We start from the raw sequence: 66,692 nt of genomic DNA, 5'->3' as shown, positions 1-66,692 counted from the left end.
TGCCGGGAGGCCAGGATAACAGTGTTAATGAAAGTCATCAGCGTAGGCCTCGTTGAGAAGGTGACATTTGAGCAAATACTGAAGGTGAAGGGGTTCACCAAGCGGCTATGTACAAGCACAGAGTGCTAGAAAATGGAATATATTATTTCAAGTTACCAGTAGGTGGGGATGTTGAATAATATTTTTCTCGATTTTCACAAGCCTTGTTCCTAACAAGAAAAAAATGTGGGCCTGTAAGCAAACATCTGTCCCATTATATAATCTCTTTTTTAATAGAAATTTTTTTCAAATATCATAAATAACTTTTTTAATGTTTCAAAATAACTGAAAAAAATGATTGGATTCAGCCTAGAATGTGAAATCTAGAACTTTTGGAGAGAGGTCCTCTCACCACACAGGGTCAACACTTCAACATTTTGCTTCTGAGCTGCTTAGGGGGCTTTAAATCTCATCTAAACTTTGGACCCAATGCTTTCAGAGTGAACTACAGATTATAAATGGTGGGGAAGTGCCTGACCCACACACTTCAAGTGTGAGAGAGAGGCTGATTCTACTTATTCTCCTACTATTAATGAAGTTATTAACAACTGCTGATGGATGTCTGGTGCTAAAATAGGTGCTTTCCATTCTAGGCCTCATTTAATCTTCATAGCAGCTCTAAGAGGTCAGCATTATCAACTATGTTTTACAGATAAGGGAGCTGACACGTTATGTTACTTGACTATGTTCATTTGACTAGTAAGTTATAAAGAAAGAATTTGAGCCCGGCCTTGGCTAACTCAAGTTTTGATGCTTATCTGCCTAATATCAAAATTCATTTTCTAAGTTTTCAAGGAGGAACTAACTTAAAAATGTGTATTGCTGGTTTAGCACTTTATACTAAAGATAAACATACCTCAATTAAGATATCCAACTGATGGCCAGCGTGTGTTTCGTCCTAGGAGTCAATTCTAACTCAGGAGCCTAGGGATTAAGTGAAACTAGCAAATATCACCCTCGGTGCCGAAACTATAGAATTTGCTCACCCCTCTCCAAATGCAGCTTCAGTCTCATTGTGAAGTTTTGCTAGCATTTATGGAAGTTTCCAGTTTAGCAACAAAAGAACTATGTTTTCCTAACTTATCTGTGAAGTTTTGTTCTTGGGCAAGTCATTCTCACCTAAAGATACGCTATTTTTCCCTGATGTTTTAGGGAATAACAATGGAGAGGAATCTGAGAAAACAAGATACAGCGTGCTAGAAAATATTTTTAATACATGTCTCTAATGAAGAACTTGCATCCAAAATTACAAAAGTGTCCTTTAAGTTGGTAAGAAAAAGAGACAAACTCTGTTTTTAAGGTAAAAACACTTAGAAAAGGCACTTCATGAAAAATATTTCCAAATGGCTAATCAGCATTAGAAAGTTGTTCAACACTTTGTTCACCAGTAAAATGCACATTAAACTTATGAGACACCCACTAAAATGACTAAAATGAAAAAGATGATGATACCAAGTACTAAAAAGGAAAAGAAACAGTTGGGACTCTCATACATTACTAGAGAGACTGAACATTTATACAACTATGTTGAAAACCAATTAGCACTTTCTACTAAAGCTAAACATACATTTACCTTTCGACCCATCCATTAAATTTTATTCCTCAAAAATATGTTGTAAAAATACATGTATGCTTACCAAAATATATTACAAGAATATTCATAGGAGGATTATTTTTAGTATCCCAACCTAGGAACAATCCAAAAATCAGCCAATAGTATAATGGATACATTAATGTGATATATTTTTACAATGGAATTCCATATAGCACTGAAAAAAATTAATTACAGTTTATATGACAAAATGGATAAACCTCAAAGCATATTGCTAAGCAAAAGAAACCAAACACTGTATGAGTCTATTTATATGTAATTTAAATACAGATAAAACTCTATGTGGTAAAAGTCAGAAGAGTAGCTATCCTTACTGGAAGGTAATGACTGGCAGTAGGCATAGGGAGTCTTCTAGAGTGATGGCAATATTCTGTATCTTGATGTGAGTGTAGGTATACATATGCTTAATTTGTAAAAATTAATCAAGAGGTTGTGCTGTTACCTGTACATATATCACACCACAATAAAAATGGTTAAATATATCCCCAGTTCAGCATAACATAGTAAAAATGGAAAATAAGATGAATGGAAAATATGAAATGTAACCTGAGAGAAGCACAGTTTAGCTACAAAGAAACCAGAAAGACTAATGGTCAACTTCTCTTCAATATGCAATTGATAGCTTTCAAACCAACAGAGTAAAAGTGAAAAAATAAAGAAAACTTTATCATTTCAATATGAGGCAGTAAAGGAGGGTGGCAAGCAAAGGAAAAGAAGAGATGGAAGTAATTTCAAATGTAGTGGGAATCACACTACAGGTAAATGGGTTAATTTACCTGTTAAAATCAGAGAATTTTGAAATCAGGTAGATTTTTTAAAAAAAAACTCTAACTGTATGTGCTTATAAGACAATCCTAAAACAAAATAGAACACAAAAGTCAAAAATTATGGAGTAATATATACCAGGTAAGTGCCAGCCAGAAGAAAGCTGGCAGTATAATTTTAGTATCAGACAAAATAGGATTTAAGACAAAACATGTCACTAGGGATAAAATGAAAAACCCACAAAGAGAATACAACTATCATAAATATGTGTATGTACACCTAGTAACATAGCTTGAAATATGTACAGCAAAACTGGCCGAATTTCACAATGACATTAACAAATCCCCATTGGTGGATAGCTTTACTTTTAACATCATTTTTATACATATGATATACCTGCATAGATGTAAAGAAATTATAAGTGCACAGTTCAATTAATTTTCATTTATCAAATTCTGTACCTGGCATCCAGATTGAGAGACAGATCATCAGCATTCCAGAATACCTTTGTTCCCCTTCCAATTACTAGAACTCAAGGGTAAACATTATTCAAATTCTAACACTATAGGATGATTTTGATTGCTTTTTAACATTACATAAGTGGAATAATATACTAAGCATTCTTTTGTTTAGCTTCTTTCCTTCAGCATTATATTTGGGAGCTGTATCCAATTGTTACATGTAGATACAGTTTGTATGGGTGAATATACCAAAATTTGTGTTTACATTCTACTGTTGATGGACATTGCAGTTGTTTCTAGTTTTGCATCTCACAAACCAAGCTACTATAAAGATTATTTTAAGTGCCTTTTGGTGAAGTTACACGTATAGTTCTGTTGGGAGGCTTTCCTAGGAGTGAAATTCCTGGGTAATGTGTGTATGCATGTGTTTAACGTTAGTACATACTGGCAAACAACTTTGTAATGTTGTAGTAATTTATATTTTCCCCAGTAGTGAATGAGAAGTCTGGTTGCTTTGAATCCTTACCCACAGTTTTTCTTTCTTTTTTATTCTTTTCCTTTTCTTCTTTATTGTTTTTTCTTTTTCTTTCTTGTTTTTTGTTTTGTTTTGTTTGGTTTGGTTTTTGAGACAGAGTCTCCCTCTGTCACCCAGGCTGGAGTGCGCAATCTCGGTTCACTGAAACCTCCGTCTCCCAGGTTCAAGGGATTCTCCCACCTCAGCCTCCCAAGTAGCTGGGATTACAGGTGCCCGCCACCACACCGGGCTACTTTTTGTATTTTTAGTAAAGACGGGGTTTCACCATGTTGGCCAGGCTTGTCTTGAACACCTGACCTCAGGTGATCCACCCGCCTCGACCTCCCAAAGTGATAGCATTACAGGCGTGAGCCACCATGCCCGGCCCCAGTATGTTTTCTTTTTAACCATTCTGAAGCAAGCACTGGTATTTGTTTTAACTTTTATTTCAGTAAATGAAGTTGCACCTCTTTTCATATGTCTATTGGTTCCTTGAATATCCTCTTATGTGAAGTTTCTTTAAGGTCTTTTGTCCATTTTCCTCCTGGGTTGTCTGCTTTTTCCTTATGGATTTATAAGAGTTTTTAAAATTTTATTCTAGATATGAACACTCTGTAGGATATATCTAACTATGGGAGATTGATAGCTCAAGCAAAAGAGCAAAAACAGTAAGAATAAATAATATTTAGGAGTGTCATTATATGTATTTTTAAGCCTGACAAATAGAGAATTTGCATCCTTTTTAAGCATACATAGGCTGTTTATAAAAACTGACCATGTCACAAAGAAAGTCTTAATAATAGCTTAAAAAGCCAGTATTATACAGTACTGATTTATACTCATTACCAGCACATAACAAGATCAGATCATATTTTCTAGCTATTAAAATACAAATCAACAATAACACACCAGTTTTTTAAAAATGCTCCCTTAGTGCTGTGTAATAAATGACTGGACTTGAAGCTACTTTGGAAATTAGGGCTATTAAAGGTTTACCCATCATGATTATGGCTCTGTGAGAGGAAGCATGTGGGAAGACCAAAAGTAATTAGTGGAAAATCAGTGGCAGCACATCCATTTTCCAGGTTTGGGAAATGCTGCAGGCTATGTCTCTCTAGGCTGAATAAAGGTTGAGATGTGAGAGTGCAAGAGAAAATAAATAAATAAATAAATAATCCGATTACTGTTCTTAATTCAACCCAGTGTTTCACATTTTATTCATACATAAAAATTCTTTTATCAAACAACAACTATTAACATATTAAGCAACAGTTTGGAAAAACTAACCTAGAGATTTTAATTATTTATCTCTTCCTCTTGTAGCTCACATAAAATGCTTTATCTGATTTTCCTGGTACCCAAACCTGAAGTCATTAGAAGACTTTTGCTAGCATTCTATCATTCTTTGACTCTGTAACTCATTAATGTTTTGTTTTTCTTATATCTCCTGGAGGATTTTTAAAGTGAAGTTAGGGTTTTTTTGCTTACTTTATGATCACGAGAAAATGCTTTCATCATCTGTTGTTTACTAAAGCAAAGTATAATGGTTTTAAACTATGAAAGTTAAATGTAAAAATACACTAAAAGATAGTAACAAAGTTCAAAAGTTGGAAAATGTTAATTATTACTCTTTTCCTGTTTTTTCCTTTACTGTCTTTTAAGACAAATGGGGGAAGCCTTTGATCATCTGTGTTTTCCAAACTACATATTTTCTGTTACTATTAGATAAACACAAAAGCCGAACTATGAAGTTCAAATCAAATGTTTCAACAACACCTCATTAAAAACAATATTTACATACTTAGTAAGAGAAAAGAAAAACAATTTGCATTTTATCTTTTATCCTATTTTAGCTTAATATTCTAGGATAAATATATTAATAGTATAAAATATTGAGAAATAGTACACAGTTTTCTTGAAATTATGTCTACTTAAAGTTGCAGTATATATAGCCAACTAATTTGACTTCCTGAATCTGCTCCAGAATCCTTATTGTATCTGTAGATGGAAATTAAGAAAGGAAAAAATATCTATAAATGTTAGAACTGACAATTTTTCTAGTAATTTTGGCAGGACAGACATTTCATCTCAATAAAAGCAGAACTAAAGTTTCACTCCTTACCTTTGGTAAAGTGTAAATTTTATTCATCTCATAGAAAGGCTCATCCTAGTAGAAAAGTGATTTACAAATCATAAGTGCTTATTCCCAGGGAGTTAACAATTTGAAATTATTTGGACAAAATAAGTACTAAATATTGCTTTAATTATTAGAATATTATTTTTTCAAGATCAATTTGTTCTACAAGTCTTTGTGGCACATCTACTAATGGCCAGACAGGGTGTTTGGCACTAGAGTTGTACTTGAATAAAAACTTCAAGGTATTCAAATGTAGTGGAAAACACAGGTGGATGGCAAATTGATACAACAATATGCAACAGTTATTAACACAAGGGCCTTGACTTCCACTTCTGGGAAGAAAGTGGTATAATGTTTTTCAAGTGCTGAAAGAAAAGAACTGTCAAGCCAGAATCATCTACCAGTGAAAATATTTTTCAAGAATGAAAGGAAAATCAAGACATTCAAAATGGAAGGAAAACAGAATTTATCACAGCAGGCCTATCCTAACAAAATGACTGGAAGGAAATTCTCCAAATAGAAAGGAGTGGTTTTAAAAGTGTTTTAAAGGAACCCAGGATTTGTTTTAATCAGATATGGTAAGACACACAGATACAGAAATGACTGTCATGAAGGAAGAAGTTTTTTATACTAACAGATTCCTAGAAACAGGAGGCTTGGCATGCTATGCAGGGCCACAAGAGGAAGTAATGCGGTCCATCAGTAAGCAGGGGGAGGTCGACTAGGGGTAAGCAGAATATGAGCTAGGGGCCTTTGTTCTGGATTCCAAGAGAAGGAACGGGAGATGATGGGTAAGATGATGGGTGTAGAATTGTCTAGTTTGCAGAATTTCACTGGGCTCTAGAGAATTGGAGCTATTGCTAGCTGTCTGTTACCTGGCATTGGAATGATTAGGGAAACCGGATAATGGCCCAGAGTGTGAGAGGCTGACAAAGTATGTTGTTGTAGATATGGGCTCTGGTTTGTTTGGTTTGGATGTGAATGGTGAATTTTTTTGCTATCTTTAGGAATTACCTAGCCCTGGGAGGGGCAGTCTCTCCAGGGTCAACATGGCCCCAAGATATCAATGTACAAAAATCAAGATAAAAAATATATAATTAACACAAGAAGAAACCGTGAAACACTAGGAAAGAAGAAAGGACAATGGAGAGTAAACATGGGTAAATAAAACACATCATCATTTTTGTTTTGAGTTCCCCAAATTACAATTGACAGATGAAGCCAAAATTTTAACACAGGCTGCTGTGAAGTATACAAGCCCTGTGCATGTTTCGTTATACGAGCCCCAAGCCCTGTGCATGTTTTGTTACATTTACACTAAGTACAGTCATGTATCATTTAATGACAGGGATATATTCTGAGAAATGCATCATTAGGTGATTTTGTTGTGGTGTGAACATCATAGAGTGTATTCACACAAACCTAGATGGTATAGCCTACTACACACCTAGGCTATACGGTACAGCCTATTGCTCCTGAGCTACAATGCTGCAGGCAATTGTAACACAATTGGAAGTATTTGTGTATCTAAAGATATCTAAAGATAGAAAAGGTACAGTGAAAATAATTTATTACAATATTAGGAGACTGCCACTGTCATATATATAGTCCATTGTTGACAGAAGCATTATTCTGTGCATGACTATATTTCATTTCTTGAACATGCAAAATAAGTAGCTAAAGCAGGGGACAATGTGTAAAACAGCACAGCAAGTATGAAACACATTCAATTTGGCTTCAGAATAGGGAGGCAAGGGGAGATCGTCAGGGATAAGCTGGAGGAGGATTGGGGTCTAGGTTGTGAGGAGTCATGCGTGAGTCACCGAGGAACTGAAAGTTAGGAGTTTTGTGGCTGAAGATGTCCAAGCAATGGGTAATGAATCATGCAGAAGAAATACGTGCTGAAATTTATATTTTAGGTTTATTTTGATGAGATGATACTAATAGCTTTATATGTGGTAACAATATAAACATTATTACTATACATTATGTTTTTAGGATCTAAATTTAATAAATTTCAGAAATACTTCTGTTCATTGCTTCATTCCACAAATATTTATGGAGAGCCTTCTATATGAAAGTCTCTGATTTAGCCACTCAGGTGACAGTGTTAGGAGGAAAAACAAAAACGGACAAAAATTCCTGCCCTCAGGTAATTTAAATATTCGACAGTACATTCTTTTATGAATATTGGAAAAATTATAAAGGGTAGAAAATTCGAAACCTATAATTTTCTTTTCTTTCCTTTTTTTTCTTCCTTTCTTCTGCTGTTCTTCCTTCCTGATTTCCTTGCTTTCCGCCTTCTTTCTTTTTCTTTGTAGAATCTGTATCCCTCTATTCTAATGTACTAGATAGAGGTATTTAATCATAAAAATGATGACTAAAAATTTTTAAATACTTCCAAATGCTTGTAAAGTTCACTATCTCAAAACTTTTGAAGACTGTTAAGCTGCCAAAACTATGATAGTTATTATGAAAAGTTCTGTGAACATTTTAGTATCGTGTATTACTTAAGAGATAGAATACAATTGTAAATCAGTCCATTCTCCCACTTCTGAAAACAAAATTATATTACTTAATTGCCATTAATTTTTCTCAATGGGTATTAATAACCATGAGAGTCACATTGGCTAAATGAAATAGACAAGAAAGAATCTCACCAGAGGTTGTCTGGTGTTTTATCTTAATGCATTCCTAGGATGTATGATAAATTCACCCATGAGCTCCATTAACTCTATTCTCTAGAAGGCCATATGGAGTCATCTAGCACAGAAGTCAATGTGACATTTATGACTTCAGTGTCTCTTGGACATTAGGAGAGGGCTATGGGGTAGAAAAGATAAAAACACAGTCTCTGGATCCAGATCGATGTGGATCTGAATCCCAACTGCAACATTTAGGGCATGCCATTCTCAGCAAGCAACAAAATTCCTTCAGCCTAGGATTTCTCTTATTTAAAATGCATTTATTAATATAACCTACCTTTTGGATTTTTAGCATAGTGATTGAAACATAATATTGTTCATTCTACATTATTGGCAAACAATTAGATTTAGATGTCTGAATAACTGAACTAAAAGGTTAGCCTTTGGAATATTTCAAACATCACCATATTAACCTGATAAATCCACAGTGACCCAAGCATCAGTCTGAAGGTGGCCATTTAACTAACAAACATTTAGTTTATCCCCCACTACTTCACCAAAACTACTCTCGTCAAGGTCATCAATGTCCTTAACATTGCTAAACCCAGTGCTCAATTTTTAGTCCTCATCTTATTTCACCTAAGCAGCATTTGACAATATAGATCAATCCTCGAAAGTGTTCTTTACCTCCTGAGTCTTCTCCTACCTCACTGGTCGCTTCTGCTCATTCTTCTGCCTTTTCTATCCTCGACACTGGAGTGTCTCAGGAGTCAGACTTTGGACCTCATCTCTTTAACATCTTCACTAATATTTGATGAGAAGATCTCTTCTAGTTCCATGGCCTTAACACCATATATATGATAATGATTTTTCATATTATATTTCTCACCCAAACATCACTTCTGAATATTGCACTCATATATTCTATTGCCTTGACACCTTTATTTAAATATGAATTATAAATATTTCAAACTGAAAGATCCAATGTTGAAATTCTGGTATTTCTCACTCTAAATCTGCTACTCCTGCATTCTATTCTTCTGAAGTAATTGCAACTTGGTGCTTCCAGTTGCTCAGAATGAAAATTTGTAGTCATCCTTGACTCCTCATTTTTTTCTTATATCCCATGTGCATTATGTCAGCAAATCCTGTTGGCTCCATTTTTTAAAATATATCCCGATTTTGCCTACTTTTCACTTCCTTTACTACTACCAGCCTTATCAGAGCCAACATCATCTTGCCTGAATTATTGCAAGAGTTACCAAGTAGCCTGCAATCTATTCTCAACAGAGACAAAATGATCTTTAAAGATCTAAATCAGAATATATCACTCTGCTAGTCAAAACTTTCCAGCGACTTCCAATTTCAGAGTAAAAAACAAAGTTCTGAAAAAGCCCTTACGATATGGCTGTCAGCTCTCTAATATTTCTCACTCTATGTTCCCCTTGCTCCCTTTACTCCACATCACCCATCCCTGTGCTATTCTGCTGGGCTCCCTCTTCAGGTTGTTGCACTTACCTCTGCCTGGATCACTTTTACTTCCCACATCCACATGCTTCCCTCCCTGACCTGCTCTAAGTCTTTGCTTACATACCATCTTCTTGAAAAGGCCTTTACTGACCAACTTGCCTGACTAAAATGTCAACCCTACTCTAGAACTTCCTATGCCCTTCACTGCTTTATTATTTTTCAAAATCTTCTTAATACCTTCTAAGATGTTACAAAATATATATTTTTGTCATTGCCTGCCTTCCCTATTAGGATGTGAACTTTATGAGTTTTTTCCATCCTATTTCGTTCACTTCTGTTTCTCCAGCACTAAGAACAATACCTAAAACGCAGTAGACACTCAGTAAGTATATGATGAATAAATGAACATATCATAGGCATGGTTTAATATGCCTCTTCAACAAGAAAAGAAAGCATCTATAGGCAAATGAAAAGTAACTTTGATCAACTGCTAGGTAATTATCTGAGGCTAATTTAAATAAAGTAAGCAATTCTTACAACAGAATTGCTGATATAAATGATCCAAGTTCTCTCTATACATTCCTAAAGCGTTGAATTGCTACGTAATCAGTTTACCTGTGACTGTACCACAAGAAATTTGATAATAGCACAAGTATATCTATGATTCAACCTCATTTCTTGTTTCCAACTTGTATTTTCTACTTTACCAATTTAAAGGATTATACACATTTATTTCTACAGTATTTGAGGACAAATAGATGGATTCAGTTAAACAAAATTACTGTTGATTGAAGAATCTAATCAACCAGAATTCTATACAGCAGTCCTAGGTAAATTTGTTATCTTTTTAAATTGGTTATCTGTTACACTGTCTTTTCTAATCATAATAGAGAGGGTTTGCTACCTGTTTTTTTTCTTTTTTTTTTTTTTTTTTTTTTTTTTTTTAAGAGTTCTAGTATCTCGTCCTACAAGTAAGCTTTCAAAGGAAACTCCCGATGATTGCTGGTCAACTGAAGCAGCTAGATCATCAGTAATTCACCAAGCTGGTCTAACCATAGTTGTCTGCATTTGTTTAAGGGATTAAATCTGTTGGTTGTCTAAAATCTCAAGGAAGAAGACCTGATATTGTCTCTCACACAGTGTCCTATTGCCCACTCAAAATTGCCAACCTCATATTTTTCCTTACATTAAGTAGAAATCTATAATGGCATGTACTCCTATTTCTGAACAATCTCTTACAATCTTTTCACTGATAGCCTATTCCTTATGAAAGAATTTCTGAATCTGTTGTCTAATTACTTTTCATTTCAGTTGGCCTGTTTCTTGCTACTGAACAGAGCCTAAAGTGGCATGTGTAGCACATATAAAAGGTTATTTATCCTTAAAACATAAACACGCCACACTCACAACATGAACTGTGAACCTGATGGATGATGGGATATGTCTGTTGAAAACAAATAACAAGTAAGTAGTGGGAAGTCTTTTGGGCTTACAACCAGGCAGGTGCTGACTATATTGTGTCATTAAGAGAGGAGCGCAAAGAATGGATAAATAGGAAAGCAGGTGTTACCGATTCTCCCAAACAAATCCTCATTCTGACATCACAGACTGGAGAAAACCAATGTGAACTTGGAGTTTCTGCTTTTAGCTTCTGAGTGTTCCTCACCAACATTCAGCTTTCAGAGCTGTTCCAGGTATTGCATTTTTCCTAAAGCTACATCCACCCGGCTAAGAAAAGCAGTCTAAGCTGTAATCACTCATGCCTGTGCTATTTCAATGTACTCGTTTATTCATCTGACAACTAGTTATTGAATGTCTACCATTCATAAGTCCTGTTTAAGAAGCTGGATATATTTTAGTAAATATGTGCATATAATCTCTGTCCTTATAGAGCTTTAAAATAATGGAGGAGGTAGACAACACACAAAAAACTAACAATGATAGATATTGATAAATGCTGTGAAGAAAATGAGCACGTTTTCTGAGGAAAGTCACATTGAAGCCAAAATCAAACCCAAGAAGGGTGAAAATACTCTGGTATTAACATTTGCAAGATTTATGTGCCCTCAACTTTGAGTCCAACATGGTAATCTGGGTTTCTTGCCAATTTAAGCATTTGTTGTGTGTGGAATGTTCTATCACAGATTGTGGGGATCTAGGGGCACAGTTTGTGATGCCTGAAGAAAGTTTATTTTATATATCCTATATTATTTATTTACTACATAGAAAAGACAGCTAAGTTAGTTAGTTGTTGAATTGGACTATGTGTATATACATCAGAAAATTGAAAAGAGAAATTCAATCAGCTAACGTTTATATCAACGGCACTAAAGTAGTAATTTGGCAGGTTTATTTTTCATTGAATTTATACTTTAGCTTGATATCAAAATGGTTTTTAAGCTTATGCAACTTGCTATACAAAAAGACTGAAACCTTTTGGTATTTTTTAATGACTCTACTGAAAATACAGTTGCAATATGAGTGACTCAGTCAGTACCCAAAAAGAAGATGAGGCAATGATTAAACACTAAGCGGAGTAACCGGTAGATACTTTGGGATTTGGGGGGTGGAGGGTTGCTTGTTTTACAATTAGTGCTGAGTTGGATGAAAGAAGTAATTTTTATGACTAGTAGTGTAATATCGGGGCTAAGAAAGAGGATGATGGAATACTATGTTGCCATTCTATAGGAGACAATGAAAGATAGAGCTGGATAGTATCCTAAAAGATTAGAGCTCTTCCCTGAAGCGGTGGGAACATATACATGTATATACATGTATATTAAAATCATACAGTTGACCCTTGGACAATGCAGGGGTTAGAGGTGCTGCACCTTCCCTGTACAAACCATCCCAGAACTTAACTAGTAATAACCTGTTGTTGACCAGAAGCCTTACCAATAACCTAAGCAATCGATTAACACATATTTCTTATGTTATATGTATTATGTGCTATATTCTTACAATAAAATAAATAAAATGTTATTAAGAAAATCATAAGGAAGAAAAAATATATTTCTATTCATTAAGTGGAAATGAATCATCATAAAGGCCTTCATTCTTGTCACCTTCACTTTGAGTAGGCTGAGAAGGAGGAGGAAAAGGAGAGATTGGTCTTACTGTCTCAGGTATAGCAGAAGCAGAAGAAAATTCACGTATCCATGTAGTTCAAACCCATGTTGTCCAAGGGTGAATTGTGTGTGTCTATATATATATATGTATATATAGACACACACACACATATATATATTTATATATGTGTGTATATATATCTCTTCAATTTAAAACAAAGTATTTTAATAACAATTCATTTTTTGTATGATTGTTAGAAAATAATTTTTTGTTGCAGCACTATTTACAATAGCAAAGACATGGAATCAACCCAAATGCCCATCAATGATAGACTGCATAAAGAAAATGTGATACATATACACCATGGAATACTATGTAGCCATAAAAAGGAACAAGATAATGTTATTTGTAGAGGTATGGATAGAGCTGGAAGCGGTTATCCTCAGCAAACTAACACAGGAACAGGAAACCAAACACTTCATGTTCTCACTTATAAGTGGGAGCTAAACAATGAGAACACATGGGCACAGAGAGGGGAACTACACACACTGGGGCCTATAGGGTGGATCGGGGGAGGGGAGAGCATCAGGGTAAATAGTTAATGTATGCTGGGTTTAATACCTAGGTGATGTGTTGATAGGTGCAGCAAACCACCATGGCACATGTTTACCTATGTAACAAACCTGCATGTCCTGCACATGTATCCTGGAATTTAAAATAAAATTTTAAAAAATAGAAAATAGTTTTGAAAAGTGAACACTTGACTTCTTCTGTACTAATAAACCTTATAGATTATTACTACTGCTTAACTTCACCAGAAAATTGTCACCTTCCCTATTTCACAGTAAGGTAAGCAGATCTGGTCTTAGGGTAGTGATCTAGCTGAGTTCTACACTTGGATGAATGAGAAGGGATTTGTGGGCAATAATACATTGTTAACAATCTTTTCGCTGATGGTATTAAATGGTGATGTGTATCAGGCACATGAAGTTTTTGGTGGGAGATTAGTGAGGATCATTCGAGTTACAAACAGGTAACAACAAAGGCAGGATCATTATCTCAGAAAACATTCCTGTGTTTCCTGGAAAGCAGGCTTCAAATCTGTTCTAATAGATTTGACAGTGTTCTAATAAAACAGACAGTGGTTCTTCACATTTCTGGGGCTAAATGTCCCTTGGATAATCTGATGACAGCACTGAATGTTCTCCCCAGAAAAATCTACATATGCATATTCACTCAAAACTTTTATACAATTTCAAAAGATTCACAGACTCTCATGAAGTCCATCCATAGACCTCCTAGGGTACCCTAAGTAAGATAAAATGCTGTATGTTGCCCATTAAAGAAAATTAATTACCTAATGTTAAAACTACATATTAAATAAGAAATGCTAGGAGGGATTTCAATTACAGACCAGGTACAGCAGGAGAAGAAAATGGAGCAGGATGAAGTAGAGTGTTGCAGTGATCAGTGATAGTTCAATATTAAATAGTGCAGTGATGGAATAATAAGCCACTGGGCAAGTACAGGGAAACAGGGCACCTGGTGAGGGAAGATACAAGAGAACCAAAATCTGACTTGGTTATTTTATGACCTTGTTAAGGACCAATCTTTCTCTTTTTTACATATTTGAAATTCAGCTAAATGAAATAACTTTCTTAGCTATGCATCCAGTGGGGCCCAGTGGGGATTTAGGCTTTTGCTTGTAATTTTACCTCTAGAAGAGGTTTTATTGAACTCTTCATTTAAGGTGCAGTGATATCCCTCTAGCATTCAATACTTATTAAGCAATATGAATTGATATTTTTATTTTCTTGGGTAAATGATAATAGCAATAGACTGTAAAAGTTGCTGATCATATCTAGTGAGAGCTATAGCTTGGATTCATTTTCTGGGGCTCATCTATCTACTATGAGCTCATTGATGATCTGTTAAGATGAGCAAACTGATCAATATATTTGTAATGTAATTAAATGCATACATACACAAGTAAATAATAACATTATAATAAATAACATGTAATTGCAAGACATTTAAAGAGTCTTCAAACTCATATATGTTTGTTAAACTCTCTGGACAACCAAAGTTGTCCTAATAAAAAAGCCTGCCATTTGAACTATGAGATACACAAAGAAGTATAAAACTTTTATCTCAATCTTCAAAAAGCTTCAATCTAGTTGAAGAGGTAATAGTAAGCACGTGAACAATTAGAAAATAATGGGAGGATTAAATAAGCTTGTAAGCTAGTAGCACAAGAGATGCCAGCTGAACGTGCCTAATTGTGGGATTCATGGCTTAGTGCTTATGGTTGTGTTTTTAAGGGCAAAATCTCTCCTGTTGTGACTTCTTGATAAGGAATTATTGAGAAAGACAGGCACACCACAAGCAGAAAAAAATGCATTCAAATTTAATGTTGATGAAATAAAACAGAATTAGAAAATTGTGTTTTGAATACCTGCTTGTTTTGGCTAAATATATTTTTGTTCATGCTGCCCTGAAAAACAAGAGGAAACTGAAGCAGTTTGACAATATGGAATGATGAGTCAGAAGTCATTCTTAAGTTCTGTTTATTTTCCCCTTAGGCTGTAGATATTGGCATCTACCCTCATAATATTGGTGTCGGCTTCTTCCCTTCCAGAGGCCACACACTGACCTGTTCCATCAGGCTGACTCCATGTGCAGCGGCATAGTCAGCTGCCTGCCTAGTGTGGACTAAAGATCCCCCGTGAGCCCCTGCCACGCTCTACCTCCCTCGACCCCCTCTTGCAGACAACTGAAATGCCATTGTTATAAATGGATTCCTTTAATCTTGAAGACGTTTCTGTTTTAAAAATCTTATTGCAGATGCAAATAGCACTGAAAATAATTTTGTAGTGTCATTGTTAAGTTGAAACTCAATGAAGTATGAAAGACAGGTGTGCAATTGAGGAGGGTGAGTGGGAAGCTGGAATAACAGGAGGGAAAAATAAATGTTAAAATAAAATAAGACATGTGTCAAACCTCACCCTCTTGAGGTCTTTCTTGAGTGCGAATGTGGTATTCCCTGCCCCTGCTCCCAGAGTATCATTTCCAGCCTGATCCCATCTTCATGCAGCCTTTCATCACTGGGAAGCCACCCCATCTTCAGTGCTACGATCTCACCATTTTAGAATAAAGTATCTTTAATCATTGACGGTATTTTCCTACTAGGCTTGTTCAACCAGGATAATGGTATCTTTATAATAATTACTTGGGGAGTGATACTTTCTTACTTCCCTCTAAGTTATTTTAACCAGATAGCCCTCCAGGTAAGGCTAGTTACAAAGAAATATAGACTCTTGAGATCAAAAGGAGCAATAAGCTAGTCCTGTCAGTAATTCATATCTCAAAATTTTTTAAGAGGTTTTACCCTCCAGAAATAGTTACTTAAGATAAAAATCAAAATCTTTTGGAATAGAAGTAGATATTGTTGTCATTTATAATGATTTTTTAAATAGAAAAAAATATAGTAACTGTACATGCTAAATTATGGCTAAAAGTTCTATTCCCAATAATAGAAACTACAAGAGTGACGATAATGTTTCCAGTGGAATTCTAAAGTAATTAACATATTCTATATCTTCCTTCAAGTTTAACTTAACAATGGATTTGCATTCCAATGTGACAACAACCAGCTAGTAGTACTCTTACAAAAGTCATTTCTACCATGCATTTAATGCTTGAGAAAAATCTTTGAACAATGGTTTAGCCAGCTGTAGAAAGCACTACAAATTTGACTGGGTGCAGTGGCTAATGCCTGTAATCCCAGCACTCTGGGAGGCCGAGACGGGTGGATCACCTGAGGTCAGGAGTTCGAGACCAGCCCAGTCAACATGGTGAAACCCTGTCTCTACTAAAAATACAAAAAATTAGCCAGGCGTGGTGGAACACGCTTGTAATCCCAGCTACTCGGGAGGGTGAGGCAGGAAAATCGCTTGAACCCAGGAGGTGGAGTTGCAGTGAGCCGAGATCGTGCCATTACACTCCAGCCTGGGCAACAAGAGCGAAACTCCATCTCAAAAAAAAAAAGAAAGAAAGAAACCTCTACAAATTTAGGAAATGATAACTTTCAGTTTAGTTTTGGCAAGGGAAAGAAGGGAAATGAACTAATTATTCAGTGCGTGCTAGAATACAGGAGCCGTGCAAATCAAACCAGCTTGTCTCACAACATATTTGTTAGATAGAGTACCTCAACTGTTTTATAGATGAGAAAATTATTTTTCAGAGAAGTTACGTAACTCATTCAGTGTCACATAGCTAAGTAGTGGGCAGAGCAACCCAGGTCTATCTGATTCCAAAGTTTGGGCCCTTTCTGCCACGTGATACTTCATTTTACAGCGCAAAAGTCTTTTTAGATGTTTTGTTTTCCTACCTTTGGAGGCTCCTTTAAAGACATAGTTCTTCAAACTTAGATTATATTTATTAAAATTTAAAAAGTGCCTTATCTTTACGTTTCATCAGATTACAAAGACCCTAAATATTGTTGAAATTGCAACCTAAAAGACATTATTGGCATAACTTTTGTCATTGATTTTTCAAATAAATGTCATCTGAACAATGCATCTTCAGAATCACTCTGAGTTGCTTAATACTTACTATAATTTTGCTGGGAATTATCTGGATTTCTCATTTTTTAGTTTAGTTTTCCTGAAATCATTTTTGAACTTGTAATTACATAAGACCTTTGAGGTTATCCGAGCAAAATAACTAAATTCATGAAAATATAAATCCATCCGACACCAAACACACACATACACCGATAAGTAATAAGATTAAGATGAGTAAAATGTAATTACTAAACATTTCAAGAGGCTTCAGACTCATGTATGCTTGTTAAACTTTCTGGGCAACTGAAGTTAACTGGTTTTCATTCTAATAGAAAATCCTGCCATTAGTAAAAATGCTAAGACTTAAGAAAACATTTGAAGCTGCATGATGAGCTGTGACTTCTCCACTCCTCAGCTGGTATAACCCTACTGGACCATGGAATCTAAGCCTAATTTAGATAATGAAAAAATGCCACAGTGGCCAGTGCACTCTTTCATTTTTTTGAAATTTCTTTAAATGTATCTGCTACTCATCAAACAAACTGAATGTATTGGATTTGAAACTGCTTGCCCATGAGATATTCATTTTTAATAAAATATTTTTAAAAGACTGATTTTATTAAATAAATTTTAAAACTTCGAACTTTTTCTTAATGGTGACTACATCATTGAGGTTTCTCTATCCTCTGTTAAATTCCAAAAGACACCCATCAAATTATGTTAGTTCAGATTCCTAAATATTTAAGAATATATAGCCTGAAATTAGTCCCAAATTTATTAAAATATAGCATCCACAATAGTGGAAATGGCAATGATCTATGAACAGACCTTTCTTGTTCAAAGCAAAATACTGTATCAGACAAGTTTCATCCTGTTTTTAGTTTTACCCATCTTCACAAAAGCTATGTATTTCTAACACAGGGAAACTGGAAATGACAAATACCTAATGTGGGAGTGACAAATACCCAAATTTAACTGAATTTCATTTTTTAAATAGAGCTTTTCAGGAAAAAGAAAGGCAGGATTTTTTTTCTAAACACCTGATAAACTATATTGAATTATTTGTGCCTTGAATGTGATACCTTTTTGAAATGTAGAACTGTCTATTTCTAAAGTGGAAAAACTTTTCCAAACTGCTTCTTCTTGAAAGTTCTACATTCTGCTTCAAAAGAAATGCCAACGTTACTCAGGGCCCTTGACATATCACTAGAGTGAAAAAGTACCATTACAGTGAGACTTGTGTTTATAATTCTATCAGCTTTTACATCACATGACTGCTATCACATTATCTCTAACACTGGAGTGTTAAAAAGTCTATGTTCTTATTGGTGAAATAACTGTTTTGACTATCATCAAGTATCTGAATACTGAGTGTTTCTGGCCCTTGACACTGTCCTATACCTTATAAGGTGTTTACAGGTGAAATAGGAATCTTGTTGGCACTCCATGCACTTAAGAACTCACATGAACTGAGCAAATGAGATGGAAACATGGCATTATTAATTATACTAATTACCTGCTTTATGATTATTCTTGCTACTTCACAGCCTTGCCAGACCCCTGATGACTTTGTGGCTGCCACTTCTCCGGGACATATCATAATTGGAGGTTTGTTTGCTATTCATGAAAAAATGTTGTCCTCAGAAGACTATCCCAGACGACCACAAATCCAGAAGTGTGTTGGGTGAGTAAAGTCTCAAAAAACACATTTAGATTTCAAGATTCTGTCATGAGACTAGGACATATAAACTGTTGACTTGTATTAATATCTAAATCATTTAAAAAAATAAACTCATATATATTTTTTAAGTTGCATATGGTTAATCTTGCAATCCTTCTTTAAAAGAGTACTATAACAGCCCTATATGTATAATGAAACAACCTCCAAGTGCAGAGGATATGAATGCTTTTCATTAATATATTTATTTAGATTTTGCCTTATAAAACAATGCCTGAAGTCACTTGAGAAGACATTGTGGCCTATTTTTCACTACAAGCATACATAGCCCACATGTATTTCTATCACAGAAAACATGTATTTTATTTTAAACACAGATCTATTATTTAATGCTTTGTTTAAAATAGACTGTAGCTGAATTTTTTCTTACTAACATTTTTTTTTCAACACTGCATTCATTTCATTCCAGAAATAGTCTAACTCTTTTCTGATAAATTAAGACCCTCCTCAACTCAAAGTGCTCCTTCCTCCTGGATGAACACTTTGTGTCATGAGAGCTTACCTATGAGAAAGACATTTCACTGGCACAGTGTAATGTGGAAAGGTAAAGCTGGGTGGAAGGTGTTGCAAATGGATTTTTCCTTAAGGAGAAGAGGATATTCTAATTCTCATTTCAGTTTTGAGACAAGCTAATTTTGTAAACTTAGGTAGATCACTTAAACTCTGAGTTCCGGTTTCACTGTCATGTATATTTTCTCATCTGTCAAACAAAGGCCTGGATAATCTCTAAGGACACAGGCAGCATCAGCTGCTGTTGCTATGGAATGTGCTCTTCATGCCTCCTTCCAACCCTAAAATTATCATTCTACTTTTATGTTTCTGTGTCTACGTTTAATCTTGTTTTTTCTCTTACCTTTCTTTCTTTATCGACGAAGAATTTCCCAAGCCCTCTAAAAATACTTTTAGATAAAATGTGATCCCCTGTCATACTAAGATTTCTTGGCATTCTCCCTAAAAGTTAGGCACTTTTAGCTATTGTCATCATAATCATTGATTAGCAGGAATACCAGAGAATAGTAAAAAACATAATAACAATTAATGAAGATTTTCAGAGCACTACTTTGGCACACAAAGAATGGCTGCAGAGTTGAGGCCCGCAACTGCAGGCCAACAATTAAGGATGGAAAACACTGAATAGCTATTTGACCAAATAAGGAAACTTTCTATTTTAAAAAATCACTCAGTTGAAAATCTCTTACCTTTTTGTCACTCATCAAGAGAAATGGTACTCACTCAACATTGCACAACTACTTATTAATTGCCTACATTACCTGTACCCTATTATAGGCACTGGCACACTAATGTGAATACACCAAGGAGGTTCCAACTCTAATGGAGTTTACACGTGGTGGACTCTGAAAATATTATACAGTTTAATGTCAGACAACCTATTCGTTTACCCTTTTTCTCTTCTATGTTTCTCTTCTTTTAATTGATACATATTAGTTTACATATTTATGAGGTACATGTGGTATTCTGTTATATGACTAGAATGTGTAATGATCAAGTCAGGCTTTTTGAGGTGTCCATCACTTTGAGTACTGTCACTTCTATATGTTGGAAACAATTCAAGTCCTCTCTTCTGGCTACGTTGAAATATACAATACACTGTTGTTAACTAGAGTAACTGGGCTGTCAAACGACTGAACTTCTATCTTTTATCTAACTATATGTTTATACCCATTAACCTACCTCTCTTTATCCCCTCTCCTTCCCATCTTTATCCACCCACCTTCCCATCCTCTAGTACCTTTATAATGTCAGCTCTCTACCTTTATGATATCAATGTTTTTATCTCCCACATACGAGTGAGAACATATGATATTCGTCTTTCTGTGCCTGAGTTATTTTGCTTAACATAATGGCCTCCAGTTTCATCCATGTTGCTGCAAATGACATGATTTTATTCTTTTTGTGGCTGAGTAGTATTCTGTTGTGTATATATAGCACATTTTCTTTATCTATTCTTCTATTGATGGACACAAGTTGATTGTATATCTTTGCTATTGCAAATAGTGTTAGTTATGGTAAGCATGTGAGTGCAGGTATCCCTTTAGTATACTGATTTCCTTTTCTTTGGATACCCAATAGTAGGATTACTGGATTACATTTATCATTTTTAGATTTTTGAGAAATATCCATACTGTTTCCCATAGGAGTTGTACTAATTTACATTTTCTCCAACAGTGTAGATGAGTTCCGTCTTCCACATGTCCTTGTCAGCATCTGTTTTTGTTTTTGTTTTGTCTTTTTAGTAATAGCTATTCTAACTGGCATAAGAAAATATCTCATTGTGGTTTCAATTTGCATTTATTTGATGATTAGTGATGCTGAGTATTTTTTATATACCAGTTGGCCATTTATATGTCTTCTTTTGAGAATCATCTGTTCGTGTTCTTTGACCACTTCTTAATGAGATTTTGCTTTCTTATTGTTGAGTTGTTCAATTTCATGTATATTCTGGATATTAGTCTTTTGTTGGATGAATAATTTGCAAATATCTTCTCCCATTCAATGGCTGTCTCTTCATTCTTGATGGTTTCCTTTCCTGTACAGAGATTTTTATTTTAATATAGTAACATTTGTCCGTTTTTATTTTAGTTGTCTGTGCTTTTGAGATCTTACCCATAAAATCTTTGCCTAGACTGATGTCCGTAAGTGCTTTCCCTGTTTTCTTCTAATAGTTTTATACTTTGGGATCTTATGTTTAAGTTCTTAGTCCACCTCGAGTTGATTTTTATATACAGTGAGAGAAAAGAGTCCAGTTTTATTCTTCTGCATATGGATATCCAATTTTCCCTGTACAATTTATTGAAGTCCTTTCCCCTGAATATGTTCTTGGCTCCTTTGTCAAAAATCAGTTGGTAATAAATATGTGGATTTAATTTTTAGTTGTCTATTCTGTTTCCCATGGTCTATGTGTCTATTTTTATACCATGCTGTTTTGGTTACTATAAATTTGTGATATAATTTTGTCAGGTAGTTTGATGCCTCCAGCTTTGTTCATTTTGCTCAGGATTGCTGTGGCTATTCTGGCTTTTTTGTTGTTGTTGTTCCATATTAATTTTAGGATTTTTTAAATATTTGTGAAAAATGATATTGACATTTAATAGGGATTGCATTTACTGTGTATGTTGCTTTTGGCATTATGGTCATTTTAACACTATTGTTTTTTCTGATCCTTGAGCATGAGATATCTCTCCATTTATTTGTGTTCTTTTCAATTACTTTCATCAGCATTCTGCAGTTTTCCTTGTAGAGATCTTTCACCTCCTTGGTTAAATTTATTCCTATGTATTTTTTTGTAGCTGTTGTAAATGGGATTGCTTTCTTGATTTTTTTTTTCAGCTATTTCACTACTGGTGTACAAAAATGCTATTGATTTTTATATGTTGATATTGCATCCTGAAACTTTACTGAATTTGTTTATAAGCTCTAAGAGGTTTTTTTGTGGAGTCTTTTGGTATTTCTAAATATAAGATAATGTCAACTGCAAAGAGGGACAATTTGACTTCCTCTATTTCAATGTGTGTGCCATTTGTTTCTTCTCTTGCCTGATTGCTTTGGCCAGGACTTCCAATACTATGTTGAATAAGACTGGTGAAGGTCGGCATCCTTGTCTTGCTCTACTTCTTAGAGAAAAGGCTTTCCACTTTACCCAGTCGGTATGATGTTAACTATGGGTTTGTCACATATGGACTTCATTAATTTGAAGTATGTTCCATCTGTGCCTAGTTTGTTGAGAGGTTTTATTGTGAAAGGTGTTGTATTTTATCAAATACTTTTTCTACATCTATTGAGACGATCACATAGTTTCTGTCCTTCATCCTGTTGATGTATTACTTTTACTGATTTGTATATGTTAAACTATCCTTGCATGGTTGATATTACACTTAATCATGGTGTATTATCTTTGTGACGCACTGTTGAATTCTATTTGCTAGTATTTTTTGAGGATTTTTGTGTGTATGTTCATCAGAGATATTGGTCTATGGTTTTCTGTTTTTATTGTGTCCTTATCTGGTTTTGGCATTAGGGTAATGCTGGTCTCATAGAATGAGTCGGAGAGAATTCTGTCCTCTTGAATTTTTTGGAGTAGTTTGAGGAAGATTACTAATATTTCTTCTTCATATGTTTGGTAGAATTCAGCAGCAATCCATCTGGTTCTGGGCTATTATTTACTGGGGGCTTTTTATTACTGATGATTTAATCTTGCTATTTGTTATTGGTCTGCTCAGGTTTGCTATTTCTTCCTGATTTAATCTTGGTAGACTGATGTTTCCAGGAATTTTCACATTTCCTCTAGGTTTTTCCATTTGTTAGCATGTAATTGTTCCTAATAGTTTCCGATAATCTTTCGTATTTCTGTGGTATCAGTTGTAATGTCTCCTTTTTCATCTCTGATTTTGTTTATTTGGGTCTTCTCTCTTCTTTTTTCAGTTAGTCTAGTCTAGTGATTTATAAATTTTGAAGAATCAACTTTTCATTTTATTGATCCTTTGTGTTTTTTTTTTTAGTCTGCATTTCATTTAGTTCTGCTGGATCTTTATTATTGCTTTCCTTCTACTAATTTTGGGTTTCATGTGTTTTTGCTTTTCTAGTTCCTTAAGGTACATTCTTAGGTTATTTGAAATCTTTCCACTTTTTTGTTGATGTTCATTGCTATTTACTTCCTTCTTAGTATTGCTTTTGCTGTATCCCACTGGCTTTGGTATGTTGTTGATATGGTTTGGATCTGTGTCTTTGCCCAAATCTCATATCAAATTATAATCCCCAGTGTTGGAGGTGGGACCTGGTAGGAGGTAATTGGATCATGGGAGCAGTTTCTTATGAATGGCTTAGCGCCATCCCCCTAGCGCTGTTCTTATGATACAGTTCTCATAAGATCTGGTTGTTTAAAATTGTGTAGCATATCCCCTCTCTCTCTTTCTTCCTCCTAATCTAGCCATGTAAGGTGCCAGCTCCCCCTTTGCCTTCTGCCATGGTTATAAGTTTCCTGAGGCCTCTCAAGTCCCAAGTTGCTAAGCAGATGCCAGCGTCATGCTTCCTGTACAGTCAACAGAACCATGAGCCAATTAAACCTCTTTTCTTTATAAATTACTCATTCTCCGGTATATTTTATTCAATGCAAGAATGGGCTAATACAGAAAATTGATACCAGAGAGGTGGTGCATTGCTATAAAGATACCTGAAAATGTGGAAGCAGCTCTAGAACTGGGTAATGGCTAGTGGTTGGAATAGTTTGGAGGGCTCTAAAGAAGATAGGAAGATGAAGAAAAGTTTGGAGCTTCCTAGAGACTTGTTAAATTGTTGTGACCAAAATGATAATGGTGATATATATAGACAACGAAGTTCAGGCTGAAGAGGTCTCAAATGGACCTGAGGAACTTATTAGGAACTGGAGTAAAGGTTATCTTTGCTATGCGTTAGCACAGAACCTGGTGGCATTGTGCCCCTGCCCAGGTATCTGTGGAATTTTGAACTTGAGAGTGATGATTTAGGGTATCTGGCAGAAGAAATTTCTAAGCAGCAAAGCAGTCAAGAACTTGCCTGGCTGCTTTTAATAGCCTAGTTCATATGTGTGAGCAAGGAAATAATGTAAAACTAGAACTTATATTTAAAAGGGAAACAGAATGTAAAAGTTTGGAAAATTTGCAGCCCAGCCACTTGTTAGAAAACAAACAAACCAAACAAACAAATAAAAATTCCTGGAGGAGGAACTGAAGCTGGCTGCAGAAATTTGCATAAGCAAAGAGAAGTTGAATGTTAATAGCCAAGACAATGAGAAGACTTCAAAGGAATTTCAGAGACCTCCATAGCAGCCCCTCCCATCACAGACCCAGAGGCCTAGGAGGGCCGAATGATTTCTTGAGCTGAGACCAGGGCCCTGCTGCTTCTTATGTCCCAGCCACTCCAGCTCCAGCTTATACCAGTGTCCCCTGGGTATGAGACATGCAGTTAAAAGAGATTATTTTGGAGCTTTAAGATGTAATGATTGCCTTGCTGGGTTTTAGATTTGCATGGGACCTGTAGGCCTTTTCCTTTAGCCAATTTCTCTCTTTTCAAATAGGAGTATTTACCAAATGCCTGTACTCCCATTGTGTCTTAGAAGTAACTAACTTATTTTTTATTTTGCAGGCTCATAGGCAGAAGAGACTACTCAGATGAGACTTTGGACTTTCGACTTTTGAGATAATGCTAGAATTAGTTAAGACTTTGGGAGACTGGTGAGAAGGAATGATTGTATTTTGCAATGTGAGAAGGACATGAGATTTGGGAGGAACCAGGAATAGAATATAAAAGTGTGTTACATCTTCCCTCTCTCTTTCTTCCTTTTGCTCTGGCCATGTGAGGTGCCAAGGCCCCCCTTTGCCTTCCACCTTGATGGTATATGTCCTGAGACCTCCCAAGAAGCTGAGCAGATGTCAGCACTATACTTCTGGTATAGCCTGCAGGACAATGAGCCAATTAAACCTCTTTTCTTTATAAATTACCCAGTCTCAGCTATTGCCTTATAGCAATGTGAGAAGGAACTAATACATTCATGTTTCCATTTTCATTTGTTTTAATAAGATTTCTGATTTCCATCTTAATTTCTTCATTAACCCAATGGTTATTCAGAAGCACGTGGTTTCTGCTGATTTGTATAGTTTCTGAAGTGCCTCTTGTTATTATTTCTAATTCTAGTCCATTGCAGCCTGAGAATATATTTGATATAATTTTTATTTTTGTAAATTTGTTAAGACTTGTTTTATGGTCTAATATATGGCCTGATCTGGAGAATGTTCCATGCACTGATGAGAAGAATGTGTATTCTACAGCTATTGGACAAAAAGTTCTGTAAATGTCTTTTTTACATTTTACAAATTTTTTACATTTTACAAATGACTAGGTCCACCTGGTCTAAAGTTCAATTTAAGTCCTTTTCTTGAGATGAAGTCTCACTCTGTTGCCCAGGCTGGAGTGCAGTGGTGCAATCTTGGCTCACTGCAACCTCCGCTTACTGGGTTCAAGTGATCCTTCCACCTCAGCCTCCCAAGTAGCTGGCATTACAGGTGTGTACCACCATGACTAGCTAATTTTTGTATTTTTAGTAGAGATGGTGTTTCATCATGTTGGCCAGGCTGCTCTTGAACTCCTGACCTCAAGTGATTCACCCTCCTCAGCCTCCCAAAGTGCTGGGATTACAGGGGTGAAGGTGATCGTAAGTTTGTTATATTTTTGCCGATTTTCTGTCTAGATGATCTGCCTAATGCTGAATAGGGTGTTAAAGTTTCCCACAATTACTGTATTGCAGTTTATTTCTTTTAGATCTAGTAATTTTTGCTTTATGAATCTGGGTGCTTCAGTGTTGCTTGCTTCAGTAACTGAGCAGTGTTGCTCAGTTAAATTATTTCCTCTTCCTGGATTGATTCCTTATCATTATATAATGACCTTATTTTACTTTTTCTACTATGTTTGGCTTACAGTGTGTTTTATCTGATATAAATATAGTTACTTCTGCTCAATTTTGGTTTTTGTTTGCATGGGGTATCTTTTTCTATCCCTTCACTTTCACTCTATATGTGCTTTTCTATGTAAAGTGCATTTCTTGTAAGTTGCATATAATTGGATCTCGCTTTTTTTTAATTTATACAGCCAGTCTATATCTCTTTTTTCTTTTATTTATTTACTTATTTTTATTATACTTTAAGTTCTAGGGTACATGTGCATAGCATGCAGGTTTCATATATAGGTATACATGTGCCATGTTGGTTTACTGCACCAATCAACTCATCATTTACATTAGGTATTTCTCCTAATGCTATCCCTACCCAAGTCCCCCACCCCCCTACAGGACCCAGAGTATGATATTCCCCACCCAGTGTCCAAGTGATCTCATTGTTCAATTCCCACCTATGAATGAGAACATGCAGCATTTGGCTTTCTGTCCTTGTGACAGTTTGCTGAGAATGATGGTTTCCAGCTTCATCCATGTCCCTGAAAAGGACATGAACTCATCCTTTCATGGCCGCATAGTATTCCATGGTGTATATGTGCCACAATTTTTTATCCAGTCTATTATTGATGGACATTTGGGTTGGTTCCAAGTCTTTGCTATTGTGAATAATGCTGCAATAAACATACATGTGCATGTGTTTTTATAGTAGCATGATTTATAATCCTTTGGTTATATACCCATTAATGGGATTGATCAAATGGTAATTCTAGTTCTAGATCCTTGAGGAATTGCCACACTGTCTTCCACAATGGTTGAACCAATTTACACTCCCAACAGCAGTGTAAAAACGTTCCTATTTCTCCACACCCTCTCCCATATCAGTTGTTTCCTGACTTTTTAATGATCTCCATTCTAGCTGGTGTGAGATGGTATCTCATTGTGTTTTGATTTGCATTTCTCTGATGGTTAGTGATGATGAGCATTTTTTCATGTGTCTGTTGGCTACATAAATGTCTTCTTCTGAGAAGTGTCTGTTCATATCCTTTGCCCACTTTTTGATGGGGTTGTTTGTTTTTTTCTTGTAAATTTGTTTGAGTTCTTTGTGGATTCTAGATATTAGTCCTTTGTCAGATGGGTAGATTGCAATAATTTTCTCCCATTCTGTAAGTTGCCTGTTCACTCTGATGGTAGTTGCTTTTGCCATGCAGAAATTCTTTCGTTTAATTAGATCCCATTTGTCTATTTTGGCTCTTATTGTCATTGCTTTTGATGTTTTAGTCATGAAGTCCTTGCCCATGCCTATGTCCTGAATGATATTGCTTAGGTTTTCTTCTAGGGTTTTTATGGTTTTAGGTCTAAGATTTAAGTCTTTAACCCATCTTGAATTAATTTTTGTATAAGGTGTAAGGAAAGGATCCAGTTTCAGCTTTCTACATATGGCTAGCCAATTTTCCCAGCACCATTTATTAAATAGGGAATCCTTTCCCCATTTCTTGTTTCTCTCAGGTTTGTCAAAGATCAGATGGCTGTAGATGTGTGGTATTATTTCTGAGGGCTCTGTTCTGTTCCATTGGTCTATATATCTGTTTTGGTACCAGTACCATGCTGTTTTGGTTACTGTAGCCTTGTAGTATAGTTTGAAGTCAGGTAGCATAAGATGCCTCCAGCTTTGTTCTTTTTGCTTAGGATTATCTTGGCAATGTGAGCTCTTTTTTGGTTCCATATGAACTTTAAAGTAGTTTTTTCCAATTCTGTGAAGAAAGTCATTGGTAGCTTGATGGGGATGGCATTGAATCTATAAATTACCTTTTCACAATATTGATGCTTCCTATCCATGAGCACAGAATATTCTTCCATTTGTTTATGTCCTCTTTTATTTCGTTGGGCAGTGGTTTGTAGTTCTACTTGAAGAGGTCCTTCACATCCCTTGTAAGTTGGATTCCTAGGTATTTTATTCTCTTTGTAGCAATTGTGAATGGGAGTTCACTCATGATTTGGCTCTTTTTCTATTAATGGTGTATAGAAATGCTTGTGATTTCTTCATATTGATTTTGTATTCTGAAAATTTGCTGAAGTTGCTCATCAGCTTAAGGAGGTTTTTGGCTGAGATGATGGGGTTTTCTAAACATACAATCATGTCATCTGCAAACACGGACAATTTGACTTCCTCATTTCCTAATTGAATACCCTTTATTTCTTTCTCTTGCCTGATTGCCCTGGCCAGAATTTCCAACACTATGTTGCATAGGAGTGGTGAAAGAGGACATCCCTGTCTTGTGCCAGTTTTCAAAGGAAATGCTTCCAGTTTTTGCCCATTCAGTATGATATTGACAGCCAGTCTATATCTCTTAAGACCGAAATTTAATCCTTTTAAATTCAAGGTTAATATTGACATATGAGGCTTTGTTCCTGTCATATTGTTGCTTACTGTTTGTTGTATGTATTCTATATTCCTTTCTTTTTCTCATTTTTTGTTATTGTAGTTTTGTACATGAATATCTGTAGTAGTATCATTTGAGTCCTTCCTCTTTTTTACCATTGTTTTACACTTTGTTGTGTTTTCACCATGATAAGCATCAACATTTCACTTCCAGGTATAGAACTCCTTTGAGCATTTGTAGGGCCAGTCTAGTGGTGTTGAATTCCCTCAGTTTTTGCTTGTCTAGGAGCAACTTTATTTTTCCTCCATTTATGAAGGATTATTTTTCTGGATATAGTATTCTTGACTAGCAGGGTTTTTTCCTAAGCACTTTATATCATCTCCTTCTCTTCTGGTCTATAAGGTTTCTGCTGACATATCTTCCATCAGTATGATGGGATTTCCTTTAGAGGTGACTAAATTCTTTCTGTTTTTAGAATTCTCTTTGTCATTGACTTTAGACATTTTGACTATAATGTGCTGTGCAGAGTTTGTGCATTGTATCTGTTTAGGGATTGCTGGGCCTCCTGTATCTGGATGTCTAAACCTCTTACTGGCTGTGGAAAGTTTTTATCTATTATTTTTATCTATTATTTTGTTATATATGTTTAACTATTTCAATATCTCTTTACCTTCTGGGATATCAAAATTTCTATATTTGATCACTTTATGGTGTTCCACATATCATGAAGGCTTTGTTTAGCTTTTTCTTTTTTTTTTTTTTTTTAGACGAAATCTTGCTCTGTTGCCCAGTCTGGAATGCAGTGGTGTGATCTCAGTTCACTGCAAGCTCCACCTCTCAGGTTCACGCCATTCTTCTGCCTCAGCCTCTCGTGTAGCTGGGACTACAGGTGTCTGCCACTGCGCCTGGCTAATTTTTTGTATTTTCAGTAGAAACAGGGTTTCACCATGTTAGCCAGGATTGTCTCAATCTCCTGACATCGTGTTCCTCCCGCCTCGGCCTCCCAAAGTGCTAGGATTACAGGCATGAGCCTCTGCGCCAGGCCTGTTTAGCTTTTTTTAATTCTTTTTTTTTCCTTTATATTTTCATGGCTGGATTATTTCAAAAGTTGAACCTGAACTGTCTTCAGGTTCAGAGGTTCTTTCATCTGCTTGAGCTAATCTATTGTTGAAGCTTTCAAGTGTTTCATGTTGTTCATTCAATGAATTGTTCAGTTGCAGAATTTCTGTTTGATTCTTTTACAACATCTATGTCTTTGGTAAATTTCTCATTCATATTCTGAATTGTTTTTCAGATTTCTTTGTATTGTTTTTCAGAATTATCTTGTATCTCACTATCCTTCTTTAGAATCTGTAATTTGGATTCTTTTTCTGGAATTTCATTCATTGCTTTTTGATTGAGATATGTTTCTGGAGAATTATCGTGTTTCTTTTTTCAAAAAGTTATTTAAATTTTTTTTCTTAAAGAACATTATTATAGTATATTTTCCTTTAAAAGTGTCATCTTTTCTGGCTTTTTCATGTTTTCTGTGTTCTTATGTTAGTATATGTACATCTGATGTTTCAGTTGCTTCTTCCAATTTTTAAAACTTTGTTTTTGTAGGGGGAGAACATTTACTAAGGATGAATAGATAGTTTTGGTTGGGCAGGGTACTTTGACTTTTATTCTGGTTGCAGTAGTAGTATAATTTCTTTGACTTCTTTGACCGTGACTAGCATAAGTGCCATCTGACATTTCCTCAGTGGCCTATGGTACAGTTATTCTTGGGACTATGATGCAGTTTTGCTGGTGACTGGAATGCCAAGTAAGCCAGTCTTTGAGCCCCAGTAGTATTAGCAATGGTCTGAGTATGCCCATCCTTGTGTCCCAGGGCAGCATACCCTGGCACCAGTGTTAGGTCAAATCAGGCCAATTCTTGGGCCTCCAGGGCCTTACTCAAATACTGGTAGTGGAAGCCATGGAACCAGCAGGTGGGTGATTTCTTGGGCTCTTGGGACACTTGCGTGGCATGCATGATGGCAATGGCAGTGACAGGATGACTCTCTGAGTCCTGAGTGGTGCTCGCTAATGTTGGTTGTGCCAATGATAAGCTGGGCTTACTTCTCATTTTAAATTGAAATTGTAATGTTAAAATTAAAATTTTAATTAAGGAATTAAAATGTCTTAATTAAATTTACAATTTTAGTAAAGAGGGATATTTTTGTTTGTTTTGTTTCTTTTTTAATTTTTTTTATTATACTTTAAGTTCTAGGGTACATGTGCACAACGTGCAGGTTTGTTACATATGTACATATGTGCCACGTTTGTGTGCTGCACCCATTAACTCGTCATTTACATTAAGTATATTTCCTAATGCTATAATTCCCCACTCCTCCTACCCCACAACAGGTCTCAGTGTGTGACGTTCCCCTTCCTGTGTCCAAGTGTTCTCATTGTTCAATTCGCACCTATGAGTGAGAACATGTGGTGTTTGGTTTTCTGTTCTTGTGATAGTTTGCTGAGAATGATGGTTTCCAGCTGCATCCACGTCCCTTCAAAGGACATGAACTCATCCTTTTTTATGGCTGCATAGTATTCCATGGTGTATATGTGCCACATATTCTTAATCCAGTCTGTCATTGGACATTTGGGTTGATTCCAAGTCTTTGCTATTGTGAATAGTGCCGCAATAAACATACGTGTGCATGTGTCTTTATAGCAGCATGATTCATAATCCTTTGGGTGTATACCCAGTAATGGGATGGCTGGGTCAAATGGTATTTCTAGTTCTAGATTCTTGAGGAATCACCACACTGTCTTCCACAATGGTTGAACCAGTTTACAGTCCCACCAACAGTATAAAAGTGTTCCTATTTCTCCATATCCTCTCCAGCACCTGTTGTTTCCTGACTTTTTAATGATTGCCATTCTAATTGGTGTGAGATGGTATCTCATTGTGGTTTTGATTTGCATTTCTCTGATGGCTAGTGATGATGAGCATTTTTTCATGTGTCTGTTGGCTGCATAAATGTCTTCTGAGAAGTGTCTGTTCATATCCTTCACCCACTTTTTGATGGGATTGTTTGTTTTTTCTTGTAAATTTGTTTGAGTTCTTTGTAGGTTCTGGATATTAGCCCTTTGTCAGATGAGTAGATCGCAAAACTTTTCTCCCATTCTGTAAGTTTCTTGTTCACTCTGATGGTAGTTTCTTTTGCTGTGCAGAAGCTCTTTCGTTTAATTAGATCCCATTTGTCAATTTTGGCTTTTGTTGCCATTGCTTTTGGTGTTTTAGACATGAAGTCCTTGCCCATGCCTGTGTCCTGAATGGTATTGCCTAGGTTTTCTTCTAGGGTTTTTATGGTTTTAGGTCTAACATTTAAGTCTCTAATCCATCTTGAATTAATTTTTGTATAAGGTGTAAGGAAGGGATCCAGTTTCAGCTTTCTACTTATGGCTAGTCAGTTTTCCCAGCACCATTTATTAAACAGGAAATCCTTTCCCAATTTCTTATTTTTGTCAGGTTTGTCAAAGATCAGATGGTTGTATATGTGTGATACTATTTCTGAGGGCTCTGTTCTGTTCCATTGGTCTATATCTCTGTTTTGGTACCAGTACCATGCTGTTTTGGTTACTGTAGCCTTGTGTGTAGTTTGAAGTCAGGTAGCATGATGCCTCCAGCTTTGTTCTTTTAGCTTAGGACTGTCTTGGCAATGTGGGCTCTTTTTTGGTTCCATATGAACTTTAAAGTAGTTTTTCCAATTCTGTGAAGACAGTCATTGGTAACTTAATGGGGATGGTATTGAATCTATAAATTACCTTGGGGAGTATGGCCATTTTCACGATACTGATTCTTCCTATCCATGAGCATGGAATGTTCCATTTGTTTGTGTCCTCTTTTATTTCATTGAGCAGTGGTTTGTAGTTCTCCTTGAAGAGATCCTTCACATCAAGAGGGATATTATTATTCAGGGTTTTGATATTACAGTTTCTTTTTAGTTCATTACATTTTGCTAAATGAAGCTATTTGAGTATTACTATTTGTCATTGCAAGCCATGGTTCACAATGACAAATAGTAATCTTCAAATACTTTAACTTATTAATATATTTTTATTATTACTTACTTTATTATTTTAGGGAGGTGAGAAGAGTATCCGGCCAAGGAGCAACAAGTGCAAAGTTGGAATGTCTGCAGAATAGCAAAAAATTTAATCTGGCTAGATCAGTGAAGCAGAAGGAAACATAGCAAGTGATGCATTTGTAGAGATAGAACCATCTAAATATGGTTCACAATGACAAATAGTAATATTCCAATAGTTTAATTATCAAAGCTTAATTAACTAAAAAGAAACTAGAATATCAAACCCTGAACAATAATATCCCCCCTTTATTCATTTTTAAAAAGTGTTTTGAACCCTTATTATATATTAGGCACTATTTGTAGTATTTTGAATACAGTGGTAGATGAAATAAACTTAACAGTAAATCAGTAATCAGACAACTCAGTGCTCTGAAATAATCACAGATCAAGATGTATAAAAAGTATCCTCTGAATGTGGAAATAGCTATGCCTCAGAACTAAAATAAGGCACTTTATCTAGGAGCAGACTGTTAGGCTTTAACCAAAGCTGTCTAAATGTAATTCTTAAGAGTCTTATTTATCTGGGTTCCAACCCCACAGATTAGAATCAGAAACTAAAAGACAAGCTTATAAGTCTAAAAAGCAAGCATTTTGACAGCAATAAAATACTGATCTCTAACTACAAAAAGGACAAAAATCAAACATATCTTCATATTGCATTGTTTAAAGTGATCAAAAAATCATCAAGAAAAGTTAAATCCTGTAGCATAGACTCCTTTTAAGAAACTGTGGGTTCTTATATTACTCTTTATAAATATTTTCATGAAAAACTGTTTTTAAATAAAATTTAGATCCTTTAAGAGATAAGATTCACTCATCCAGAAATTTTTATGAGGAGATGTAGGCAAAATGAGATATGGGCATGTCCATAGAAGAGTTATGTTCTGATTTCAAAAAAACTTGTTTCCCAACAGCTTTGAAATATCAGTCTTTCTTCAAACTCTTGCCATGATACACAGCATTGAGATGATCAACAATTCAACACTATTATCTGGAGTCAAACTGGGGTATGAAATCTATGACACTTGTACAGAAGTCACAGTGGCAATGGCAGCCACTCTGAGGTTTCTTTCTAAATTCAACTGCTCCAAAGAAACTGTGGAGTTTAAGTGTGACTATTCCAGCTGCATGCCAAGAGTTAAGGCTGTCATAGGTTCTGGGTATTCAGAAATAACAATGGCTGTCTCCAGGATGTTGAATTTACAGCTCATGCCACAGGTAGGTTTTGTGCTACCTCCATACATTGATTTTGATCACATTTGTTATTATGAAAGGATCAGGGAAACCTGAGGAAACTAGTTAGGGAGTCACTTTTACTTTAACCTTTCTTTCTCTTTAGTTAAAGAAAGGATGCATGCCATTACAGAGGGTATAGTGGAAAAGTACTAAGGGAGTAATTACCCCTCAATCTATCAGGTCTAGTTTCTGACTGTTTTCAGCTTGATTTGTATAAGACACAAACATCTTTGGGCCTAAACTGCCTTGTTTCTAAAATAACATCAGTCACATGCTATGAAGAAACTAAAGAGATTCAGGAGTAAGGAGACAGAGAGGTCAAAAGAAGACTTCTTGAGGAAGTGACATTTAGTCTCAAGCTTGAGTGAGGAGTGTGAAGAGAGGATGAGGGAGGGGAGAAAGAGTATCTGAGAAAGTAGCAAGTGCAAAGTTGGAATGCCTGAAGAATAGCAAAAAGGCCAATCTAGCTAGATCAGTCAAAGCAAAAGGAAACATAGTAAGAGATGCTTTTGTAGAGATAGGCAAAGCCTGGGTCATGTGGCATCTTGTAAGCCCTGGGACAGTTTGCATGTTGTTCTGAATATGATGGGAAGGCATTGAGCAAAGACTGTAGAGCTATTTCTTTCCCTGGAATGCAAGCCGATAACCAGAAAGTAAGCAAAAAGTTCTCTGAAAAAAACAAATCAGATATCAGAGCACTGTGTACTAAGTTCTTGAACATTGCTCAGAGTCAATTAAGTCTCTTTAGCTTTCATTGTGAAATCACACTACTTTGTAACTCTCTACATCACTGATTTCTAATCTTAAGGGAGAAGCCAAAAGTTAGAAAAGAAAAAGGTTTATATTCAGATTATTAAGAAATGACCATCTGACAGAAGTGAGCAGACAGAAAATATATATATATATGTAACATAATGAAAATGTGTATAAGAATTCAAAATACATAACTTTTTGGAGGTAGAGTAAATAAATGCGTATACATACAAAGACTATTAGAGTTCCATTATATTATAGTGATGTGGGTAATTAAAAAATGTAATCCAAAATGATTAAACAAAAAGAACTATTTATCAAACACATCAAAGATAAGGCTTTGGCTTAAAATTTCTAGACTATGTATGAAACTAGTTAGGTGATAAGTAAGGAAAGCAGACTTAACAACAACTGGCTAATGCAAAAATGCAATTTCTGTAATAGACAGCAGAAAAGGTAAGGGGACGTTCCATGGGTAACACTAATTTTAAGAAAGTTCAGCTCTTAATGTGGCTAAGCATAGCAACATCAGGTACTTGGAAGGTAACTTAGGTTTACTGAAAGTGTGCTCTTATCTGTTTAAATTTTCTCCTTTAATCTTAGCAAGAATCTTATAACTTTACAGTAAAGAAACATTAAATAACATTCCCAAATTTATTGGAGTTGGGATTCTAACAGTTTATCTTGTTCCCAAGCCTATTGTCTTTCCACCACACCACATGGCAGCTGCAAGTAGGTAAAAAAAAAAAAAAGAAAGAAAAGAAAAGAAAAAAAAAAGAAGGAAAGAAAGAAAAAAAAAAAGAAATGCTGAACAAGTGACATGTTGCTATTGCATCTATAGAAGGTAATAATTCACCAAAGCTATGAATCAGGCAAAACTTTGTGTACATTAAGTAGGTCTTCCAAAAATGCTGATACTTATTTGACTAGATCAGGAGTCAGAAAACTACAGCCTGTGGACCAAATGTGGCTCTCATGCTCTTGAGCTTCCAAGCTAAAAATAGTTTTTACATTTCTAAAAGGTTGTAACAACAACAACAAAAAGATATGACAGAGACTATACATGACCAAAAAAGCTTAAAATATTTTATATCTGGTTCTTTACAGGAAAATTTTGCTGATCCCTGGACAAGATGATTATTTGACTGATTGACTTTACCTAGAATAAAATCACCCAAATTATGCATTAGACAAGATTTTGAGCACACTGATGTTCCAAACAGCATTTTGTTTATGTGATGGACTGCATTTTTCCTGTATTTACTTCTAAGTATTTGAATAATATCCACTCTTGGCCCCCTGCCAGAGATACAAGATAGATATAGAGGAATATAGAGGTGTAAATGGAAAATGAGAGAGAGCCTGAATTCTCAGAAGGCCTGTACTAAACACAGTATGAAATAATTAGAAAGTCGTGATTCTAAACCATCATCGGGACTAAGTATCATGATTTAAGCTGTTTGTAAAGTAGTAATTCATAGAAGAAGGATGAAAAAGGCTAGAGAATTTAAGGAAAGTCGTGAAAACTTACAGCAATCAAAGAGAGGAATACCTACTGTGAACAGTCACCTGGAGTTCCTCAACACCATAACTAAAATATTCTGTCTATTTCCAGGTGGGTTATGAATCAACTGCAGAAATCCTGAGTGACAAAATTCGCTTTCCTTCATTTTTACGGACTGTGCCCAGTGACTTCCATCAAATTAAAGCAATGGTTCACCTGATTCAGAAATCTGGTTGGAACTGGATTGGCATCATAACTACAGATGATGACTATGGACGATTGGCTCTTAACACTTTTATAATTCAGGCTGAAGCAAATAACGTGTGCATAGCCTTCAAAGAGGTTCTTCCAGCCTTTCTTTCAGATAATACCATTGAAGTCAGAATCAATCAGACACTGAAGAAAATCATTTTAGAAGCCCAGGTTAATGTCATTGTGGTATTTCTGAGGCAATTCCATGTTTTTGATCTCTTCAATAAAGCCATTAAAATGAATATAAATAAGATGTGGATTGCTAGTGATAATTGGTCAACTGCCACCAAGATTACCACCATTCCTAATGTTAAAAAGATTGGCAAAGTTGTGGGATTTACCTTTAGAAGAGGGAATATATCCGCTTTCCATTCCTTTCTTCAAAATCTGCACTTGCTTCCCAGTGACAGTAACAAACTCTTACATGAATATGCCATGCATTTATCTGCCTGCACATATGCCAAGGACACTGATTTGAGCCAATGCATTTTCAATCATTCTCAAAGGACTTTGGCCTACAAGGCTAACAAGGCTATAGAAAGAAACTTCTTCATGAGAAATGACTTCCTCCGGGACTATGCTGAGCCAGGACTCATTCATAGTATTCAACTTGCAGTGTTTGCCCTTGGTTATGCCATTCGGGATCTGTGTCAAGCTCGTGACTGTCAGAACCCCAACGCTTTTCAACCATGGGAGGTAGTAACTTACACATCCAGGAAAAACTCTCCTACCATCATTTTCCGCATTTCCTTCCCTGTTTTAATTTGCAAAGATTTATATTCATTGCTCTTAATCCTATTCCTTTTATAAATCGGCACTTTCAGTGTTTAAATAACCTGCATTTCTATCATAGTGCCTTACTCTTGAAGATAATAGAGTTGTATTTTATCTTCACTTCCTACTCTGACCTACCAAAGTTGTTTTCTTTTATTTCCCACGAAAATTATTTTGATGATGCTATTTTCCTTGAGTCATATAAATTATCACTTTTAAATGCTCTTAAAAAAACACAAGAGTTAGAGCTGACATGTTTAATAATCCTTTTGTTTTTTTACTAAATATGATGGATGAGGAAACTAAAGCTAGGAAGTACCAGAAATACAACTGCAGTCTAGGTCTTCTGACTCCACCTTCCTTGCTTTTCACTGTCTTTGGTGGTTTATAATCCCAACATTTATAGTTAAGACTCTCAATTAGGATGGAGGTAGAGTAAATAAATACATATACACATAAGACCATTAGAGTCTTTATGTGTATATGTATATACGTAAAGGACTTGGACTCCAGTATTCGTCAAAGGAATGTTGTTAGGTCAGTTATGATATTCCAGGTTTAAAGAAACCAGCAATTGTGTGTAAAAGAACTTTTTCCCTTTCTTCTCTTTGATTAGTTTGGGGAAACTTAAAATTTAACATGGCTTTATTTAGTGAAAAATTTCCATTGTGCTTTCTCAAATGCCCTTGAACAAGGCATTGAAAACTACATTGCTTCCTTTAATAATGATGTTTTACTTATTAGAAACAAATTTCTCAATAACGTGTATTCAAAGACAAACTTGTGTGTCCTGAGGCAGAATCATGTTACAAAATATGTATTTTTTAAATTTGTAAGAGAAAAGAAGGTAAAGAAGTAAGACAATTCTTCTGATCATACAAGTGGATATCTAGAACAAGTTTTTTCTACTTTTGTCATTTTTTTTTTACTTTAAACACCCAAAAATACCATCTCTGAGGACTGGTATGACCAGTTAACATTTGGGAGGATCATGCAATGGTGGGAGGGTATTTTAAATTGCTCACTTTTAAACTACTTTTTACCTTATAAATACAAAGCCAAAAATCTAATAAAGGGGTAAAACTAGAGATTAGGACCTTTTCTCAAGTGCACTCTTAAAATATATATATATCTATATATAAAATATATATATATATAGTTATGTCTGATGACTTTAAGACACCTATATGAAAGCATTCCCTTTGTAATATAAAACTTTAATGATGGTGGTAAAAGCCATAAATTATCTTTTTTAGATCATCATTCTTCACTATATTCCAAGGTCAGTACAAAGTTTTCTAATATATTCCAAGGCTTTTGGCCTGGTGCACTGCAGAAAAACAGTTTTAATTTTTAAAATTAGACTACAATAATAATACCACCACATAGAATTTTAGAAATAAGAGATTGAGAAAGAGACATAGAGAACAGTCGTAGAGACAGATGACATAAAGTGGAGCGGGGGGGCGGTTATATGAAGATCCTCATAAGGACAAAGAAATGCAAATAGCAAGAGTTATTCACCACCTGAAGATATGGGGAAAAATAGAGAAAGTATTTTAAATTAGGAATAAGTCTCAAACATGTTGATGATAAGATTTGAGAAGAAATCATCTAAGCAGAGTGTCCTAAAATGTTTTATTTAAACACGAGGAACCTGGAGTCATTCTTTTTGCCCCCAGAACCTGTTAATCTAGAAACAAACAGAAACAGATTGGAAAGGAAGAATAGGGGGATGACTTGCTCCTTTGATCATGACATGAGTGAGCCATATCAAGTCAGTGCAAGAGTCAGTAAGACAAATAATACAAAGAGTTATCCTTTTATAAAGAAATCTCTGTAGACTTAAATTTTAAAGATCAGCAACATTTAGGGTCCCTAGTCAATGATACATTCTTAAGGATTACTTTGTACCCTAGCAAAATTCACTAATATTTAAAGAGTACATTCTAAATGATTTTAGATTCAAATAATTTTAAAGGGGTTAAGTTCAGTGTTTGAGGATAGTACTTACTTTGACCCTATATGTGGTGATATTTGTGAGCCATACTCAGGGACAGCACAGTCATGCTTGTTTTACTTCAGCAGATTTTTGATGCTCCTCAGATGTGTGTAGAGGATACCACTTCCTTGCTGTGACCAGTGATTTTGGTTTTCTTTTTGGTTTTCCTTTACTTCTGATGATATATAAGCTAGTAAGTGATGTGCGAGAGATGAAAGAATGTCTAATAGTTAAACTTCTATTCATATACTTATTTAGTAAATGTTTGGTGTCTCAATGTTTCAGGCAGTGTGTTGGGTGGTGAAGATATTATGGAGAACAGGACAGAATTCCTTCCCTAAAGGAATTATCTGTCCAGTGATGTGTACAATCAAACAATTAAGGAGCTGATTACAATGTAGGATGGTGCATTATAGTGTTTCATATAAACACAAGATGGCAGAGAAGTACTTAAGTGAGACAGCTAATCCAGTATTACCAATTCAGAGAATATTCTCCAAAAAACATGACCTCTGTGTGAATGCAAGGAAGAGTAGCAGTTAGCCAGAACAGAAATATTCCAGCAGAGTCCCAGAAAATAGAGAAAAGAAAGCACAGCATCTTCAGGAAGCAGGAAATCATGCTATATGACTGGAGTCTTGCAAGAGAGCTGTAATGAGTTAGTGAAGGACTAACTGAATGAGTTAGTGAAAGATATATTATTAGAGCCTTGTCCATCAGGGCATCTCAAACTTTGATGTGCAGTTGACTTTCTTGGGAATCTTATTATCTGTTAATTCAGTAGTTCCACAGTGGGACTGAAAAGTCTACATTTTTAACAATGTCCCAGATGATGCTGATACTGCTAGTATAGGGACACCTCCTTAAATGGAAAGGCTGCAAATTATGTTCAAAGGTTTGAACTTGACAGAGGATAGGGCAGCTAATTAAAGACATTCTCAGGCAGGAGAGTGATATGATACTTTTTCCATCCAAGGTGAATTGATTAGAGGGACACAAAACTGAAGGGAGAAAGACCAATTTGGTAAATCAGACATAAGATAAGAATGCCTACAGGTAAGACAATAAGGATGAAAAGATGTATACGTGGATATTGAAGAGGGAGGATGAAGAGCATTTGAAGGTCGATTGGATGTAAATGATGACAGAGAGCACCAAAAGTGCTGCAGATGATTCCAATATGGGACAACTGGTGTCATTTGTCAAGCTGGAAACATAGAGAAAAGTGGAGGTCTGGTGGGAGTAAGAAATATTAAGCATTCCATTTTGGAGATGTTGAATTTGATGAATTTATGAAACATGTATTAGTAAGTGTAGCAGGGTAGTTGCATATTAGTCCAGAAGTCAAGAGAGACATGAGAGTAATTTTGGCATGGTAAGATAATAATAACTAATAATTTTTAAAACATATGGTTCTAGATACTGATATACACCACCTCTAATCTTTATAAAATATGGTAGGCCGACAGGACTCATCCTCTTTACATTGCATCTTGAAGAAGTGGTAGGAAGAAGTGTTTCTAGTGACCAAGACTTGTCAGAGTTTAGAGATGGAAGAAACCTTAACAGTAAAGATCTATCCCATGTTGATTCACATAGTTAGCAATGAAACTGCTGCCCCAGCCTTAGATCAGTGTATTTTCTCCTACACAATGGAAAACTTCACAAAAGAAGGCATAGTCTGGGCATCAGGACACAGATGCAAGGCTGTGTCCTCTGCTCTTCTCTAACTTAGCCATGAAGATACCTCTTTCCACAGTAACCTTACTTACGGAGGTAGAGCAGACATCAGCACAGTTAGAACAATGGAAAGCAATATCAACCATATCACCTTAATTGGTGTGATTCCTGGCCATGTGTGCTTAAAAACTGGGCATTATCACACACAGGTGAATAAGATGATAATTGAAATGCAAATCCCATTCTCTAAATTTGTGGTGTCAATTAATGGTGAATTTCAGAGTCTCCATGAAAAATGTTTTTAAATGCTGTGAAAAAGCATTTAACAGCTTAATAACAGCTTAAGATTTACCTTACTTCATAGCAAATGTTTTATTATATTTAATGAGTAATGAAAATACTGTTGTATTTGCTTCCACCCTGTTTCCTGTAAGAAGAAGTATAAAATTGTGGAAGTTTATTTACATTATACAATTTTATGATTATTTACAGAACAAATATGTGTCAGAACTTTAGCCTATAAAGCCTAATTAAGCACAGGAAAAAAAAAGAGGTAGAAATTATAGTTCAAACACTTGTGTGGAAGAGGATATGCTCCCTAAAGAACTGAGTCACTGGGGTTTACATGTATATGTTGCTTAAGGAAAGAACAGAAGAAACAAACCAGTCAACAGATAGAAGTGAGAACATTGGAGGTAGGCTCTTGCATATTCTTTCATTTTTGTTCTCTACTTTTTTTTTTCTTCCAGGCAATTGCTAGAATAAAATTTTGTTAGTGAATTCCACCATGTTAGATCTGATATCCTGCTTCTTTAAAGTAACACTAATTAAGTGATATCCATTAAAAGAGCTAAGAAATCTGTGGAGACATAAAATAAATACACACGTAGAGATTCTGCTAAAGAAACATTTCTCATTGACGTTATTATCATAGCTAATCTATTTACTTGAAAATGTAACTTATTTTTTATATTCTATTGACAAAAAATTGAAACACTCATAAAAAGTTAACTCAAAAGAAAGAGAATAGAATAATTGTCTTCAAATAGAATAATTTCTGCCTTATTCTATAGATTTTATACCCAACAAAAGCCACATAAAACCATAGATTTAGGTAATAAATGGGCCATTATGAAAGCATTCGGAAAGGATATTTATTTGGCTTACTTATATATTAAGTTAATGTTGAAGCCAGAACAGCAGCCTGTTTCCCTACCTTCTAGTCTATTGTTCTTCCACTACAGCACAACCTCAATATGGCTACCCCATTTGTAAGCAAAATATTTTTTGTCCTAACTCTGTAGTATACAAGTTCTCACTGTACAAACTGGGTAGCAAGACAGGCAACTTATCCTTATATTTCTTTCCTCTCAAGTTAAAAAATAAACCATTTTGTGAATTAACTTAGAAATATAATTTAAAGATCACTTTACTACATACTCAATCATTGAAACAAACTTAAGAACCATTGGAGATAATAAGATAGAAAGTAATTGTACCTGTCAAGATTTCTCTGATGAGAGAAAGAACCACAGTTAGATCCCAGGTGTCTATACCAGGGGACCTATTCTAAAATTCTGTAGGATAAACGCAGATACTTAGAAACAACCATTCACAGAAATTAACTTGCTTTTCCAAATTTATATGGCAAAAGTTAGGCAGAAATGAGGCTAGAACCCAAGTGAAATTCATTCTCAATTTGTTGCCAGATAGTTAAGAATTCTCGAACCAGTGATCTGTAATCTTTTTTCTCTCAATTTTAAGTGATATACTTTATAAGGCAGTGTTATCATTAGAATAACGAACACACTTGCAACATTTATTTTAAGAGCTTATTTCTGTTTTTACTTTTTATAGTTACTTGGTGTGCTAAAAAATGTGACATTCACTGATGGAGGGAATTCATTTCATTTTGATGCTCATGGGGATTTAAATACTGGATATGATGTTGTGCTCTGGAAGGAGATCAATGGACACATGACTGTCACCAAGATGGCAGAATATGACCTACAGAATGATGTCTTCATCATCCCAGATCAGGAAACAAAAAATGAGTTCAGGAATCTTAAGGTAATCTTGTTGTAGGCTGCTTTGTAGCACTCAAAGCAATTGGTACCTCAACTGCAAAAGTCCTTGCCCTACCAAGACCTCCAGTGACCCTCTTGCCTGTTTACTGTCCCCACCTTTCCTCCTCAAATTCCATGGTCAACTATTTAACTCCCGCTTGTACACCCTCAATTCCCCTGCCCCTCTCTTCATCATACTCATCTGGCCAAGCACAATCGCTGTTAATCAAGTTTCTGCCTAATCAATGTAGCTCCTATTTAGCTGAAGTTGGCAAAAAAGGAAAGGAAGGGAAGGAAGGAAGGAAGGAAGGAAGGAAGGAAGGAAGGAAGGAAGGAAGGAAGGAAGGAAGGAAGGAAGGAAGGAAGGGAGGGAGGGAGGGAGGGAGGGAGGGAGGGAGGGAGGAAGAGAGGGAGAAGGAAAGAAAGAAAAAGAAAGAGAGAGAGAGAGAGAAAGAAAGAAAGAAAGAAAGAAAGAAAGAAAGAAAGAAAGAAAGAAAGAAAGAAAGAAAGAAAGAGAAAGAGAAAGAGAAAGAGAAAGAGAGAGAGAGAGAGAGAGAGAGAGAGAAGGGAAGGGAAGGGAAGGGAAGGGAAGGGAAAGGAAAGGAAAGGAAAGGAAAAGAAAAGAGAGAACAGAAAACAGAAGAATAGAAAAGAGATAGGGAGGGAGGGAGGGGAGGGGAGGGGAGGTCGCTGACTAGTCTCATTTTAAATTCATGATCTCTAGCTTCCAGTGGGCTCTTAACGCTGCAGGGCAATCAGATTATTGCCCTAGTTCATGCACTCACTCACCTTCCTAGATGGCTATTTTATGCCTTCTCTTCTATCCTCTGAGATCAGTACATCTTTCCCGTTCTCACTTCGGTTAACTCTATTTTCTGTTCTAACAAAACTGAAACATCAGAAGAGAATTCCAGTGGCCCCTGCCACCACATCAGGGGTACAGAAGGCCCTGCTTTCCATCTGGCATTATAGACGGACTGTCTGTGCTTCTATCCAAGGTCAGCTCCTCCACTTCACCTCTGGGTTCCAACGTCTTTCACTTATTCAAAGACATTACATTAATTTTATACTCTCTCTTCTTTATTCTCAATCTTTCCTTCTTCTACATTATCCACTTAATGAAATAAATAGGTCATTATTTCTCTCATCTCAACAAACAAAGAACCTCTGGCATTCCCTCAAGTTTTTCTTTGTATACTCTATTTCTCTTCAGTAAAACTCCCTGAAACAGTTGAATGCATTTAATGGCCCCAATTTCTCTCCTCCCATACTCTTTTGAATCCTCTTCAATCTATCGAAATTGTTTCTGTGTAGCTCACCCAAGTTAATAAAGCCGAATATTATCATATATGTCACTTACCAGCTAATTATTCTCCCCCCAATGACATCTTTTCCTTGTTTGCTTCCATCACACTACATTCCCTTGATTTTCTTCCTGTATATCTGGCCACTAATTCTCTGTCTCCTTTGCTAGTTCCTCATCATTCACACTACCTCTAATCATTCAGGTGCCCAGTGCTCAGAACTGCTCCTCTTTTTGTCTACCACTTTCCTTAGTGATCTCATCCAGGTTTGGGGCTTTAAATGATATTATACGGGAGACTGATGACTACTAGATTTTTATCTTCTGACTTCTAACCCAAATAAATATACAACTGCCTAATTGACATCTCTACCTGGATGTGTAGCAGTCAACCTAAATCTCCAAAACAGAGCTGATATTCTCTCCCAACCTACTCGCCTCTCAATAAACAGCAACCCCCTTCCCCTAGTTGCTCATGAGAAAACCTGCTGGGATTCTTGTCACCTCTCTTTCAGTGACACTCCATAACCAATGAGTTTTACTTTCAAAATGTGTTCAGAACCTGACCACTTTTTACTACCTACTCCAGTGCTGTTGCAATCACTTCTCACCCAGATTATTGCAGAAAGTTTTCTGCCTCCTCTCTTAACCCTTCGGTCTATTTCCTTTTTTTTTTTTCTGAGATGGATTCTTGCTCTGTCTTCCAGGCTGGTATGCAATGGCGCGATCTCAGCTCATTGCAACTTCTGCCTCCCAGGTTCAAGCAATTCTCTGGCCTCAGCCTCCTGAGTACCTGGGATTACAGGCGTGCGCCACCATGCCCGGCTAATTTTTGTATTTTTAACAGAGATGGGGTTTAACCATGTTGGCCAGGCTAGTCTTGAACTCCTGACCTCGTGATCTGCCTGCCTTGGCCTCCCAAAGTGCTGGAATTACAGGCGTAAGCCACCGCGCCGGCCCCCTTCAGTCTGTTTTCACAACAGAGATACAAGCGGTCCTGTAAAACATAGAGCTCTGCTCAGAATCCTTTGATGGCCTCCTATTTCTCTGAGGGTAAAAGCCAGTGTCTTTAAAACTTCTACACAATCTACCCCCAGTACCACCCTGACCTTATCTCCCACCCTCCCCTTACTGTACAGTCCTCCTGCAATCCCCACAGGCTTTTTGGTCTTCCATGCGTGTCTTCCCTTCTCATAGCCCAAGCACTTTGCCCCTGCTATTTCCTTTGCCTACAATAATTTTCTCTGATGTTCATGTGGTTAATTTTCTTATTTCTTTCTGTCTTTTCTAAAATGTCACCACCTCAGTGAGGCCTTCTCTGGGCACCTTATTTAAAAATTGCAACATCAGCCTAATAGTTCTTACTCACTGTCCTATCCTTATTTTTCTCCTTAGCACTTATAACTTTCTGTCATTCTGTACATTTTGCTTATTTTAACTCTGTCACTCTTGTCAACTAGAACTTAAGTTCTATGAGCTAAATATTTATGTTTCATTCCCCACTGTGGCTTCAACAATTAGAACAGTGCCTAACATAGATAGGCACTCAACCAATATTTGGTGAATGAAAGAATGAACATAGTAATGCTGTAAACCATTTTCCTTAATCAGATTTCCCCTGGCTGTAAAGGTTTTAGTAAAGCAAGACACTTTTTCCTTGAAAGACAGAAATGTAGCCATTCTTCTGTGTTCTCAAACTTTCGCTGTCATCATCTTCATTTTCCTTACCATTATCCTTACAACTACATTACAAACCCAGCACTCTGCTAAACACCGTAACTCACACTGGAACTTTTAAAACATGCTCTGATTCATTTTCTTTTTGAATACAGAGATGGCTATTATTTTTGCAAGAAACACTGTTAATTGCTATCAATACTTATCTCCAGACTCTGTAGGGAATTCACTTAATGAAGAGAAGGTGATAGAATGACAGGTAATTATGTGAGGCTCTTAGTGACTAAATGGAAGGGGCTGACCACTACGAACAGAGAGACAAGTCTTCCTTTCTGATGGAGACACCTGTAATTATTTCAAAGATACACTAAAAACCAACAATATCTGAAATCGTTTAGGTCAGATTTCTGGATTTGTCAATTTGCAGGCTAGTTGGGGTATTGACATTTCTAGTAAGTCACAAGAACTCATAGTACAAAACATCAGATAATCCTAAATCAATTGAAGCCTAAAGTAATCAGTACAAGATTTTAGACTGTCTTTGCTCTTGATGCGGAGGGAGAGAAGGGACCCTAACAAGGTCTGACTTTATCTCATAGTTAAATCCTTTTGTGTCCTCTGAGCACCCTCCAGGAGAGTGGATACTTTAAAAGTTTACCCTGGGGAATTCTCAAGGCATATATACTACCTGCTGAAAACTCAGGTCAGCAATAAGTGGAGAGAAGAAGAAAACCAGTGCTTGCAGACCCAGGGCCTACTGAATCTTTTCTTTTCTATCTCAGACAGATCATTTGTATCTTCCAGAGAAAGACTGGTTAGCTTAGTACTTCAATTGTGTTCCAGAGTAGGAAATAATGGATAACAGAATCTTGAGAAAGACTCATTTAACCATTCTGCCCTGCTCCAACAGTAAAAGTGACAAGACAAAGCAGATTTCTCTCACAAGATATGCCATGAAAAAGGGTCTATGAACAGAGAATAATAACATAGCTGAAATGCAAAGAATTACTAGCTAGAGTTTCATAAAACTAGAACACTGCATGTAATTCAAATTGCGACATGCAAGTTATAACTTGAATTCTCAAGATTATTTAAATATTATATATTTAGCACTGTCTTTTAAATCTAATATTCTAATATTAGAGTATTAAATTTTAAATTTTATTTTAAACTCAATTTTTTTTTATTTTTTAGAGTTAGACAGGACATGCCCCTTGCCAGCATGGTAAGAACTTTCTTTTAAAGAATACAAAAATCTAGCCATTTGCTATTTTCTTATCTAGTGGAACCCCTCATTCAACATGGGATTGAAACTTCCCAAACCATCATCATTTTCTTTAGTTCTAGCATTACACATTTCTCCCTCTACTAGGGACTTTCTGAAAGGGCTAATTTCCATAATTTGCTTACAGAAGTTTTTAATGCAACAAAAACTGTGTTCTTCTTAAAGCAGCTTCTCCATCTTAAAAGCTTGTTTACATTTCCTAAGATGGAAAAAGAGTCTATAATCCTATGAAAACAGACCAAAATAGTATTTAGTAAATATATCTTAAATTAAGCTGAGGATAATTGATTAGGATAATTCTTTTTACAAATTTACTTGTGATTTTTCTTTCACTTTTAATATAGCAAATTCAATCTAAATGCTCCAAGGAATGCAGTCCTGGGCAAATGAAGAAAACTACAAGAAGTCAACACATCTGTTGCTATGAATGTGAGAACTGTCCTGAAAATCACTACAGTAATCAGACAGGTAATTACAGTCACTCCACATGGACAGTGATACATCTGAATCATTCCTCTTAGGTTTTTTTTTTTTTTTTTTTTTTTTTTCATGAATTTGATTTTGGTTTGTTTTTTCATTTGAAAAAATTTAAAAAGCTTCCCATGCTCCTGTGAAATTAAATTCCAGTGAAGTTTCATTTTATCTTGGAATTTGCTCTATTGTGTCAACAGGTGCACAGCCAATAAACAATAGAGATGTAAAAGTTACTTTACTTCCAAGGGAAAATGTCATCCCTTCACTCATATTTTCTAAAGTATGCAACTCTTAAAATGATGCAACTTCTCCGTCAATTTTGGCCATGTATCCCTATACAGATGTGCTTGGCTTGTAACTGGGGTACAAAAAAATACAAAAAGTAAACATTGAATTAACTAAACATAATAGAAACCCAGAGGCACCTGGAGTTGAGAAACAGGTGTGCACATCCTGGTGATCTCATTATTTCTACCAAGAAGCAAAAGTTAAACCTGAAAGCAACTTCTTCTGTGAGACAAGGGACCAATTATTGACAGGGATGAGATGCTGGTAACTGACTGTTTGCCAACCCTATCTTTAAAAATTTCACAAGATGAAAGCAAAATACACAAATTAAAGTACGAGAGTGAGGTCAGCAGCCTTAGGAGCCTAAAAAGAAACTATGAGCACTTTCCCTGGAGTTCAGCCTAATTTAAAAGCATCAGATTTCCTTGTTTATTAGAGCATTCCCATTCATCTTGTAGAAAAGCTGAGAACTCCAGAATTGGAATAGTCCTCAGATGCCTATTCTTTTTGCTATTGGCTTCAAGGAGAAAAGTATACCAATGAAAATATTCCAAGATTCATGTTCTGTTATTGTGTCACAAAAAAATGCCATTTATTCCAACCTGAGAGTATCAGAACTTTATGTGTATCTGCATTTTATTATCTCACATTTAAAATTTTCCCATTCCTTGGCATGTTTAATAATGTTTATATTAGTGGAAGTGAACATTTAAATGATCAATAAATAAAAATGCTATACCACCACCTAAAAAATTAGATAATTAGGGAGGGAGTTTTTCAGGCAACATGGTAACTAGCAACTATCTTCCAAGTGAGAGAAATAAAAACACCAAGGAGTATGTAACATTTATTTTCCATAAAGATGTACGGGACTCTTTAAAGGCTATAGCTGGGTTTGCTTTTGGTAACCAGGGTAAGTCGCTTCCAAGAACAAATGTAGAAATGTAGAAGACTGAAGACAACTTGGAGGATAAGCTAGGAGTTAGGAAAGCCTAAACGGATACCATTTGCTGTTCCTTTCTATGTCTCTAACACACAGCTCTCATACCTAGATGAGGCCAGTAAATGTCCACTGGACGAATGAAATGACAGACACTAGCAACTGTGGTTGTGGTGCAAACAGAAAAGAACAGGTATTTTCAGGGGAATAGAGTTCAGAAAGAGGAGGAGGCTGGAAGGGTCATGAAGTTTATAAACAGAAATACAACCTTACTTTGAGGTTAATAAAGAAGAGAACACAAAATTTTAAAGAGTTGTACAGACACTGTGGGGTGTAATCAGATGAACACCCTGACAGAGGCCCTTTGGTTGAAAGCTGGGACTCACCAACTTTGGGTGGCTGGAATGGGGAGCAAATGTAATATCACTTCTAGAGACACAACTCTAACATCAACTGTTTGTGCTGCCCTGCAACCAGAATCAGCATAAAAACTTTTCAAAGTTATCACTTCCAGTGCGAGAGGCTCCGATTTACCCACTACTTGGAGAAAAAATAAACTTTAATTCTTCAATTGCCATTGACTGCAATTTTGCATTATCTCACTTTTAGAAAGAGACTTCAAGCTTTTAGAGTAACCTAGCCATATTGCCTCTTCTTTTAAAAGAATTGCACCCTTATTCATGATAGCAGCTCCCATACATTGAGGGTCTACTATGTGTAATGGTCTGTGTGAAGCATTTTACATTTATTATCTCATTGAGTACGGCATCCTAACAAGGCAGAGTCTTTTCATTTTATTGTTTTTTGAGATATGGGAGATTCTGAAACAGGCTCAGAAAGTTCCGTCGTTTGTTCAAGTTGACAGGAATTATAAGTGGAAGAGATAAGAAAAGCTATGTCTGACTCCAAAGCCTTATTCTTAAGAGTGCTGGAACTATCATCTATAATAGCAAATGCATAAGAAGCTAGCATGTATTCTGAGTATATTCATCTGCTAAATATTCACAATCCAGCTGGCTTTTTTTTTCTCTTTTTTCTCTTTCTTTTCCTTTCTCCTCACTTTTACCTTCTCTCTCTCACTTTCTTTAAGTTTGAGCATGCTTTATTTTAATAAGTAACCAACGTGACAATCATCTATATCTGTTCTCTAGTCAGAACTATTACAGAAGGCGAATCTCATTTGTAGTATTATGGACTATCACCTAGTTTAAATGTTGACAATGTAACTGCATCTCGTCTGTCTTTTAGATATGCCTCACTGCCTTTTATGCAACAATGAAACTCACTGGGCCCCTGTTAGGAGCACTGTGTGCTTTGAAAAGGAAGTGGAATATCTCAACTGGAATGACTCCTTGGCCATCCTGCTCTTGATCCTCTCCCTACTGGGAATCATATTTGTTCTGGTTGTTGGCATAATATTTACAAGAAACCTGAACACACCTGTTGTGAAATCATCCGGGGGATTAAGAATTTGCTATGTGATCCTTCTCTGTCATTTCCTCAATTTTGCCAGCACGAGCTTTTTCATTGGAGAACCACAAGACTTCACATGTAAAACCAGGCAGACACTGTTTGGAGTGAGCTTTACTCTCTGCATCTCCTGCATTTTGACGAAGTCCCTGAAAATTTTGCTAGCCTTCAGCTTTGATCCCAAATTACAGAAATTTCTGAAGTGCCTCTATAAACCAATCCTTATTATCTTCACTTGCACGGGTATCCAGGTTGTCATTTGCACACTCTGGTTAATCTTTGCAGCACCTACTGTAGAGGTGAATGTCTCCTTGCCCAGAGTCATCATCCTGGAGTGTGAGGAGGGATCCATACTTGCATTTGGCACCATGCTGGGCTACATTGCCATCCTAGCCTTCATTTGCTTCATATTTGCTTTCAAAGGCAGGAAATTACCTGAGAATTACAATGAAGCCAAATTCATAACATTTGGCATGCTCATTTACTTCATAGCTTGGATCACATTCATCCCTATCTATGCTACCACATTCGGCAAATATGTACCAGCTGTGGAGATTATTGTCATATTAATATCTAACTATGGAATCCTGTGTTGCACATTCTTCCCCAAATGCTATGTTATTATTTGTAAGCAAGATATTAACACCAAGTCTGCCTTTCTCAAGATGATCTACAGTTATTCTTCCCATAGCGTGAGCAGCATTGCCGTGAGTCATGCTTCACTGGACTCCATGAACGGCAATGTCACAATGACCAATCTCAGCTCTAGTGGCAAGTCTGCAACCTGGCAGAAAAGCAAAGATCTTCAGGCACAAGCATTTGCACACACATGCAGAGAAAATGCCACAAGTGTATCTAAAACTTTGCCTCGAAAAAGAATTTCAAGTATATGAATAAGCCTTAGGAGATGCCACATTCCAGAATAAAATGTTTCCAGGGTCTTTGCATCTAAGATATGCATTTACTTTCCCAGAAAATATGTCATATATATTTCCTTGCCACCATCTTTACCAAGTTTTAGTTGAACAGTCACTCTGTTCAATCGCCTATTGAATTGAGCCTTCAACCTGAAACTCCCTTCATTTCCTACCTCTTTCATTGGTCTCCATCTTTACCTGCTTCCTCTTAGGCACATGGTTAAAGACTTCTCTTCTATTCAAAGTTGTCCCATAATGTGTCATCCTTACTGCATTCCCAACCACTTCTTTTCAAATCTCTTTGGATTCTCCTCTGTTGAGCATTTTTACTTTTCTTCCACTGTTCAGTGTAGTTGAACAAGCATTTGAGCAATTACTATGAACCAGGTGATATGCTAAATAACAAGGTACAAAAGCAGCAAGGTGTCATTGCTGATCTCAAAGAGCTCAAAATCCAAGGAGAAACAGGCACATATCAACATCTTCAATCAGCGTGAGGAAGTCTATGATTATAATGTATGTAGAGTGTTACAGCAGTATAGAGAAATGGCACTCAACCACACTGGGAGAGGATGGGAGGGCTTAAGAGAAGACTTTAAATAAAGAGTATGATGTTTGGGTGAAACCCTGAAAGATGAGTAGGAGTTAGCTAATTAGAGAGAGCACAGAAAGGTATTCTAGATAAAGGAGGAAAGTGGGAGCAACAACAGAAAGTGTGACAAGAAGATGCATTCAGGGAACTACCATCGTTTTGGTATTACTGGAGAGGAGCACTCTTTGGTATGTAGAGGTTAGGTCATGAGAGAATTCCACCCATTGGAGTTTCTTGCTAAGGAGCATGGGTCTTTGTCCTGTGGGCAGTGGGTAGCCATTAAAGTGTCTGGCACAGAAGGGACAAGTAGCTCAAAGTCCCCAGAATGATCACTGATACAAGGTGGAGGATGGAGTCTAGTTAAGCGAGGATTAGGATCTGTACCAGGGAATAGAAAGGGGGATATGTATGTGAATTCAAGCTATATAGAAGGTGGTAATTTATTTGAAGTGGTTGGTGAAGAATGAGTTATAGGCTTCTAGTCTGGTTAATTGAAAGGTGGTATGTAATATAGGAAGAAGAAGTAACTTAGAGTAGAAGATGGAATGTTGAATTTGAGATGCCTGGAAGAATTTTAAGATGTATCAAATATTCACATAAACAAAAGACCATGAGCTCAGGGGGTGGTGGTCAGGGCTGGTGATAAGGATTTGGATGCCATGTTCACATTGCTCCCATCTGTATAAACCATAAATATACAAAATAACACTGTGCCCAATCTTTACTTTTTCTTTAGCTGTCACCCTCTTTCTTCCTCCATCTCACAATAGACTGTTTAGAGGAAGATTGTCATTATTGACTTGTGACCTATTAGTTCTCAGTTCATTTAAAATCTGGCTTCTAGTTCACCTCTGATGAAATAGTTCATGGAAAGTTTACCTGTTACTCTTTATATCTCAAACTTGATGATTATTTTTAAATGTTTATCTCCCTTGAATCTTAATTATATTTCTGATCTAACTCTTCCTCATTGAAATTCCCCTTCTTGGTTCCCTCTGTAATTTATAAAGCCTTCTATGAGTCAAACTCTTAAGTCTGATGCGAAGGCTCTTCTGGTTCTACTCTGATACCCGGGCCATTGCATTTTAGTCTCCTTGGCAGATTTGTCTTCCTCCACTTGACTATTAAATGTGAGTATTTCCCAGAGTTTCATCTTCAACCTACATCTGTTTTCCTGTAACACACTCTCTTGCTACAAAATTACCCAGCTCTCTGTCTTAACTTTGACCCAAATGACCCCCCAAACCATATCTCTGGCCCAGGTCACTCTCCAACCAACCTGGTTGCTTGTCCCCCCTCACACTTCAAAGTCAATATTCCTAAAATTTAACTCATATTTTCCTTCTCCTTACTCCTCCTCCTCCTGTTTTTCATTTCTCAGTATGTAATAGTACCACCTTTGGGTTAGTGGGCCCCTGGGATGCATCCTTGACTCTACTGCCTGCTTCACTGTCCTATACCTTTAATTCATCACCTGTATTTATTTTCTAACACCTACGTTTTCTCAAAACCTTACCATAATCTGTATCCCTGTCATCACTTCCTTAATCCAGGTCTTCATCACCTCTTTTATAGATTGTTGCAATAGCTTTCTCATTTGACTCTGACCTCAAATGTTTTACTCTAAATATAGAGGAGGTATTGCTAAACCCTCTATTCACTTCCACTAGATCTCTTCTATAGTAAAAGCCTCTTCATGTTACTAAATTATTTAAAAATCTATAATAAGTCAAAAGTCCTTATCTTGATACCCAGGCTCTTCAAGTCCAGCACCAACTTCTACTCCTTCCTGCTTAGTGAAGCATGCTTCAGAATTGGCAAACTGCTGGTGATTGTTGGTGATTGTTCATCCTCATACCATGCTGTTTCACGTCTTGGAGCCTAGGCTCTTCCCTCTGCCTTGGTATCCTCTCCACTTCTTGTCTTTCTGAAACACTCTAGCTAAATGCACTAGACACAATTCAAGTATCTCCTCTTCTATGAAGCCTTTTTTTCTGCTCCTGTTATAGCACATATTACATTTTATTGCATTTACTTACTTTTATCTTAATTTAACATTTATTGAGTTCCAATGCATACCAGACATAATTCTATGCACAGGGATTATTAAAAAGTTAAAAAAAAAAAAAAGTCAAGTTCTCTGCTCTCAAAGAGTTTACATTCCAGTGTTTTCACCATTTTGCAGTGAAGAGTCAATTCTTTAGTAATAATTCTCTCAACTGCCCTTTCCTCTCTAGGACTACTACTGTCACCACAACTAATATCACCCCAATTCAGGCTCTTACAACTTCACATCTTTGCTGTTGAAATATCCCAAACTAGTTACCTACCTTAGGATTTGCAGTCTAATACGTAGAATACATCATTACAGAATCAATCTTTCTCAAATTCATTCCAATACTATCAAGCTCCTCTTCAGAAAAATGTAATAACTTCCCATTGTCCTTAGAATTAAGTTGAATTTTCCTGCCTTGCTAAGCAAGACCTTCTGCAGCCTTGCTTCAACACAAATTGAATGATTTTTTTAAAAAAGATATTAATTTTAGTTTTCTACTTATCCTACATTTATTCATATACAATATAGTGATAATGTCCCATAAAAATTGTTAAGGAGAGAAAATATTCTGATGTACATGAAAATGTTAAGAAATGATTATTCTGTTTGTGATTTCATTGACTCACTGGTCTGTTGATATGAAAACAATTTCTCCTATTGACATGAGAGCAAAGTTGTAGGAGAGTTTTCATATTCTTAAGTGTTGTCTCCCAAAACAAAAATCGCAGCACTGTTGTGCCAATAGAACAATAAAAGAAATATTGTTTCATAAGAGTTGTGAGTTTTACTGCAATTACATAGCTTTCAACAATTATTCTGGAGGAAAAAAATCCTACTTAATCTAAGAAATTAAGTTTTAAATTCCTTGAAGCCAAAACTACATCCTTGTCATCATTTGAAAAACACAAGTAAGAGAATGACTATTTCACTTTATCTTTTTTTTTTTTTTTCTCTGAGACAAAGTCTTGCTCTTGTTGCCCAGGCTGGAGTGCAATGGCACAATCTCGGCTCGCTGCAACCTCTGCCTCCCAAGTTCAAGCGATTCTCCTGCCTCAGCCTCCCAAGTAGCTGGGATTACAGGTGCCTGCCACCATGGCTGGCTAATTTTTTGTGTTTTTAATAGAGACAGGGTTTCAACATGTTGGCTAGGCTGGTCTCAAACTCCTGACCTCAGATGATCTGCCCACCTTGGCCTCCCAAAGTGCTGGGATTACAAGCATGAGCCACCACGCCCAGCCTTTCTTTTAACTTTTGAGGCCCTTAAATTCAATTGGGTGTAAATTGAATAATTTCTACCTCTTTTTGGAATAAAGGGTTTCCTCCCCTTTTATTATAAAGGCTATACTTAAATATTATTTTTAAAATAAGAAAATAAAAATAAGTGAAAAAAATGCCTATCATTCCAACTATTCAGCAATCCTTCACTATATAAGTATTCAACTCTATAAAATTTGTCTTGATAAGTCTAAATAGTTGTTTAGATAGAAACTTTTCCATTAGTCAAGACAAACTAATCTGGGGCAGGGCGGGGGATAGGCTATTTAGAATGCAGTGTCAGACTGACTCACAGTTATTCCCTTACTCTGCCCACAGGGACACCCATAGTAAAACACTTTATTGCTAAAATGGAGAATGAGGGAATAACACACATTGCACCATAGCTTTTATTGGCAGGATGAAATGAGAAGCAGGTCAACTCGGATTGTGATGATCACAAGAGCCAGATCCACCTATAATTGTTATGATGTGTCTGGATTTTGTACAAGGCCACACCAAAACTGGTACTCAATAAATACTGAATGAGTAACTTTTAACATTCTCATGAATATTCTTGAAATCTTGTTCAACACAGTAACCCGAGTACTTTTCCCGACCCTCCCTCTGATATTAGAATCTCCATAGCTCTTAAACTGTCTTTAAACCCTCAAATAGGCCCCTACTGCCATTGTCAGCAAAGTAAGACTTACAGAAAGTTAGAATGGAAAACAATTAATGCGTAATCCTCAAAACTTGGGTGAAAGGAAGATGGAGAATAAGCTTGTAGACAACTAAACACAGGAGTGAAAAGTGGAACTTCCTTTGTGACATAGAAAGGAAAGGAGTATCTCCATGCCATACTTTTTTTCACCATCCTGCCAGTCGCTATGCAAAAGTAGACCAGCCATCTTGGACCATGAGATGAAATCTGCAAGGTGAAAAGGACAGAGCAACAAGATGAAAGGGGACTTGATCCCCAACACTGTGGAGCTGCTTTTTCAGTGCTGCACCCTTTATGCTTAGAGCATATGGAACATGAACAGCCTGATACATTCATGTGTGGGATTCCTGTCTATTTTAATGAGTGACCAAGCACAAAAACAATATGAAGAATGGGAGAATCAACATAGTAAGTAGATGCACTCACATTCAAGAGTCTCTCGTACGAAAATCTCAAGTGATTGAAATTTCTTACATTTATAACTTCTCTTAATTTTTCTAGTAACCTGGAAGTACATTTGCAGACAAAATTAGATTACCAGAAAATGAAATTTTCAGACCTTAAAACAAATGAATCAAATAAATTCACAGTTTTACATATAGCCATTGTTTCACATCTGTAAATATGCGGACTTGATCTGTGTTTTAGCTTGTTAGACACAGAAGGGCATGACAAAAAAGTAAAGATACCTAAATAAAGTATAATATCCAGTCTGTAAATATTTTTAACTTTATTTTTAACTGACAAATAAGACATATATATTTATGGGGTACAATGTGATGTTTTGATGTATGTTTACAATGTGGAATAAGTCAGGCTAATTAACAAACACACATACTTATCATTATTGTGGTGAAAACCTTCAAAATCTATGCTTCAAGTAATTTCAAAATATACGATGTATTATTATTTATTATAGTCACCATTCTGTGCAATAAATTATTAAAGCCTATCTTCCTGTCTAATGGAAACTCTCTACCCTTTGATCAGTATCTCCTCTTCCCCATCTACCCTTCCCCTCCCCAGCCTCTGAGAACCACCATTCTACTGTCTACTTCTATAAGGTCGCCTTTTTTAGATAATACATGTAAATGAGATCATGCAGTATTCCTGTGCCTGTTTATTTCACTTAGCGCAATGTCCTCCAGGTTCATCCATGTTGTCACAAACAACACGGTTTCCCCATTTGTAAGGCTGATTAGTATTCCTCTGTTCCCTAATTAACCAGTGAGTCTGTGGTAGTATATTTCTCATCTAAAGGGCTATCCATTGTAAATACTCCGACAGAAAACATGAGAGCAAAATTCTGGGAGTTGCCAGTGTAAAAGCAATGAAATTAGAAGAATTTCTATGTCCTTTCATAAGACTAAATAGAAATGAGAGCAGCTAGTAAGACCCCTATGATGGTAAACAGAAAAGAAAAAGTGAAGTGTTGACAGGGTAAATTTGTTACCCTTGCAGCCACCTATTTTCAAAATAGATTGAAATTAATTTTACAATAAGAAAACATATTTAATAAGGTTCTTAAAGATGTTTACAATTAAATATATAACAGAACAACTCCAATAATAATCGTTGAAATCTAGGCTGAGTATAGTGGTTTCTCTTGTCCAAAATTTGGCAGTGGACATCAGAGCAGACAATGGAAGTGGACACCACAGCCCTCAACAGGTACAGCCGGCAATGATATTGGAAATTTTATAGTCTAGGAGGCTTGTTTTCTGTTCTCAGCTCCTTGCATATCTGCTGTGTAATTCTGTAAGTTCCCCGCCCTCTTCACAATTCTTTTAGGAATCTTCCCACTCCATGTGCGACTAGAAACGCTGTCAAACCAGAATGGTGGAGAAGTGGCTCAGACTGAGCCATAAGAGTCTTTGTGGGTCCTTTCTGGCCTCGGAAGGAAACAGAAAAACTCCTTCTGATTTAAGTTTGTGAATGATAGGATTTCTGACAATCGTCTTTCCTGCAAATGAAGGAAACCTGTTTGAGGCAGGAGATAATGAGGTAAAATGAACAGTGAAACCGAGTAAAGTGATAGAGAGAAAGAGAGAGAGAGAATTACATGACCACCTTGCTTTTGCTGTGCCTAAAGCTGAACTATCCTTAGACCTTTTAGCTCTGAGAGCCAATACATATTCCCTTTTATATTCAGCTTATTTTACTTGGATTTCTATGATTTGAAACTAAAGCATCATAACTAAAACCCTTGTGCTTCACATCAATGGTTAACCTTTTCCCACCTGTAAAATGAAAAGCATGAACCAAATTATCTCAGATTTCCTTCTGAGTCTAACATTTTACAGCTCTAAATTAATTGTGCATTGCTCTAGGACAGGGCTATTATCTTACCTGTTTTGATAGCCAGAATTTCTGGCAGTTAGTAGGGTCTGAATAACTATCTCTTGTATTAAATTTTTTAAATGGCCTGTCCACTCTTTAAACCTATCCTTTTGTAAAGCAGTTACCTCTGTTATTTTTGCTTTCTTATGTCCCCTCTGTATCTCTAATAAAACACAGTGTCAAGCACATGTTCACAGGTTTCCCTTCCAGGGAAAGGGAGCTAAATAATGTTGGTGAGGCTGCACGCGGTGGCTCATGTCCATAACCCCAGCACTTTGGGAGGCCAAGGTGGGTGATCGCTTGAGCTCAGAAGTTCAAGACCAGCCTCAGCAACATAAGGAAACCCTGCCCTTTCAAAAAAAAATAGCCTGGCATGGTTGTGCACACCTGTCATCCCAGCTACTCAGGAGACTGAGGTGAGAGGATCACCCGAACCCAGGAGGTCGAGGCTGACATGAGCCATGATGGTGCCACTGTGCCCCAGCCTGGGTGACAGAGTGAGACCCTGTCTCAAAATAGTAATAATAATAATAACAATAATAATAATGTTGGTAAAATGATGAGAAATACACATTGTACTATTGATCTGATACCATGGTAAATATAATAATTCAAAAGAGTTATTTATTATTGACATAATCCAAGCTAGAGAGAAAAATTATTAATCATTCCATTTATAATTAACTTAAGATTTGATATTTCTTGCTCTGTGGAAAACAGGGAAAAAGTAAAAGGATTTATTGAATCAGTAGCTAAAAGAAGCATAAGCCAAGTTTTAGAAATTTAGTTCATGCTTCTGCTAAAGTTTATGTTCAGACCTCCTTTACTTTCAGGTACCCTTTACATATACATTCACACACAGAGAATTACATATATATACACACACAATTATATCTACACATAATATATATAAAAATGAGTGTGCATGTGCTTGCACACGTGTGCACATGCACACACACACACCATTTGCCCCTCCAGGATGGGGGAGAAAATAAGAAGTCCCTCTGCTAAGACACATGAGAATGGATTCTTTTCCTTTCTCTAAGACGCAGTGTGTACTGTGCTTTGGTTGTTACCCTAATAACCTAGTGTACGACTCACCCAGAGTAGATTTTTCAAGATCCCAAGTCGGTGCTTGGAATGAAGTTCTAGCATAAGCTGAAAAGACAGAAGCTGGAAGTTAGATACATAATGAAGTTTCCAGTGGTGACAGAGGGAAGAAAACTTGAGTATCCCACTGTCAGTGGGCATGGGTGAGATGAATTGCTATATAAAAGTAATGATTGTCTGAGAAGTCTCAGTGTTTATATAGCATATATATTTACAAATCATACACACACACACACACACACACACACACACTTCTATTTTCTGTTAACTTCCCTATAACCATATACAAGGAGTTTTGGTGGGAAAAGTGAGGGAGAAAGGTTGGTCACAGAACTGTCTTTTCCTCTTAGTAAATAACCTCAGGCATGTTGGAAGAAGAAACGCCATACACACAGCCTTCTCTGATGTTACTTGCCAGGAAAACATCTGTATTTCCTTGTTCTTGGTGTTATGGTTGTGCGATACTTTTAACTTCCCAAAGAAACTTTTCTTGCTATTACGGAAACTTAACAGTGTCTTCGTTTTTCACCTGAAAAATGATAAAAATGTCTATCCAGTCTACCATATGAGGTTATTATAAAGATCAGAAGAGATAATGCAAATTAAAGTACTTCAAAAGCTATAAATCACTGTCCAAAATATTATTACTATCCTCACCACCGTTAGTATTTGTTTTCACAACATCTTGTGGGGTGGGTAACTATTGCTAAGGAGGAAATTAAGGAACAATAAGATTAATTGTCTTGCTTAAAGTTGTATCTCTATTTAGTGTCCAAGTTCAAGTGAATTCAGACACCCTGACTTGGTTCTAGAACACCATGTCATATACAATGAAAATCAAAAAAAGAAAAAAATATCCAGAATTGTATATGAACACTTTTTTTTCATACATTTTACCTATGTTGTTTAAACTTGAAAGAAAGAGAGAAACAGAGGGAAACAGAGAGAGATTAGATATTTTTACAGACATCTAAGTCAATGGATCAGGTTAGAGTCATAAACCTCTTTTTCCATGAATCAATCAAAACAATGTATTGAACAGGAGGAAAGGATAGGTTTCACAGAGTGTTTACCCAACAGTAAAGATACAGATATTCTTAGACCTTCAAAGTATGTTAAATTTACTGGTTTGGAAGTAGGAATTGTTACATACTATCAATGAAAAGATAATTCAGAGCAATTTTTGGAAACCAATTTGTCTCCAAATATCTAGATTTGCTAATATCTATCACAATTAAAGAAAAATATAGGCTGAGCTCATGCCTGTAATCCCAGTGCCTTGGGAGGCTGAGGTGGGATGATCACTTGAATCCAGGAGCTTGAGACCAGCCTAGGAAACATAGCAAGACCTTATCTCTACAAATGAATTAAAAAAATAGCCTAGTGCATGTCATGTAGTCCTAGCAACTCAGGAGGCTGAGGCAAGAGGATGGCTGGAGCCAGGAGTAGGAGACTGCAGTGAACCATGATCATGTCACTATATTCCAGCCTGGACAACAGAGCGAGATCTTGTGTATAAATAAATAAATAAAATAAATAAAAAATAGTAAAAAACATAGTCTCTGACTTAGGAAATCCACTGTTAGAAATTTAGACCTCAGAAACAAATTCTCAACTACACAAAGATATATTTATTTACAGGAGGCTCTTTGTAATAATTCTTAACATTTCAAAAATTTCAAACAACAAATATCCATAAAGAATGAATTATATAAGCTATGATTCATTTTATTGAAAAGACTGCTCAGCCATTTTAAAAAGTGAGGTAAGCTTATATGAGTAGATATTTGCAGAATAGCAAAATTGTCACATGTATGATATATGTAAAGAGTGGAAAGACATGTATCTAACTGATAATGCTGGTTTCCCTTAAAGAGTGAATGATTGGCCGGGCACATTGGCTCAGGCCTGTAACCCCAGCGCTTTAGGAGGCCAAGATGGGTGGCTCACCTGAGGTCAGGAATTCGAGGCCAGCCTGCCCAACATGGTGAGACCCCCATCTCTACTAAAAATACAAACAAAATTAGCTGGGCGTGGTGGCGTGTGCCTGTAATCCCAGCTACTCGGGAGGCTGAGGCAGGAGAATAGCTTGAACCAGGAAGGCAGAGATTGCAGTGAGCCAAGATCGTGCCATTGCACTCCAGCCTGGGGGACAAGAGCGAGACTTCGTCTCAAAATAAAAGAAAGAGCGAATGATTGAGTAGACTTTCTCTTTCTATATTTCATTTTTATTTCAATTTTCATTACAATGAACATGTTTTATCTCAGAATAAAAATGTAAATAAAATGTCATTTCTAAACTGTCCATTTACTGATTTCATGTAATCACAATGAAAATCATTTTTTTTAAATACTTTATATAATGAAAATAGAAAAATGCATGCTAAGGAATATTCTAAAAAGTAATAAAGGTGGAAGAAATGTCAGGAAGCACAAGTCCCTCTAGATAAAGTAACAATAATTAGATGATGCAATATTGATACAAAAATAAATATAAATAAAATGGGATTTTAAAAACCCAAATATATTCATTTATGTTTTATATCTAAATATCTGACAAAATAAGAATCACATGATTTCAGGAAATGAACATTTCTTAATAAATAGAAAGGGGCATTTATACTACAATATGGAAAAGATTGATTTAGATCTAAAATTTACACACTAAATGAACACCATGTCAATTATTTGGAAACAGAAATCCTAAAAGAACACTGGGTACAGTGGCTCACGCCTGTAAACCCAACACTTTGGGAGGCCGACGTGGGCGGATCACCTGAGGTCAGGAGTTCAAGACCAGCCTGGCCTCTACCAAAAAGCATACAAAAATTAGCCAAGTGTGACGGCACGCAACTGTGGTCCAACTACTCTGGAGTCTGAGGTGGGAGGATCACTTCAGCCTGAAGGTGAAGGTTGCAGTGAGCCAAAATCAGGCCACTGCACTCCAGCTTGGGTGATAGAAGGAAATCTTGTTATTTAAAAAAAAAAAAAAAAAAAAAAAAAAAAAAGAGGAAGAAGAAGAAGAGGAAGAAGAAGGAGAAGGAAAAGGAGGAGAAAAGAAATGCCAAAAGAAAAAAAAAGCAAAGCATTAGTTACACAAAACAAAGAGATGCTGATATTCCCAGAATTTAAAGTGTAAAGAAACATTATATTACTCAGATATTTTTTTCATTTGAACTGTTTCCTTAAGTCAATATCCCAGAGTAAAATTGTTGGCATTCTCACACACACACACACACACACACACACACACGTTTACATAGTTCTTTGCAGGTGTTGGGAATCCAAATCAAATTCAGGACACATGTTTTGACAGATATTAGAGTATTTATAGTCAGAATTAAACAAAATACCTGAACTCAAACCCACCCAGAACATCATTCATACTGTAATTAATTGCAACACGTAAAATAAAAAACAACGGGGGGCGGAGCAAGATGGCCGAATAGGAACAGCTCCAGTCTCCAACTCCCAGCGCGAGAGACACAGAAGACTGGTGATTTCTGCATTTTCAGCTGAGGTACTGGGTTCATCTCACTGGGGAGTGCCAGACGATCGGTGCTGGTCAGCTGCTGCAGCCCGACCAGTGAGAGCTGAAGCAGGGCGAGGCATTGCCTCACCTGGAAAGCGCAAGGGGGAAGGGAATCCCTTTTCCTAGCCAGGGGAGCTGAGACACACAACACCTGGAAAATTGGGTAACTCCCACCCCAATACTGCGCTTTAAGCAAACCGGCACACCAGGAGATCATATCCCACACCTGGCCGGGAGGGTCCCACACCCACGGAGCCTCCCTCATTGCTAGCACAGCAGTCTGTGATCTACCGGCAAGGCAGCAGCGAGGCTGGGGGAGGGGCGCCCGCCATTGCTGAGGCTTAAGTAGGTAAACAAAGCTGCTGGGAAGCTCCAACTGGGTGGAGCTCACAGCAGCTCAAGGAAACCTGCCTGTCTCTGTAGACTCCACCTCTGGGGACAGGGCACAGTAAACAATAACAAACGCAGCAGCTCTGCAGACGCAAACGACTCTGTCTGACAGCTTTGAAGAGAGCAGTGGATCTCCCAACACGGAGGTTGAGATCTGAGAAGGGACAGACTCCCTGCTCAAGCGGGTCCCTGACCCCTGAGTAGCCTAACTGGGAGACATCCCCCACTAGGGGCAGTCTGACACCCCACACCTCACAGGGTGGAGTACACCCCTGAGAGGAAGCTTCCAAAGCAAGAATCAGACAGGTACACTCGCTGTTCAGAAATATACTATCTTCTGCAGCCTCTGCTGCTGATACCCAGGCAAACAGGGTTTGGAGTGGACCTCAAGCAATCTCCTACAGCTACAACCTACAGCTGAGGATCCTGACTGTTAGAAGGAAAGCTATCAAACAGGAAGGACACCTACACCAAAACCCCATCAGTACATCACCATCATCAAAGACCAGAGGCAGATAAAACCACAAAGATGGGGAAAAAGCAGGGCAGAAAAGCTGGAAATTCAAAAAATAAGAGCGCATCTCCCCCGGCAAAGGAGCGCAGCTCATCGCCAGCAACGGATCAAAGCTGGACGGAGAATGACTTCGACGAGATGAGAGAAGAAGGCTTCAGTCCATCAAATTTCTCAGAGCTAAAGGAGGAATTACGTACCCAGCGCAAAGAAACTAAAAATCTTGAAAAAAAAGTGGAAGAATTGATGGCTAGAGTAATTAATGCAGAGAAGCTCACAAACGAAATGAAAGAGACGAAAACCATGGCACGAGAAATACGTGACAAATGCACAAGCTTCAGTAACCGACTCGATCAACTGGAAGAAAGAATGTCAGCGATGGAGGATCAAATGAATGAAATGAAGCGAGAAGAGAAACCAAAAGAAAAAAGAAGAAAAAGAAATGAACAAAGCCTGCAAGAAGTATGGGATTATGTAAAAAGACCAAATCTACGTCTGATTGGGGTGCCTGAAAGTGAGGGGGAAAATGGAACCAAGTTGGAAAACACTCTTCAGGATATCATCCAGGAGAACTTCCCCAACCTAGTAGGGCAGGCCAACATTCAAATCCAGGAAATACAGAGAACGCCACAAAGATACTCCTCGAGAAGAGCAACTCCAAGACACATAATTGCCAGATTCACCAAAGTTGAAATGAAGGAAAAAATCTTAAGGGCAGCCAGAGAGAAAGGTCGGGTTACCCACAAAGGGAAGCCCATCAGACTAACAGCAGATCTCTCGGCAGAAACTCTTCAAGCCAGAAGAGAGTGGGGGCCAATATTCAACATTCTTAAAGAAAAGAATTTTAAACCCAGAATTTTATATCCAGCCAAACTAAGTTTCATAAGTGAAGGAGAAATAAAATCCTTTACAGATAAGCAAATGCTTAGAGATTTTGTCACCACTAGGCCTGCCTTACAAGAGACCCTGAAGGAAGCACTAAACATGGAAAGGAACAACTGGTACCAGCCATTGCAAAAACATGCCAAAATGTAAAGACCATCAAGGCTAGGAAGAAACTGCATCAACTAACGAGCAAAATAACCAGTTAATATCATAATGGCAGGATCAAGTTCACACATAACAATCTTAACCTTAAATGTAAATGGACTAAATGCTCCAATTAAAAGACACAGACTGGCAAACTGGATAAAGAGTCAAGACCCATCAGTCTGCTGTATTCAGGAGACCCATCTCACACGCAGAGACATACATAGGCTCAAAATAAAGGGATGGAGGAAGATTTACCAAGCAAATGGAGAACAAAAAAAAGCGAGGGTTGCAATACTAGTCTCTGATAAAACAGACTTTAAACCATCAAAGATCAAAAGAGACAAAGAAGGCCATTACATAATGGTAAAGGGATTAATTCAACAGGAAGAGCTAACTATCCTAAATATATATGCACCCAATACAGGAGCACCCAGATTCATAAAGCAAGTCCTTAGAGACTTACAAAGAGACTTAGACTCCCATACAATAATAATGGGAGACTTCAACACTCCACTGTCAACATTAGACAGATCAACGAGACAGAAAGTTAACAAGGATATCCAGGAATTGAACTCATCTCTGCAGCAAGCAGACCTAATAGACATCTATAGAACTCTCCACCCCAAATCAACAGAATATACATTCTTCTCAGCACCACATCGTACTTACTCCAAAATTGACCACGTAATTGGAAGTAAAGCACTCCTCAGCAAATGTACAAGAACAGAAATTATAACAAACTGTCTCTCAGACCACAGTGCAATCAAACTAGAACTCACGACTAAGAAACTCAATCAAAACCGCTCAACTACATGGAAACTGAACAACCTGCTCCTGAATGACTACTGGGTACATAACGAAATGAAGGCAGAAATAATGATGTTCTTTGAAACCAATGAGAACAAAGATACAACATACCAGAATCTCTGGGACACATTTAAAGCAGTGTGTAGAGGGAAATTTATAGCACTAAATGCCCACAAGAGAAAGCAGGAAAGATCTAAAATTGACACTCTAACATCGCAATTAAAAGAACTAGAGAAGCAAGAGCAAACACATTCGAAAGCTAGCAGAAGGCAAGAAATAACTAAGATCAGAGCAGAACTGAAGGAGATAGAGACACAAAAAACCCTCCAAAAAATCAATGAATCCAGGAGTTGGTTTTTTGAAAAGATCAACAAAATTGACAGACCGCTAGCAAGACTAATAAAGAAGAAAAGAGAGAAGAATCAAATCTACGCAATTAAAAATGATAAAGGGGATATCACCACCGACCCCACAGAAATACAAACTACCATCAGAGAATACTATAAACACCTCTACGCAAATAAACTGGAAAATCTAGAAGAAATGGATAATTTCCTGGACACTTACACTCTTCCAAGACTAAACCAGGAAGAAGTTGAATCCCTGAATAGACCAATAGTAGGCTCTGAAATTGAGGCAATAATTAATAGCCTACCAACAAAAAAAGTCCAGGACCAGATGGATTCACAGCTGAATTCTACCAGAGGTACAAGGAGGAGCTGGTACCATTCCTTCTGAAACTATTCCAATCAATAGAAAAAGAGGGAA

General features: G+C 36.6%; 1 protein-coding gene across 3 annotated transcripts; it reads left to right on the top strand.

Moving 5' to 3' along the window:
• Positions 1 to 18,707: 18,707 nt before the first annotated feature.
• Positions 18,708 to 51,609, top strand: GPRC6A (G protein-coupled receptor class C group 6 member A). 3 transcript variants are annotated; one of them, XM_008007235.3, is made up of 6 exons: positions 18,708 to 18,961; positions 33,870 to 34,173; positions 36,560 to 37,396; positions 43,014 to 43,226; positions 47,832 to 47,955; positions 50,438 to 51,609. In XM_008007235.3, the coding sequence occupies exons 1-6, from the start codon at positions 18,768 to 18,770 to the stop codon at positions 51,550 to 51,552; spliced, it is 2,787 nt and encodes a 928-aa protein (XP_008005426.3). In that variant the 5' UTR covers positions 18,708 to 18,767; the 3' UTR covers positions 51,553 to 51,609. The 3 variants fall into 3 exon arrangements, with proteins under 3 accessions (XP_008005426.3, XP_072878799.1, XP_072878798.1); XM_073022698.1 differs by having other exon boundaries at positions 18,731 to 18,961; positions 36,560 to 36,871; XM_073022697.1 differs by lacking the exon at positions 43,014 to 43,226 and having other exon boundaries at positions 18,731 to 18,961.
• Positions 51,610 to 66,692: the final 15,083 nt, after the last annotated feature.

The sequence above is a fragment of the Chlorocebus sabaeus genome, chromosome 13 (assembly GCF_047675955.1).
Source record: "Chlorocebus sabaeus isolate Y175 chromosome 13, mChlSab1.0.hap1, whole genome shotgun sequence".
NCBI lineage: Eukaryota > Metazoa > Chordata > Mammalia > Primates > Cercopithecidae > Chlorocebus > Chlorocebus sabaeus.
This window is presented reverse-complemented; position numbering and strand designations above follow the sequence as displayed.

What these genes read in the sequence shown, in the direction of transcription:
- GPRC6A (XM_008007235.3), top strand. Translation starts at nt 18,768, where the DNA reads ATGGCATTATTAATTATACTAATTACCTGCTTTATGATTATTCTTGCT. An exon ending in ATGAGTTCAGGAATCTTAAG is followed by an intron (nt 43,227 to 47,831) that starts GTAATCTTGTTG and finishes CTTTTAATATAG; the next exon opens with CAAATTCAATCTAAATGCTC. An exon ending in TCACTACAGTAATCAGACAG is followed by an intron (nt 47,956 to 50,437) that starts GTAATTACAGTC and finishes TCTGTCTTTTAG; the next exon opens with ATATGCCTCACTGCCTTTTA.